This window comes from Panicum virgatum, chromosome 1N (assembly GCF_016808335.1).
Source record: "Panicum virgatum strain AP13 chromosome 1N, P.virgatum_v5, whole genome shotgun sequence".
Lineage (NCBI taxonomy): Eukaryota > Viridiplantae > Streptophyta > Magnoliopsida > Poales > Poaceae > Panicum > Panicum virgatum.
Window position 1 is genome coordinate 51,629,401 of NC_053145.1, and position 61,352 is coordinate 51,690,752.

General features: G+C 46.7%; 6 protein-coding genes across 7 annotated transcripts; 4 read left to right on the top strand and 2 right to left on the bottom strand.

The window, feature by feature from the left end:
- Window positions 1-730: 730 nt before the first annotated feature.
- LOC120653641 lies at window positions 731-7,706 on the top strand. Its single transcript, XM_039931340.1, has 9 exons — window positions 731-1,137; window positions 1,205-1,358; window positions 4,340-5,201; window positions 5,283-5,576; window positions 5,695-6,146; window positions 6,240-6,452; window positions 6,541-7,152; window positions 7,224-7,298; window positions 7,417-7,706. Exons 2-9 carry the CDS (start codon window positions 1,220-1,222, stop codon window positions 7,491-7,493), a joined length of 2,724 nt encoding a protein of 907 aa, XP_039787274.1. The 5' UTR covers window positions 731-1,137; window positions 1,205-1,219; the 3' UTR covers window positions 7,494-7,706.
- Window positions 7,707-13,031: 5,325 nt separating this feature from the next.
- LOC120656527 (aquaporin PIP2-4-like) lies at window positions 13,032-16,565 on the top strand. The gene is made up of 3 exons (XM_039934640.1): window positions 13,032-13,776; window positions 15,403-15,543; window positions 16,121-16,565. The coding sequence occupies exons 1-3, from the start codon at window positions 13,162-13,164 to the stop codon at window positions 16,229-16,231; spliced, it is 867 nt and encodes a 288-aa protein (XP_039790574.1). The 5' UTR covers window positions 13,032-13,161; the 3' UTR covers window positions 16,232-16,565.
- A 642-nt stretch (window positions 16,566-17,207) lies between these two features.
- LOC120656526 lies at window positions 17,208-24,072 on the top strand. Its single transcript, XM_039934639.1, has 4 exons — window positions 17,208-17,630; window positions 17,797-18,089; window positions 19,897-20,132; window positions 23,351-24,072. Exons 1-4 carry the CDS (start codon window positions 17,305-17,307, stop codon window positions 23,915-23,917), a joined length of 1,422 nt encoding a protein of 473 aa, XP_039790573.1. The 5' UTR covers window positions 17,208-17,304; the 3' UTR covers window positions 23,918-24,072.
- A 2,940-nt stretch (window positions 24,073-27,012) lies between these two features.
- Window positions 27,013-30,781, bottom strand: LOC120656528 (phytosulfokine receptor 1-like). Its single transcript, XM_039934642.1, has one exon. It carries the CDS (start codon window positions 30,507-30,509, stop codon window positions 27,354-27,356), a length of 3,156 nt encoding a protein of 1,051 aa, XP_039790576.1. The 5' UTR covers window positions 30,510-30,781; the 3' UTR covers window positions 27,013-27,353.
- Window positions 30,782-37,368: 6,587 nt separating this feature from the next.
- On the top strand, window positions 37,369-39,061 carry LOC120656529 (defensin-like protein CAL1). Of its 2 annotated transcripts, none has more exons than XM_039934644.1 (3): window positions 37,369-37,559; window positions 37,645-37,922; window positions 38,840-39,061. In XM_039934644.1, the coding sequence occupies exons 1-2, from the start codon at window positions 37,496-37,498 to the stop codon at window positions 37,821-37,823; spliced, it is 243 nt and encodes an 80-aa protein (XP_039790578.1). In that variant the 5' UTR covers window positions 37,369-37,495; the 3' UTR covers window positions 37,824-37,922; window positions 38,840-39,061. The 2 variants fall into 2 exon arrangements, with proteins under 2 accessions (XP_039790578.1, XP_039790577.1); XM_039934643.1 differs by having other exon boundaries at window positions 37,380-37,559; window positions 37,642-37,922.
- Window positions 39,062-58,449: 19,388 nt separating this feature from the next.
- On the bottom strand, window positions 58,450-60,499 carry LOC120656530 (phytosulfokine receptor 1-like). The gene is made up of 2 exons (XM_039934645.1): window positions 58,806-60,499; window positions 58,450-58,660 (listed from the first exon to the last, which is right to left on the bottom strand). Exons 1-2 carry the CDS (start codon window positions 60,462-60,464, stop codon window positions 58,592-58,594), a joined length of 1,728 nt encoding a protein of 575 aa, XP_039790579.1. The 5' UTR covers window positions 60,465-60,499; the 3' UTR covers window positions 58,450-58,591.
- Between the last annotated feature and the right edge of the window lie 853 nt (window positions 60,500-61,352).

Here is a 61,352-nt window from a genome sequence, read left to right on the forward strand (position 1 = left end):
ATCTCAAGGCCACCGTCGAGCCAGGTGTCGCCTCTGCCGGTGCCGGACGCGTATGGCCATGGGCGCGGCGGAAGAGTCCGTACGTCGCGTAGGAAAAGGAGGTTCTTCTTCTTCTTCCACGAAAGGGAAATGGAAGAAAGGTGGATTCGGTTGGGGTTCAGTACTGCGGCCTCGTGGAAATGGCGGGGCAGGCCGGCGAATGTTCTGCAACCCTCCGCTTCGCTGTCATGCTTGTGGCTTGTCCTCGTCAGGGAGAGTGACCTGGGCTGGCCTCCCATCCGGTACAGGCCTACAGGCAAGGTTTTTTTTCTCGGCGATAAAATTCCGATAAAACCGAAAATCACGTTTTTCGGTGGGGCCCGGTTATTCTCTCTACCGCTCAAAATTTTCGTTGGTTTTGAAATCGGCCCAGCCCAAAAACCAGTCCACGCCGCCGGTGACACAACCCTAGCGCCCCATCCATTCAATTCCCAATCTCAGCTCAGGCTCTGGCGGCGGCGGCACTCTGCGCTCCGCTCGTTCCCCCTGGCCCCTGCTCGCCGGCGCCGTAGCTGCGGCGGCGCACACCGCCTCACCTCCCAGTCGGCACCGCGCGCCGAGCCTCCGCCTCCTTCCTGCCTCTCCCGCGCCGCACAACGGGCCGGACGCCGCGACGCACGAGCCCCGGCCGCCCGCTCGAGTTCCCTCGCCGGCGGAGGTCGCAGAGAGGGATGCGAGGGGAGGCCCCGTGTGGCGGTGTGGGTCGCCGTCCACAGCCTGCTCCACTCCTTCGTCCAGGCCGAGGCGGCTTCCAGGTGGCCAGCTTGCGGCGCAGATAGGGGGCTTCTCGCAGCGCGGCCATCTTCCCCAGCGCGGCTATCTTCCCCAGCGCGGCCATCTTCCCCAGCGCGGCGGATTCGCCCGATCCGAACCCTGCTGGAGCTGGAGCCGACGGGGACGGATCCGGATCCCGCAGGCAGCAAGACCCGCCGCCGGTTCTTCAAGTTGGCGGAGGAGGAGGGGGACAAGACCTCGTCGGCGCCGCCCGCATCGGCGTCGGCGATCTACCCGACGCCGTCCTCCAGGACATCATCGCGCTCCTCCCCACCAAGGAAGCCGGCGCCGTCTCCCGCATCCTCGCCGCTCACGGCGGCCCAGGTAAGCTGAGCCTTTTCAGCAGTGCTTGCCGATTGTAGCAAGGTAAGCTGAGCCTTTTCAATTTCAGCATCTCGGAGTGGTGATGGCAATGGATGGGGGAAGGGAAGATGGCAATTTCGCTGGTGCATCCTCCAGTGGTGCCGCCGGCGCATCATACAGTGGTGCCATTCCTAGGCGAACAACGGACAGTAACAGTGGAGTGGAGGTGACTGCAAAAGATGGTAAATCGACAAACTAGTTGCTTATTAGACTGTCATTGTGAAATGTTGGTTATTTATCTTGTTTTGAAGTGCTGATTTGAGTAGCTCCCTTAGTAGTATTGTGAGATTTATATTTTAGAGTTTAGATTGGCAAGTGTTCCTGCAGGGACTAGAAATTTTAGAGTTCCTGCAAGTGTGTAGGGTCGAGATGGCGGACTAGAGGGGGGGTGAATAGTCCTTTCTAAAACTAATTGCGCCGGCTAACCGAAACTTATGCGGAATTGAAACTATTCGCTTAGCCAAGACTACACCCCTCTAACTATAACTCTAAGGCACCTCCAAAAAGATCCTACACAAAGCAAATGGAGTGCCAAGCTAGTAAGAGCTCTCTTAATAAATCTAATGCCAAGACACACAAGCCTAAGCACTAGTACTTCACAAACCGCGGGAAGCTCCTACACAATTCTAATGAGCAAAAGCACAAAGCCAACCTAAGCTCACTAGATGCTCAAGGACAAGGATACACAATCCAAATCCAAGAGCTCAACTTGCTTAGTTACACAATCTAAGCAAGAGCAACTAATTAAGCTACACAAGTTAACTAGATACACTAGGATCTCTACTTCTAGCTACACAAGCAAGAAGATGATTAGCAAGCTACACAAGCTAACTAATCACTAGAGAGCAACTACACAAGCACAAGATATAGAAGAATGTAAATACAATGCTTGTGATTTGGAGAATGCAAACCACCGAGAAGAGTAGACAAAGTTGACACGGTGATTTTTATCCCGAGGTTCACTTGGTTGCCACCAAGCTAATCCCCGTTTAGACAAGCTCCAAGGTTGCCGCCGATCCTCTTGCTAGTGGTGACTCTCAAGTCACACTCTCCTACGTGGAGTGCTCACACCGAGCTCTAGCACATGATCCGGCCGAACCACTTGTTGCTCTTCAAGTCTCGCTCAACTAGAGTTGCTCTTCGCGGCTCCCGCGGGGTGAGCACAATACCCCTCACAATCTCTTCTCCGGAGCACCGCACAATCTTCTTGCGGGCTTCAACGGAGCCTCTTGCCACCAAGCCGTCTAGGAGGTGGCAACCTCCAAGAGTAACAAGCACACCGGCTTGCAACACGATCACCTAGTGCCACTCGATGCAATCTCTCAAAGCAATCGCACTAGAATCGCTCTCTCACTCGATCGGATGATTACTATCAAGTTAGAGTGAGTAGAGGGCTCTCAAGCACTCTCACACATGGACACTAAGTCCCCAAGGTGCTCAGCCTTCTCAAATGGTCGGCCACACCCTCTATTTATAGAGGGTGGCCCCAAACTAGCCGTTACACTCAAATCCCGTGAAAACTGAGTTTTCGCGGACTGTCCGCCTCACAAAAACCGGACCGTCCGCCATTTAAAACCAACGGCTAGAACTGCAATGATTATGTGTCAGAGTCGACCGTTAGAGCCCCGGGCGGACTGTCCGCGCCCATGGGGCGGACTGTCCGCGGTTCAAAACTTCGAACCAACCGATTTGCACACGTCTCTGACTAAATCTGGAAGTTACCGGCGGACTGTCCGCTCCCCAGGGGCGGACTGTCCGCAGTTCAAAACGTGAGCACACACAGAAACCGCAGAGTTTCTGTCCCAGAAATTTCAGTAGGAGGCGGACCGTCCGCCCCAAAGGACCGGACGGTCCGCAGGTCATTTTGGACCACCCACAGAGCCAAAAACGGTTCTGTTTGAGCTCAACCGAGATAACTGCGGACCGTCCGCCCCTCAAGGGCGGACCGTCCGCAGGTCTAGGGCGGACCGTCCGCAGGTCTATTTCCAGCAGAAATGTACCTCGGTAAAACGGCCATAACTCTTAGCTCCGATGTCCAAATTAGGTGATCTTGGACTCTATGGAAAGCTAATTCAGAGGGCTACACAACCCAACTGAATACTTGATCCAAAACACAATGGATCAAAGCAGTATTCCACTCCAAGAGCCACCTAATTTCCGTAGAACACCGAAAAACCTTTCTTACTTCCCAATGTTGATCAACATCAACTCCAACTCTTTCTCCTTTGCAAATGTGCCAACACAACCACGTGAACAACACCATGTGCATGTGTGTTAGCATTTCACAATCATTTTCAAAGGATTTTCACTTGATCTCACCACGCCACTCGATCCTAGCTACATTGCAATGTTAGATCGCTCAAGTGGCACTAGATGACCGATATGCAAACAAGTTTGCCCCTCTTGATAGAACGGCCATCTATCCTAAATCCGGTCATGCACTTCTCTACACAACCTTTGACCGGTGAAATGAAATGCCCTACAAGTCATACCTTTGCCTTGCGCATTCCATTTCATCTTTCCAAATATTGATGCCACACAAGCACCAAACTCCATCAAGCCTTTTGATCATCTTCATGAGTCAACACTTGGCTTGATCGTTCTTAAATGATATGATCCACTCCATATCATCACATGACCTCTTTGGTCCATCGATCTTGACCTTGCTCGCTCTTCACCGTTGCCTCGGTCCATCGGCGCCAAATCTTGCCCAAGCTTCACCGCCTCGCGGTCCCTCGCTTCAAAGCCTTGACTTGCCCTTCTCCATTGCAACCGGTCCATCAAGCCAAGCATTGTCTTGATCTTCTCCACTTTGGTCACATGACTCCATGTCATGTCTCATATGCAATGAGCTCCTCGATCACACTATATGAGCATAGCATCAATCCCTTAGCCATTTCTCCACCATGGCACATGTTGCTCATACTAGTGTCTTTGTGTGGACTAATTTCCTGTGTATCTCAACATAAACACTTATTAGTCCACCTAAGTTGTCACTCAATTACCAAAACCAAACAAGGGCCTTTCAAAGTGTTGCCAAAGTGTTCCTGCAAGTGTTGCCAAAGTTGACATTAATTTTAGAGTTTAGATGTCTTGTACTACTTGCCAAAGTGTTACTGCAGTAGACAAAGTTGAGTTTGTATGTGTTCCTGGCTTCCTGCAGGGAGAGTGGTGAAGTTAAATGGACCAATTGAGGTCACATGGAGCCATGGCAAGCCTTACCCCAAACCTAATGGGGCTGGATTTCTGTGCTACTATTGTTTTAAAACAAAAAAGGGTGGTGGTGTATCTCGTCTAAGGGAGCATCTTGGTGGAATAACTGGGAATGTAGTGGAGTGTAAAAATGTGCCAACGCATATTAAGAATATAATGGCAGATGAATTTGCATCAGGAAGAATAAGAAGGAAGAGAAGTACTAATCTTCGTCTCTATGTTGAAAAGGAGGTGGCAACAGAAAGGGTATCTGGTAGGACAAGCATCCCTCTTGATGAAGAAGCACAGATTGAGATGGCAATGAGAGAGTCTCTAAGGGATTCTAATTCCGCCATGCAGCAAGATAATTCTTCATCTTTTGGCAAGTCTGTTTGTAACAAGGTTGGTGCAAGTTATTCAGCTAATCAGCAAACTACGATTGATAGATACTATAAAGGTCCTGGAAGTTCTTCCAATGCTCCTTTTGATGTCGATTTGGCTCGCAGTAAGGCCCAAGCACAACCTCGGGTGGATGTTATGCTAGAGGGGGTTGCCAAAGAGCAGCTTGGGAAAGCTTGGTCAAAATGGTTTCATGCTAATGATATTCCCGGAAGAAAAGCGGACTGCCCATACTTCCGCTCAGCAATTAAGTTAACCCAACAATTTGGTGAAGGAGTGCCAATTCCACGTGGGAAAGAAATAGATGGTCCCTTGCTGGATATGAATTATGCTGACATGGAGGCTCACATGGCTGCCTTCAAGGATGATTGGAAAGATTATGGGGTTACTGTCATGTGTGATTCATGGACAGGTGAATACTTGTACCTTTGTAGGCCTATATTTTGTTGCACTGTCCATATTGAAATAATTAATCTTGTGCACTTAGCGTTGTGTTTTTTCTGCTGCATCTACAGGTCTGTAAATGCAACCGGTGATACTCAAAATTCAGAATATCTTCTTGACATGATTGGTACAGTGGTTGGTGACGAGATTGGAGCCAAATATGTTGTTCAAGTTGTCACAGATAATGGTTCTAATTATAAGAAAGCATGTCAAGACTTGGTTACCATGTATCCACATATTACTTGGCAACCATGTGCTGCCCATACCATCAACTTGATGTTAAAGGACATAGGGCACTTTCCTGATGTTGAGGAAGTAGTGGATAGTGCAAAGCGAATTTGCATATTCTTATATAAGCATAATAGGTATGACTAGTGACTAGTGTTCTTGTATTGGATAAATAATTCAGCCATCTAGTATTGTCTTCTTGTTGTGTTTATGAAAATTCAATGATGTTCTTGTTGTCATGTTTTTTATTTGTAGGCTGCATGCTATGATGAGAGAAAAGATAGGGAGGGAGCTGATTCGGTGGAATGCCACTAGATTTGGCACTGTTTTCATTTTTCTCCAGAGTTTTTGGGATAGACAAGATAAGTTCAAGCAATGGATGGTATCTGATGACTGGGAGAAATGTGTGTGGGCTGGTAAGGCTGACCATGATTTCACATATGATTGTTTGACCAGCAAAAAATGGTGGAGTCAAATGGAAGTGGTGTTAAAAGCTGTCTCCCCAATCTATTCTGTACTTCGTTTAGCTGATCAGCAACAGAAGTTCTATTCTATATCTGCATTCATTCCAAAAATGAGGGAATCTATGGCAGAAATACGTGGCAATTTAAGTGATAATACCATCCAAAAAAATCTACAGAATAGGGTGTTGGAAAAAGTCCAAGGAAGACTTGATTATCTTGCCAATGATACACTTATGCTTGCAGGTGAGGGCTTAATTGATAAATTGTTCAATTCATGTTGTTGTTTCATGCATCACTAATTATTAAGATTGCTGATTTTATTTTATTTTTTGTTAGCTGCCGCACTTGATCCTAAAGCACTGTACACTTCCAAGCTTGCAAGGAAACCAAAGTCCAGACATGCTGTCACATTGGCCATCAAGAAGCTTGCAGGCTCATCTTCAAAGGCTTCTGCTGCAATCGATCAATTTACTTTCTTCTCAAAACAGGGAGGGTTATTTGGAGGAGCGGAGGCTCGAAAATCGGCTCTTAATGGCCGGTGTAGTGCAGGTAATTGCATGTTTAATTTTTTTAATGTGCATTATTTTGTTGCTTTCTTATGTTTGAATTCTTATTTCATTTACCATCATTTTCCTAGCTGATTGGTGGGATCAATATGGTGGAGACTGTAGTGAACTACAAGAGGTTGCAAGGCGTATTGTCTCACAATGCATGTCCTCTAGTGGGTGTGAGCGCAATTGGAGCACATTTGCCTTGGTGCACACCAAATTGAGGAACCGGTTAAGTTACGATAAGCTTCACAAGTTGGTTTTTGTACATTATAATTTGAAGTTGCGTATCCAACATTTCGTAACTGACATGCAAAACCTTCAAGAAATGCAAACCAACAAGGAGCATGAAAGAGATTCTGATCCTTGTAGCATCCTAATAGATGTGACTTTGTATGATGAAAGGAACCCGATCATGGATTGGTTGTGCACCTCTAGGAGTGAGTCCGCGCCGACTCTAGATGAACGTGATGACCAGAGGCCCGAATCCCCTAATCCTAGCAGACTTGTTATAGATGAGTTAGGGATGAGTGATGAAGAGGTGGCTGCATTTAAAAAGAAGATTGGTGGGAAACGGGGTAAGAAAAGGAAGGGAGAATTTGAAGATATTTTCTCTGATTATGAATCAGAATCGGATCAGCAAGGTAGCCCTGTTTATGCTGAGTCAGGGGAGAGTAGTTCTGATGACAGTGAAGGCAATGGTAAGTTTAATTTTTGATGAGATTCTGCATATTATATATGTAACTTTGCTGAAATATTAATCTTTTTAAAGGTGATGGTGATGCTGTTCATGCTTCCGGTGATGCAAATGAACTTGGAGAGGGAGGCTCGACAACTCACAAAGGAGGTAATGTTCCTTGTACTAGTACTTGAACAACTTGCTATGGAAAATCTTGGTCCACTATTGATCAACTTGCAATGGAAAATTTTGGTCCACTATTGATTAATTTGTATTCTCTTATCAGCTGGTAAGGATAAGGGAATCCCTCTCCGTCCGAGCTCGAAAAGGATGAAGAAACGTTCTGTCAAGACCATGTACTGAAGCCTGAAAGTCAGATTCGAGGGTTCATGCAAAATGAATTGCTATTTGTTTGGGTTTGAGCTTGTCTTTTCGTGTGCTTCTAATATTTAGGACCATGGACTATTCTATGTAGTAATTGTTGGTACTTGGAATTGGAAATATGGATGGAGACTGTAATATTTGGGATTGAGCATCTTCATGTGCAATATTTGAAACTCCATGTTGAACAGACTATCTATTGCTTCGTGATAGCCATATTTCTCATTTCTATGCATTGTTATATCTTTTTTTCGCTTTTAGATTGTTTGAAAATAATCTATGTTATTCTCCGTACAAAATGAGGTATTTTTTTAAAATTTCGTCCGAAAACAAAACGTCGAATCCGAGAATTTTCCGATAAATCCGATAAACGTGTTTATCGGTGACCTCCGGTTTTTTTTGGTTACCGGTAAAGAAAACCTTGCCTACAGGGCGTGCTCATCAGCTCGTGGCCAACGCAAGGGACAAACGGACAGTACCGGCCCTTTTAGTTGGGTCATGTGGATGAGTGGTTGAGGAAGGATCAGGGGCATCAGGCAACGGGAAAGAGAACAAAATCACACAACTCAGCAGGACAACTCACAGGATCAGATTAAAGCTAGCAAGCTCTGTTCATGCAAAGTACTCTAGCTTTTTTTTTATTTGAATCAAATAGCAGGAGCTCTACCATTCAATTAAGAAGAAATAAAAGTTTTATGTACAAGGCAAAGTGCTATAGCTAATTGATCCCAATGATCAGCCATAAGTCCTGCGGCGAGTTTTTCGTGGTCCGTCTCCAGAGGTACGGTTAGAGAAGAAGTTGCTTGCGTTACGCTTGGGGTGGGAACGGTAGAGGGCATGGCAAGCTCGACGGGGCTAGAAACCTCTGGAGTTCTCACGCAGCAAGTGGGGGCGATCGAGAAGGACCATCACGCTCACCCAGCCTGTAGGTTGCAACTAATCGAGCCCGCGATAAGAGAATCTCGATCGATCATGTAGGTACGTAGCTGCTAGGGCCCTCGCTGTCGTCGTCGCCGTCCGCCTCTGCGTGATGCAGCGCCATGATTCGCTGTCGTCTGTCCCTGTTGCCAACCATGGCCGTATCAAGTCTCTGAGCACCTCCATTGGCGGATAAGTACTACGCCGATTTTCTTTTCTTTCTTTTTTCCTCCGTGTCCTTCTCATCGGCTGAACAATAATCGCGTCCCATGCCAAATGTGTGCCACTTTTTCCAACTGGCAATTGGCAGTTGGAATGTGCAGCAAGCAATAGTAAGCAAGAGCATGCATGCTGACTTTAGTTTAGAAATTCTGACAAACTTTTTTTTATCATTTTGTTTTAGAGGAACATCAAGAAGCCCCAATTGGTTGCTTGAGGACGATGACAGCCACGCTGACAGCGCATGCGTCGCCGCGTGCGCTGGCCATATTCCGGGCTGTTTGTTTCTACCTGCACAGATGCTTGTGCAGTTGTGCTGCCCATTGTTGAGTGTTCTCTTCTTCAGGGTCCACGACTTTCTTTTAGGCTTACAAACAGCCTAGGGCGCCAGAGACAGCAGAGCACCTCCTCTTCTTCTGCCCTTTCTCATCTGCGTTTTGGCAGAGATTGGGTGTGCAGTTAGAACCAGACACGGCAGTCCGCGACCTCCATCACCTTCAGAAGCCGGGAAGCCTGCCGCCGACTCACTTTGATACTTTTGTTCTGCTGTGCTGTTGGCAGCTTTGGAAATGTCGCAATGGAATCGTGTTCACGCAGAAAAGCATGACCCTCCCACAATTTCTACAAAGCTGTAAATTAGAGGCTAGAGTGTCACAACCCGGGAAAAAAAGAGAAAAGAAAATAAAAATCTTGTCGGGTCCCACCTGTCAGCCTCTCCCTCTCCTCTGTTTCGCTCGGCGCCGCGGCAAGCGTCGCCCGTCGCCGGTCAACCTCGACTTCCGTGCCACGTGCCGGCCAATCTCGCGAGCCGTGCCGCCCCTTCACTCTCTCCTCACCCCTCTCCTTATCCGCGCCCGGCCCGTCCCCGTTCCCCGCCTCAAACCCTAGCCCCGTTCCCCAATCCCCATTGCCACCGCCGCCCCCGAGCTTCGTCGCCGCCGCGATTCGTCGCCGCCGGTGAGGTTTCCCCCGGATCTAGCGCGCGCATCACGTAGCTCTCCTCCTCCTCCTCCTATTTTGGCCCTCACCCGGCCTTCTCTCCCTCCCTGCAGGGCCGGCGACGAGCGCCTCCGCCCGCCGCCGCCTCTGCTCGTCGCGCCGCCGGTCCGCCGCCGCTCCTCGCCCGCACCGCCGCTGGTGAGCCTCGCCGCCACCTCCGCATCGCCATGCGCACCTCACCTTCCCCGCTCTGGCCCCGCCTCGCCGCGCCGCCTCGCGCCGCCGCCGCTCGCCGTCGCCGCGCACGCGCGTGCGCGCGCACCCTGCGTCGCCCGCGACGCCGTGGCCGCGCCCACGCCGCGGTCAGGGCGCGTGCCCTGCCTTGACCCGGCTGGGTGGGCCGCTGGCCAGCGGGCCCCTCTTGTCAGCGCCTGGGGTTGTGGAATGGGGTGGATCTAGCAATTAGTTAGGGTTTTGTGATGTTTAGTTTTTCTGCAATCTTGCAAAATTCGTATAAATTCGTGTATAGCTCCAAAAATTGTGAAACTTGTTTTGTTGGATTCCTCTAGCTGAGATCTATTTAGGAAAAATATTGTTGTGCATGTTACTTTGTTGTAGATTTATCTTGCAAAAGTGAGTTTATTGCTTAGTTATTTGTATACTGCTTGAAAAATGTCAAACCAAATTTTGTTAGACTCCTTGTGAGGTGTAGTTTTCAGTGGTGCAACTTGTTCACTTGTTTCCTTGTGTTCGTTAGGGTTTCATTTCGATTTCGTGCTTGCTGTCCAAAATGTGGTTTAATATAGAACTTTGTGCAGGAAAGTGATAAAATGGCAAAACCAGTTTTGTTAGCTTTTTTTTCATGCCTAGTATCTAAGATAATTTTCTTGGATTTGTTTAGTTTAGTTTGCATTCCTTTTCTGATTTATCTTGCTTAGAGTAGCTAAAAATTGATCTATTTATGGTTATTTATAGGAAAAAGCTTTTGCTGCAAAACCAGTTTCTTGAGTTCTTTGCATTGTCATCTACATGCTCAAATTGTTTCTTGATTTATGCTTGTTGTTTAGTTCGTTTCTTAATTCTTGCATCGCATTCATGCATTTTAGTGACCGAGCCGTCGGAGAACGAACCCGTGGAGGCCGCCGAGTCCGTTGAGCCCGAGCCTGGAGTCCCGTTCGTGGTCGAATCTGAAGTTAACCCAGGCAAGCAGCTAAGCATTTTGCTTGCACCTATTTAATCTGATTTAGTTAGCTATCTCACCGGGTACTGTTGGGTTATATATTATGTATGTATTGCATGCTTGTACCTACTTTGATGCATTCTCCTTCCTTGATTCATTTATTCATATCCTTGGCACTAGTTAGACAGTTAATAACTTAATCTGACTAGATGCTTAGCCCTGCTTAGAATACTCATTTTGCTTGCTAGAAAGGATTGGTTTGGAGTATCACACTTACCCGATTATCCTTGATCGCACTTGAGCATCTGGGGCAAGTGGAGTGCAGTATCGAGATTCGAGCGGAATGTTAGGGCCTAGATAATGAAGTCACATGGGCATAGTCCGCTTGGATCGATTAAGGACCGAGTGGACGACGTCGGTTTTGAGCACCTTTCCGTGCTACCACATATCCAATATAATGGAACGGATAAGCCAATTACCTTCCTTGACTTGATCATTGATGTGCAATCCTAGATACGTGGCTACGGGCTATGCAGAGAGGCTTAGTGTGTCCCCAGGTAGACCTATGTGTAGGAAAATTTAGAGATGTCCCTGGTGGAACTAAGTCTCTACTCGTAATCTAGGTGTGACGTTCAATGATCGAGCCATGTTGGGAACGGTTGTCGCGAGTGCCCCCTTATCCAACTTTGGCCGGTTGGGTGAGTCGCATGGTCCTTGCGTCGTGTGGGTAAAGTAGTACACCCTTGCAAGGTTATAACCAATTCGAATTGCTGCGCTCTCGGTTATGAGCACGCTCTTTAACCTATGAACTCCTCATAGATTATCGTTTATGATGAGAATGGTTCATGTTACAGCTATGAACAGTTATAGTTTATACTACTCTCTTAATCAACTAAAAGTATTTGGGTTGGGCAAGATTAATTAATTTTGATAGGTGATAGTGTAGAGAGCTAGTGCTTATGCAATAATTACTTAACCTTAAAGCTTTTACTTGAGCTATTGCATGATCCTTGTATACGTAATCGTGTAAGTCTTGCGAGTACCTTTTGTACTCAGGTTGCTTTCTAAACCTAGTTGCAGGTGAGCCCGAAGTGGTGTTCGGCCATTTCTACCCCGCTGATCCAAACGCGGGGGAAGAATAGGTCGTGGTGGCTGTAATGATGTCCTTGAGCAAGGCGTCATTACCTTAGTAAGTCTTTATCGTAATCGAGCTTCGCGAGAGCATGTAAATGCAATAAACTTTATGTTTCTGTTTAATATGGCTTTCGTGAGCCCAAGGCTTGTAAGTAAAGTTTGAAACCCACCTATGTTGAACTTGTAATATTAAACTGTGAACTCTGATTGTATAAAACTGCTCTTTGTGGATTTTTTGGCGATGTATTTGATTGTAAACGGTATGTGTATATACTGATTCTGGGCGTATGTTGGAGCACATACCGGGACTACCGGATTTGATATTATTTTGAATGAATGACGTGTCGGTTATTCGTGTCTCTAGATGTGGGATAACACGTGGCACACTCTCCGGCAAGCACGTGTTAACTCTCATCTGGATGATAATGACCGGCGGTTCGTTTAAAATAGTATCAAATTGGGCGGTTCTCACATAGAGCCTGGAGTTATCGTCTCCCAAAGTGGGACCTCGGCGTTAGCGATCTTTGGTGGAGTGCTTTCTCTTCGGCAATGTAAAACTTAAAATGCTGTAAAACTTTGCATCTGGCCGTTAGGAGCCACTCTGATGAATGAACCAGGTGGGGATCCCCCAGTTGAACCTTCAAAAAAAAAGCTGAACCACTGATTGCAAGCACCAGTGGTTTTGTGCTTTCAAGCGTCAGGCTCTTAATTCGTTCACTAATCTTTCTTTTTTAAAAGGTACAGTACGTAAGCACGAAACCTATAGAATAGGGTGAATAGCCCCTCCGGTTGATCACTGGCCACCAGTTCGGCTCCGGCGTGACATAATGATGAGGGTTTAGTCGGTTGTGGGCGGCAAAAATTATAAGCGAAAAACCTGTAACCAGAAATGGAACCCTTATCCCTCACTAATAATGCAATCAGGCGGTCGCTAAGCAATCCATCATTGAGGCGACGAGCTCGTCCTCTCCCCTGCACGAGCTGTGTCTTCGTTCCCGAGCCCCATATATATATATATATATATATATATATATATATATATATATATATATATATATATATATATATATATATATATATATATATATATATATATATATATATATATATATATATATATATAGACACACACACACACCCACCTTGCCTCTCCCGTCCCCTCTCGCACCACCACTCAACAAGCAAACCGCAGAAGCGAGCAAGTGCCGCGCCATAGCAGCCTGATCGAGCTGAGATACTAGCAGCTGGTGGTTGGTCGGCATGGCGAAGGACATCGAGGCGTCGGGGCCCGAGGCCGGCGCGTTCTCGGCCAAGGACTACACGGACCCCCCGCCGGCGCCGCTCATCGACGCGGAGGAGCTCACCAAGTGGTCGCTGTACCGCGCGGCCATCGCCGAGTTCATCGCCACGCTGCTCTTCCTCTACATCACCGTGGCCACCGTCATCGGGTACAAGCACCAGACGGACGCGGCGGCGTCGGGCCCCGACGCGGCGTGCGGCGGCGTGGGCATCCTCGGCATCGCGTGGGCCTTCGGCGGCATGATCTTCATCCTCGTCTACTGCACCGCCGGCATCTCGGGCGGGCACATCAACCCGGCCGTCACCTTCGGCCTGTTCCTCGCGAGGAAGGTGTCGCTGGTGCGCGCGCTGCTCTACATCGTCGCGCAGTGCCTCGGCGCCATCTGCGGCGTGGGGCTCGTCAAGGGCTTCCAGAGCGCCTACTTCGTGCGCTACGGCGGCGGCGCCAACGAGCTCAGCGACGGCTACTCCAAAGGAACGGGGCTCGCCGCCGAGATCATCGGCACCTTCGTGCTCGTCTACACCGTCTTCTCCGCCACCGACCCCAAGCGCAACGCCCGCGACTCCCACGTCCCGGTGAGTACACACACACTTATTATTTTTCCGGTGCACTCTTATAGACATATTCACAGTATACACAATTGTAGAACAATCAGTGAACTGGTGTTACTATTAATTGGTTACCTAGTGCACTGCACGCAGTACCGGCCGGCCGGTAGTCGAGATGACTATAGAGTACAGTGTACTGTAGAGTTTATGCATACGTACTACGGCCCAAAAAGGCAGAAATGGATGCTAGATCCTGAACTTAGCAAGTGTTGATAAAGGACTTTAGCTGACGTACTAGCCCTTTGGACTTAGCTTTGGAAGAACTTACTTTGTCCACTTCGCTGGCCCAAAAATAAAAAACCAACTCATGCATTAGAACTTAGTTAGTCACTGCTAGAAAAAGAGGCATTCGTCCGCATTTTATTAGTACCGGTTGCTTTAAACCCGGTACTAATGCCAATTTAGTACCGGTTCTACAGCACAGTGTCTTTTGGAGCCATTTAGTACCGGGTCATAACACCACCCGGTACTAAATGCCACTTTTTAGCACCGGTTGGTGTTATGATCCGGTATTAAATGACTTTCGGGGGGGCCCTAGCCATTTAGTACCGGCCCATAACACCACCCGGTATTAAATGTCACCTAGTACTAAATGGTGGCATTTAGTACCGGTGGCCATGACCCGGTACTAAATGGTCCGTTCCGGTTATTTTAAAAGGATAGCATCTCCTGTGTACACACATGTATTGCGTGGGTGGGATGGTAGAGGAGATTGTGTGCGAGGCCATATGTCATGAGTTCGAACCCCGTGCATGCATTTATTTTTCCTGAGATTTAGTAGATGAAGTCTGAATTTCGGCTGCTGCTCCCTGTTGAAGCAATTAGTATACTTTTGGAAGTTGGTTTGGAACAGTACACTACATAGATGTTGAGACTTCAGACAGAACATAGCAAGAACCATACATAGCAAATAAGTCAAAGTAGCTAGCTCTCATGAGCCTGACTAGTTAGTATTTTCAGGCCACATAATACACAATTAATCATGCCATGCAAAATACACAACATATCAATGGTCCCAAATCCTAGCTGTGCAGAGCGCTCAAAATCAGGGGCATGTGAAGATGTATCTCCCTGCCGGATGCATGCATATGGATTGGCACCGCATATGCTGATTAAGCAGAGAGGAAGACTGTCTTGTGCTTAGGCAGCAGACGCAGCAGTGTTTCTTCAGTTGTCGTCCCTGTCCTAATCGCTGTCCCCTGTACAGCGAACGTGAGGTGGCCAATCGCAAATGATTGGCACCTCTTCATGTGGATAAAATTTAGCCTAGATAGGAACAAGGTGCAAAACTCCAAGACGAAATTGTGGTGGAGCGGTAGCTTGTTTCGCCTTCAGATTTGGTGACCCATCCCTTTCATTCTAGGACCCCAATTTGAAAACTTAAGTTCTTTTCTGGAAACAAAATTAAAAAAAATGATACTGCTTGTTCTGCCAGTAGCTTATTCTGTTCGGTTGATGTAGCGGATGAAAGGCTAGAAAAACTAGTACTTGAGTAAATATTTCGTTATGAAATTGAAGTAACTAGCTCTGAGATGTTTGTTAACTGATGGCGAGCTAGAATTTAACTGTGGTTTTCCCTTTCAACCTATGCAGGTGTTGGCTCCCCTCCCCATTGGGTTCGCCGTGTTCATGGTGCACCTGGCCACCATCCCCATCACCGGCACCGGCATCAACCCGGCCAGGAGCCTGGGAGCCGCGGTCATCTACAACAAGGACAAGGCCTGGGACGACCAAGTACGCACACTCACTTACCGGCGTTTGTTCAGTCGTGATAATTACAAAACGCCGCCGCGCCATGCATATGCCTGAATATTTTCTCATGCTGAATTCCTAGTTGACAGAACATGAATTCTCTATTGCAAATCAGCCAACGGCTCAGGATAGGCCTCAAGGCTCTATATATCGTTAATCCATCTCCATCACTAGCTAGTAACACCATTCCACTATCTAGTACAGCTGTTTATATTAGCCTGTGCATGACATACGCACACTCATTGACACAATATACAACCTAATCCCTTGTTGCCACACCCTGCCTACCTTACGGACACCTAAAAGATGCCCAAGATTTGTTTGAAAGTACCAACAACCCTCTTGTTGTACACCTTGGCTAGCTGGCTTGGTCAAGCATTTATTATGATCCCGACAAATATAATCAAGCAAATCTCTTGAAGATAAGCAAGTAAAAGAATTGCCTAGGATATCTTACATTATGCAATATGCACCATGGAAGCATCAAAGGCGTAGTTTTTTGCTTAAAAGAAAAACCACTCACTGTCCATCCGTGCCTGCGTGTGTTGTTTCTGTGCAGTGGATCTTCTGGGTGGGCCCGCTGATCGGCGCCGCCATCGCCGCCGCGTACCACCAGTACGTGCTCAGGGCCAGCGCCGCCAAGCTCGGGTCGTACCGGAGCAACGCCTAGGTCCGGCCGGCCGCCGGCGAGGAGGGGGGGGGGGGCACCGAAGTGTAGATATACGCGCGCACAACCGACGCCCGCCTCCGATCCATCCGTTCAGATGATCTGCTGCCGCAGTTCCTAGTAGTCGTGTGTCATGCACGCGGGGTCTCCGCGCCGTGTTTCGATGTGGTCCGGGGAGTCCGCCGCCACGTTCGCTTGCTGCTGTTATTTGCTTCAGAAAAAAAGTGTGATATATCTTTGCTTTCTGTATGTATGTATTTCATATGGAGAATTTGGAAACTGAGTTATGAGAGGTTTTATATATCATCTATGAAGCAATGCGACATATCTTTATATATAGATCCGTCTCCCCAAATACATTACAAAATCAAATGCAACACGCAACGCACATTCAGCTCTATAAATGAACATATACGCATATTCTAGTGTTATGAAAGTTTTCTGAAAGAATAAACAGCCTGTTCGGCTGCGCTTTAATGGCTGGGCTGGAGCCAACAAGCACTAGGGACGAATTCAAATCCAGGGAGTATCGGCAGTGGTGCTGGCTGGCTGGGCAGCAGCTCCATCCCAGCGAGCCGAACAGGGCGAAAAATATCGACAGTAACAATAGATACTTGGATTGATATCGCCTACAACTAAAAAGATTAATTCTTCAAAATATTCTAAAAATATATAATTAGCTGAAATAAATTTGAATTAGGATGGCAGATGCCGCTTAAGGAATCTAACCAAGGAATTATGCTCAGTTCTCTACGTACAGCATGCTGTCCCGATTTTCTTTCTTTTAACAGAGCCTCCTGAAACTTAACCTGCAACTTTTGTGAACTTATGAAAAAAAAGGGAAAAAAGAGAAGCATCAAGAGGAGGGATTTGATCAGCAGCATGAGTTGGGCTCACGGGTCTCGGCCTAAGTACAAAGCCCATCGCGGGCTCCCATCTCTCTCTCTCTCTCTCTTCTTGGACCTAGTAGGCCCAATGCATCAGCCTGCGCACCGACTCCGCGCACCGGACTCCGGAAGTCGGCAGACGGTGGTGGTGGCCGAGCTGCGACCGCCACCCTCCGTTCCTCGCCACTCATGGGCGGACGCCCGTGCCGAATGCTCCAGTGTTCGGCGCAGCGCACAGGATTCCACGGGGTCCCATCGAGCGCGCATTCCCCTGGCCGTCGCTCTCCCGTGACCGTGACCCGCCGTGATGCGCGCGCATGCTCGGGCGGCACCGGCCGTGACGCCCGAGCAGGGCGGAAGAAGGCGACGCCCAGCGTCGTGGCGGCGCGGGAGGAATGGGACGTGCGCTCGCGGGGTTCGCGAGGAGGAACTGCGGACTGTGGTAGACCACTAGGGTCACAGCACACGCACGCCGCCTGTTCGAGAGAATGCCTGAACCAAGGTGTGCCAGTCAGGTGACGCTCCCTTGGTTTCCTCCCTCTCTTTTGTATCATATACTTCAGATTAAGAGTTCTAGTTGGTGTGTTTGCTGCTTATTCAGCATCAGAATTCTCCTTTGTATCTAGCATGTACAACCATTAAGAGCAAGTTCTTTTATCTGGGTGAGCTTATTGACACCAGGGGCATCTTGGAGGTTATAGCTGGAGATGAGAGAAGTGATAAAGATGCTTGTACGGTTGCCTCAAAGACTATGCAAGTTGTGAAGCACACTGACTGTGTTAAGGAAGATCAAAGGAGCGCAACAGATAATCACAGGGGGGAAATTGTTGCCAGTGGCGACAAAGTAGTCAGTGATGACGAAGAAATGACTGTCAATAATATACTTGCAAAAAGTAGACACCGTGATGGTTCCATATACAGGGACATGGATACATGGTGGAAACGGGACTATTGTATTGCGGACCATAATGAGAGTAAGTGATCGGCATCTCTTTTCCTGTTTTTAATTTGTTATTATTATAACTATTTGTTTTCTTAAACATAGTGTATCTCTTTCCACATCCTACAGTTATACATATTTTGTTGTGATCCTAGAGATTGTATATGAGGCGCTTTCCACTACCAGCCATGTTAGACATCCCCTCAAACCTTCCTCGCCTTTCACTCTTTTAGTTATGAGGTAATTGCACTAGAAGCCCTCACACTTAGGCGCAAGTGGCACTTCCACCCCAAACCTTGCACGTTAGCTTTGCAGGCTCTTCAACTGTCACTATTTGCACAAATAGCAATCTATGTTGTTACCTGATGGGAGAGGCTGACATGGCATGTAGACTTCTGATGAGATGGGCTAGGACCTTATTCTATGCTACGCATTTACATAAATGCCCATGTGGGCCTGAATTTGCATTCTCCCTGAAATTGGCTTGAACATCCTTTGAGCAAGTAATAGGTTATCATGCAGCAATAGGTGAAAATGACAGATGTCTGAATAATAGTTGATCATGACACAGCCTCTGAGCATGTGCTTGAACAGCAGAATACACAGGAAAATGGCATATGCAAGTGTAAATAACAATCTAAACATGTGCATTCACATTGCTGTATTCACCATTAGTTTTAAAGTCTACATACATGCAGCTACAAACAACTAACAATGCGCATAACCAATATCACAAGTGGAAGGGGCTGACCAGTGACCACACCTTCCAATGCCTCTGTTGAATCATGAGGGCTGGGTTGCCACTTTCCAAAATGTGTACCACTTAGCTCGCCAAATTAGAAGTGTTTCTTTTTTGCCACTACAAAAAAGTATTACCTACACAAAAGGAGACATGGCCTCACTGATTGGTATCAAATCATTTTGGTAGCTGTTGTTCACCTTAACCCTCTTGAATAACCTCCCTGCTTGCTGTTGTGTGTGGAATATCAATTGCTTTTCTGCTTCTCTGTGTTGCTTGGTTATAAATTTGTGTGATGAATTTTCACACGGGAAGCCATAGCTGTGACAAGGGGAAAAACAATTCTAGTCTGGTTTTAATAGGTATGCCTAGTTTGCTGTAGAGGCAGTCTGGCCTTGAGCTTTTATTGGTTCCTCCTCACCCTATTGGTCTTCAAGCATCTATGTAGCTGCTCTTCGTTGGCTTTCTAGGCTTATTACCAGTTTTTTTGAAGCTACATCCCTTGTAGCTGTGGGTTGATTTGTTGCGATAGCTCAGTGTAGCTTGACTACATGTTTGAACATCTTGTTTTTCCCTGCACCTCAAGAGGTTGCCATTTTGTTGACCTTCTGTTCCTACCTGCCTTAATTGTCATACAAAGGCTAGTTAGTAGGAGGCTCATTAGTGTTAGCACATTCACTAGAATCTCTTATGTGGAATAATCCAATTGCCATATGCTTGTAGGTGATACTAAGACTCTTATCCCATTAGAAGGATAGAGATTGCTCTCCTCCCTTGCTCTTCTACAGTGATACTAGAGGCCATTGAGTCGTAGCACTGTTGGGCTGGAAATCATTCCAGTCAACTCTTAGCATCCAATCTCATATAAATAGATGGCACATGTTGTATTGCTTTGGGACAAAAGATGCCATGCAATTTTTGTCCATATCCCCTTCATCTCATTATCTCCATTCTCAATGCTTTCATTGGAGCCAACTGATCTACATTTTGAGGCAATGCTTTCTTTGAGTGTTCCTTATGTGCCTTTTGGATGTCAAGTATTTCTTTACTACATTAATTTATTGTTAGAAACTTACATTATGACTTTACTTTTTTTATGAAGCTCGCTTAGAGGCAATGGCGTTCTCAAATCCCACAAATTGTATTGTCCGCAATGGAACTTGCATGGAACATTTTCCTTGTTGCATGCTGCAAATCTTATCAATAAAGTTGGCTAAAATTCCAGTGGATTGTCGCTTAGTAGAGTTGTATGGATACATAGCTGTGCGGGATGATCTGGATCCATTGCTTAATTATGTTGTTAAGCTTAGCAGGGATGATCCCATCATTGTGGAGCAGGTGCACATCCATTACTTATATCTACAATTATTTCAAGGATTACGTACCTAACACCCCTTAAGTATTGAGGTTTCTCTGAAGTATAAATTGACCTTGAGGGCTGGTATTAGTGGCGGTTTCACCAGCATGGTTTACTGAGGTGGACACTGCCACGTGGGCAAAACCACCACCAAAATCATTTATAGATTTAGATGGTTTGGAATAATTTTGGGAGCAAATAGCAGATTTTGTACTTAAAGTGTGTTAAGTAGATACACCTCGGTACTTGATGGGGTTAAGTAGACTTATTCCTTATTTTGTATTGCGTTATTTATTTCACAATATATGGCTAAACTTCTCACATGCATAACACATACGTGATTGGATCACTGCAACTTTTCACATGCATAACATGCATACTACAACTTTTAATTTTTTTACATCATTAAATTTGGGATAGATTGTGAATGTTGTATTAATTTTGCTCTCAAATTATTTAGTATAAATTAGCGAAGAGGGTTGCAAAGCGAGCTGTGAGTGTAGCAAAGGGTAAGGCGTATGATGACCTGTATCAGCGGCTAGGTACGAAAGAAGGGGAGAATGACATTTATAGGATGGCTAGGATCCGCGAGCGGAAGACAAGGAACATCAACCAAATCAAATGTATTAAAGATGGGACAGATCGACTGCTAGTGAAGGATGAGGAGATCATGGATAGATGGAGAGAGTACTTCGACAAGTTGTTTAATGGGGGAGAGTGAGGGCCCTACCCTTGAGTTAGATGACTCTTTTGACGATACCAACAGACGTTTTGTGAGGAGAATTCAGGAGGTAGAGATTGGGGAGGCTTTGAAGAGGATGAAGGGAGGTAAAGCGATGGGCCCTGATGGTATCCCCATTGAGGTGTGGAGATGCCTAGGAGATAGAGCAATAATATGGTTACCTAAGCTTTTTAATCTCATTTTTCGTCAAACAAGATGCCCGAAGAATGGATGAGAAGTATATTAGTACCTATCTTCAAAAACAAGGGCGATGTTCAAAGTTGTACTAACTACCGTGGGATTAAGTTGATGAGCCATACGATGAAGTTTTGGGAGAGGGTTATCGAGCATCGCCTAAGAAGAGTGACAAGTGTGACCCAAAACCAATTTGGGTTCATGCCTGGAAGATCAACCATGGAGGCGATTTTCTTAATACGACAATTGATGGAGAGATATAGGGAGCAGAAGAAGGACTTACACATGGTCTTCATTGACCTTAAGAAGGCATATGACAAAGTACCGAGAAATGTCATGTGGTGGGCCTTGGAGAAGCACAAAGTCCCAACTAAGTACATTACCCTCATTAAGGATATGTACAAGGATGCGACGATGTTTGTCCGGACATGTGATGGCAACACCACTGACTTTTCTATTAACATAGGCCTACACTAGGGGTCATCATTGAGCCCTTATTTATTTGCTTTAGTGATGGATGAGGTCATAAGGGATATACAAGGTGAGATCCCTTGGTGTATGCTCTTTGCTGATGATGTGGTGGTAGTTGACGAGAGTAGGGCAGGGGTTTATAGGAAGTTAGAGTTGTGGAGACGCACGTTAGAGTCGAAAGGGTTCAGACTTAGTAGGACCAAGACCGAGTACATGATGTGCGATTTCAGCGCAACTAGGCATGAGGGGGGAGACGTTAGTCTAGATGGGCAAGTGGTGGTCAAGAAGGATACTTTTCGGTATTTAGGATCGGTGCTACAAAAGGATGACGACATTGATGAAGATGTTAGGTATAGAATTTCAGCAGGCTGGTTGAAATGGCGGCAAGCATCTGGCATCTTTTGTAACAAGAGGGTGCCACAAAAGCTAAAAGTCAAGTTCTATAGGACAGCAATTCGTCCGGCGATGTTATACGGTGCTGAATGTTGGCCTACAAAAAGCCGACATGTCCAGCAACTGAGTGTAGCAGAGATGCGGATGTTGCGGTGGTTTTGCGGGCACACAAGGAATGATAGAGTCCGGAACGAAGTTATTCGGGATAGGGTCGGGGTGGCACCAATTGAGGAGAAACTTACCCAGCATCGGCTGAGATGGTTTGGACATGTCCAATGAAGGCCTCCTGAGGCGCCGGTGCGTAGTGGGGTTCTTGAGCGGGTCGATAATGTAAAGAGGGGTAGAGGTAGACCTAAACTGACGTGGGATGAGTCGGTTAAGAGAGACCTTAAGGATTGGAATATCTCTAAAGAGATAGCTTTGGATAGGAGCGCTTGGAGACTAGCTATCAATGTGTCTGAATCTTGAACTTATTTCTTTCGGGTTTCATCTCTAGTCTACCCCAACTTGTTTGGGAAAAAAGGCTATGATGTTGTTGTTGTTGAAGTCAAGAGGTCAAACTGAGCTTCATATATACTAAATAATTCGAGAGCAAAGTTAATACAACATTCAAAATCTATCCCAAATTTAATGATGTAATATTGTCTTAGCTGTATAAAAAACACTTCTGGGTGATTGATCTGTCTAAATAGCAGAATAGTTTGGATTGTATAAAGCCACTGCTACCCTCATCCAAATTCCAAGATGTATTGATTTTGGAAAAGTCAATCATTGTAAGTTTTGACAAAAAAAATAGTCAAATTATATGCATTTTTAGTGTACAGTAAGTTGCATCAATAGATTGATACTTGAATTATTTTCTAGGATGGTGTTGATTTTATAGCAATTGGTAATATATTGTTAGAGAAATCAAGGGACAAAAATCTACTTTTGAAGATTAGCTCCTTGCAAGACACCTTACATTGAATGGGTGGAGGGAGCACTATATTATGTATACATTAGTACATTACTATGAGAACATATTTAAATTATGGAACTAAGGTAGTAACCTGTATTCCAAAACAAAAAATCATACTGAATAGTTTTGCACTATTGATTGCTGCGTAAATAGGCATATGAAGATCGCATTAATGATCCCATCACGTCTTCTCTTTTCAATATGAACAGGGTTATGTTTATTTGGGATCTGAAACAGTATCAAGTGAATAACGGGTCCGATGTCCTCTATTTATCACCATTTGCACTTTGTGACCATTTTGTTTGATATATGACCAAGATCTTGGTTATTAAAATTAATGTCGGATATATGAGATTTTGATTATCAGTTGTAAAATATCCTTTTCAAGTGGATGGGAAGAATGTAGATTTAGTTATTTCTTATATTTATATGAAGAGCGACTAAATATAATAATTTTGTAGGGTTCTCTCATCAATATGGCTGGTCCTAAACGAGGGATAGACATGATGGACTTTACTTTGATCGAATATGACATGAGGGTCAAGACAGGCGCAGAAGAAAAGGATGACCTACAGCTGATCGATGGTGCATCCTTCATAGGCCCTGCAGGGATATGGAATCAGCCATTTACAGTTCACATTCCTGGTGATTATGGTGCAGTCGACATAACATTATCACGTCTCCATTCTGCAGTTGAGGCAACTCTAGAGGTCCTCGTATCAGAAGTGCAAATCAGTTTCGATTTGTCGCTCAGTTGTTTATCAAGTGAGCTGAATAAGGGAATCTGGCTGTTTAATGGCACCATTGCTGAGTCATGCAGCTTGAAGAGGTCTGTGGTTGCTGTATTAAAGGAATCTTCGATAGATCTGAAGATCAAAATTGATGCCCTGTCATCCAGTTCTGAACAACATTGCTGTTCCTTCTATGCAAAAACCCATGGCCATGATACTCAAGAAATAAAGAGTGCTTTTGCTTTCATCTCGGTGAAGGTGACTTGGTCGACATTGCCTGATGGACTGTGCCGATAACTCTTCTGTTCCTGTAACGAGTGGGTCGAAGAGACCAACAACAGTACGGCCTAAATTTAGGTGTGGCAAACCTTGGATAATGAACAATATATTGTAATAAGTTACTCTTTTACTCCCTCTGTCCTAAAAAAAGTGCAACTCTCACTTCTCAAGAAGTCAAATGATTTTAAGTTTGATCAAACGTATTAAAAAATTACTAACATTTATATCTTCAAATAGGTTTAGTATAAAATATATATTACATGATTAACCTAATGATACTTATTTAACAATATAAATGTTAATATTATTTTGTATAAATTTGGTCAAACTTGAAACTTACTCCTCCAGAAGCAAGAGTTGCATTCTTTTTTGAACGGAGCGAGTATTTTTTCTACTTACTCCGTCAGCTGGCCATGTCAATGGATGGTGTAGTTGTTTCTTTGTTTCTTGTTTCATTATTTTAGGTAGCGTTTGGTTAAAGAGTGAGGTAGAATGGTTTCATTCCATATTTTAGGGATAGAATGATTCTATCAACTGTTTGGTTTGAGGGATGACTATTCTTTTGTTTGATAGGTAAAGGCTCGTGCGATACTATGGATATACAATTTTTGAACAAATAAATGAATTTTAAGAAATATAGTAATAAGATAATAGATACATTGTCTAAGCCATATAAATTTCACCTAGACAGTTTTGGCGGTATATGCCCTTTGGCTGCTGTGTACAACATGGACAAAAGGTCATGGGCTCATGGCTGCATACGTCGTTCTTAGAAGATGTTGGATACTACAAATTTTTCTTTCTCCTTCTCTCTTCCTGCATTTCCCATTTCTTATTCCTTTTCATATAACCAATGAAAATCTTCAACTTTTTCTTCCGTTATTTGTTTTCTCGCTTTAAACATATGTTTTCTTCTATTTTCTTTTTTTTTTGCCTTTTATTTCAATTCTCTTCCTTGTATTTTCCATTGAATTTTTTGGATTACATTTTTTATTTCTTTTCTTTAGTTATTATTATTTTGTATTCTAATTTGTTGCTTGAGTTCATATGATTTTTTTTATTTTTTTAATTTCTAAAAATTTTAATAGAAAATTATATATTTTAGCACTACAACACTTAAAACATTTGTTAGTAGTTAGTATATTTTTTCACAAGCATATTTAGCGCCTTGATCTGTTCCAAATTTGCTATTACTTAGTATATTTCTTTTCACACGAAGATTCATTTCTTTGTATTGTAGATTCATAAATTGGTGTCTGAAATAATTTATTTTCTTTATAAGCTAACTTGTTTTAGCACATGTATATATCCTTATAAATAAATTTTTTATATGTGAAATGTTATGTTATTATATATATATTTAATTGTATTGTATATGTATTTATCTTCCTGTAAAATTATTTGTTGCGTGTAACCAATTTGTTCGCAACGCCAAGTTATTTTTTTCGCTATTTAGATTAAATTTTTCCGTCACGTTGACCTATTTTTTCGCGATATTCATTTTCTATTACTTATCTTAAACAATCAAATATTCACGATGTTTAATATTTTGATTGTTGTACATTATTATTTATTCGTTATGTTTAATTATTTTATTCGTAAAAATAAGTATTTATTCGTGGTGTTGAAATATTTGTTCTCAAGATCCAGAATTAATTATTTAGTATTAAAAATACTTTAAAAAAATATCGTTCAAATATAGTTAAGTGAGATCTTGTTTGAAAGATCTTGTTGTAATTCAATGGTGTAATCTAAATTTAATTTGAATACACCGTTTAAAATCTACTCCATCCGTCCCAAAAAACTAGTCATTTTAGGATTCAAATTTTGTCCAAAAAATATGTCATCTTACCCTATTTAGAAAATGCATGCGTATGTAAAAATCAATCAGCACCAAATAAAGATAATAAATAGGGGCAAATATGGTCATTTTACCTTCTTGTTAATTTGTCCTAAAATTTTTATGATGACTTGTTTTTTGGGACGGAGGGAGTATAGCTTTTTAAAGTTCTAAATTTTGTTGCTTGTGGGATGATGTCGTCAGTTTTGTTTTTTTCTTCCATTTTCACGGTCAAAAGTTACGCATGGTGAGACGATTAAATAATACAAACATAATTCTAGTTTGTTGCGCTGACGGCCCATTTAGCCGCATGCGGAAGAGGAGGTTGCATGTTTTGTCGCCGGAAAAAGTATATATCACCCCCTTAATTATGGGGTTCGACTACATAACCCTCCAAACTATGAAATGGTCTATATCACCCCTGAACTTTCCAAAACCGATCAAATTACCCCTAAATCAGTTTTGAAAAATCATAGTAAATCACAGAAAAATCATAAAATAGAAAATCCAGGGGTCCCATCGAGCGCCCAATCCCCTGGCCGTCGCTCTCCCGTGACCCGCCGTGATGCGCGCACATGCGCGGGCGGCACCGGCGGTGACGCCCGAGCAGGGCGGAAGAAAGGCGATGCCCACCTTCGTGGCGGCGCGGGAGGAATGGGACGTGCACTCGTTCGCGAGGAGAAACTGTGGCGGACCACGAGGGTCACAGCACGCGCACGCCGCCTGTTCGAGAGAATGCCTGTACCAAGGTGTGCCAGTGAGGTAACGCTCCCTTGGTTTCCTCCCTCTGTTTTGTATCATACGCTTCAGATTAAGAGTTCTAGTCGGTGTGTTTGCTCCTTATTCAGCAACAGAATTCAGCTTTGTATCTAGCATGTACAACCATTAAGAGCAATTTCTTTTATCTGGGTGAGCTTATTTTGTGGCTTCTCTCATTTCCTGTTTTGGGACAGACAGCGAAATCCTTGACTGCAGCAAGGAGACAAGGACCTCCGCCACCAGTTTTGAACATCTATGTCATTATAATCAGGAGTGCCAGGCAGAGGAGTCACAGGTTCCAGTGGGTAAGACAAAGGTACGAGTAGCCAGGACGACTTCCTTCCCATAGGGTGACATGGATAGGATGAATAGGTTGACTTGTATTCCTTCCATGTTGATCAGCCATTTTGTTTTTATCGTATTTACTACTAAGCTAATGTGAAATGCATAGCATCATGCTTAAGTTGTAAGGCAACACATGACAATGAACTGGTGCAAGAAATGCATGGCAACATAGTAATGAACTGCAATATTTTCACAAACTTGTTAGACAAAACTCAGAGACATGTAATTATGCCCTTATTTAGAAAAGCCCCTGGAAATATATACAAGATATTCAGACCAAAGCCGAAAAGGAAGCAAAACTTCCTTAAACCACCCGAAAATTTTATCTGCATAACAAGGTTTTCTGTTCTGTTATTGAATTAGCAAGTTAGACTCCCGTGAAGCATGCATTATTAAATATACAACCATCGCGCATTATCTTACATCTCTCACTAGAGAAGAACGTTCATCCTAGAGAGGATCAATTAAATTAAACACAAGGATCCCCCCCCCCCCCCCCAAATAGCTGCCTCACTTTGGTGCATCACTGCTCACACCAATGTTGTCAAGCCATAGCACTAACTGATGTGTTAATGGCCTCAGTTTAGGTGAATCACTTACGCACAGACAAGCAATGTCAATCATCTGCATCATTTCCCTCTCAAACTTCTTATCGTACATCGCACGGTCCAAGACATCAGCTTCACGGTTTTCCTTTCTCATATGTGTCACCCATGAGACCAACTCCCGAGCTCCCTTTGGCTTGCACATATCTACAGGCCTCTTTCCAGTTACTAACTCCAGAAGTACAATGCCAAAACTATAAACATCACCCTTGAAAGTGGCTACTGAAGACTGGCCATACTCAGGGGGGATGTAACCTAGTGTGCCAACTAGGTCAGTTGTCACATGTGTAGCATAGGGACAAATAAGCCGAGCAAGACCAAAATCAGCCAAATGGGCTTCAAAATTCTCATCTAGAAGGATGTTACTTGATTTGATGTCACGATGGAGAATATGAGGTTGGCATGACAAATGCAGGTATGCTAAACCTCTTGCTGCTCCTTTTGCTATCTGAAGCCTCCTTGGCCAAATTAATCTTGAGGGGCCATCAGGATTTTCATGAAGCCAATGGTCTAGGCTGCCATTCTCCATGAAAGAGTAGATCAGGAGTCTGTCACTGCCAATCCTGCAGTAACCTTGCAGAAGCACAAGATTGGGATGCTGAGCTTTTGATAACGTCTCCACCTCTGCTTTGAACTCCCGTTCCATCTGACCAAAATCACCTGATAATCGTTTGATGGCGATTGTAGCTCCATCTGGTAATGTTGCCTTGTAGACTAGACCAAAGCCACCACAACCGATTATGTTAGCCTGATCAAAGTTGTTTGTCGATTTCAGGATGTCACTGATGGTCAATGCCTTACCATCCTTGTTCTGAAACAGAAGAACCAGTGAGGCTGGTGCCAGCTCAAGGGCTCTATTAGTATCTGTGACAGCCTTTACTATATGATCCTTCCTTCTGAAGCTATTCTTCAGCACAAACACAACAGCAATAGACAATATAAACACTGTTCCGAGTGCAATACCAATAGCTATTCCAAATATGATGCCCTTATTCTTTCTCTTATTTGTTGCAACCATTGTAGGAGCAGGAATTGAATGACATGGGGATAGGCCTAGGCGAGCGCCACAGAGTTTAGGGTTACCCTCATAAGAAGAATTACTGAATGTCGAGAATTGGCCTCCTGATGGAATGATACCATTCAGATTGTTGTATGCCACACTGAAGCTTGACAGAAAATTCAGCTTTGTTAATGAAGATGGGATGCCTCCGGTAAGATTGTTATGTGATAAATCCAAGGATTCCAAGCTCGACATGCCTGATAGATCAACAGGAATGACAGCAGAAATATGGTTGTTGCTGAGGTCCAATACATGTAGGTTCTTGAGGCTTCCAAAGCCCAGCAATATGGGACCTGTGAGATTGTTATGGCTGAGAATTAGAGAAGGTGGGAAGCTGCTAACCTGATTATACTGCAACCCTTTGCTTGTTTTGTTCCTTTTAATGAAGAAAGGAAAATAATCAGTCTCTGTCGACTGCTGTTGGATGTTTCTTGTTACAAGGCCTTTCATGCTTGACAAGCTTTCTGGAAATCCTCCAGTAAGTGAATTGTTGGATAGATCCAAATAGAACAGAAACTCAAGATCACCAACCCATGCAGGAATATTCCCGACCAACTGATTCCATGACAGATCCAGCACCTTCAACTTTGTGAAATTAGCTACCCATGGCGGCACTGATCCTGAAAGATGGCTATTAGCAATGACAAACACTTGAATGTTGTGAAAGCCATGTATCCCAGTCATTGGCAAGGCCTTCCCATCATGGAAGTTCTTTGTGAGCACGAGGCTTGTTAGGTTTTGACAGTCCTGAAGGACAGATAATGCGGAAGGCACATTTGTGAAGCTATTGTTTGAAAGTGAGAGGTAGGTTAGCAACTGAAGCTTCCTGAAACCAGCAGGGATTTCACCACTGAGGTTGTTTGTGGCAAGGTTCAGGCTTCTCAGGTTATGGCAATCCGTCAAACTATCAATTGTGCCAATGAACTTATTCGTGCCAAGGTCGAGTGAGCTAAGTTGTGTCATCTCCGAGCAGTTGAGGTTGATCTCTCCATTCAGCGAATTGTTCCTCAGGTACAGCATCTTCAGTGACGGCGAATGGCACAGCGACGAAGGCAATGGGCCCCTGAAAGTGTTGGACTGTGCAGAGAAGAACTCCAACTTGCGGAGGCTACCAAAAACATTTGGAATGTACCCATAGAATGAATTGAAAGATATGTCCAGCCTTGCTAGGCTGGACAGATTTTCAAACCTTGGGCTCATCCTTCCAGAGAGCTGGTTCTCCTCAAGAGACAAGTTCTTCAGAGATGGCAGCCTGAATAGGTCATCAGGCAATCTCCCGGAGATGCTGTTGATATCGACATACAGCTCCTCAAGCTGTGTGCAGTTCCCGAAGCCTGCTGGGAAGTTCCCTGTGAAGAGATTGGACGAGAATCGCAGCACCCTGATTGCACCAGAGGACTCGCAGATGCTTGGATCAATCTGCCCCGTAAAGGAATTGTACCCTGCATCGAACACCACGAGCTGCTCTGAACCATGGAGCGTGGGGTGGGAGCCGACGAAGTTGTTGAAGGATATATTGAAGAGCTCAATCGACGGGAGAGACATGTTGTCTGGTAACGTGCCGGCGAGCTCGTTTAAGCTGAGGTCGAGCTGCTGCAGCCTCTTGAACTGGAACAGGGGCTCTGGGACGGCGCCACGGAAGCTATTGTCGGAGAGGTTGAGCGACTGGAGCTGGTCCAGCTGCGCTAGCGAGGGAGGCAGCTCGCCCCACAGCCTCCGTCCATGGAGGTCCAGCCCGACGACCCTCCCACTGCCGTCGCACGTGACACCGGCCCATGCACAGCAGCTGGCTGTGTCGGAGGTCGCGTTCGGGAACGCCCAGCCGCTGATGCCTCCTCCGTCCAGACCTTTGGAGAAGCCCTCCAGGGCTTTAAGATCACCCAGGTCGCAGGAGCTCTGGGAGTTGGCTGGAGACGGGAAGAGCATCAGGACCAGGACAGACGAGCACAGGAAGAAGCTGCGTGGCCATGCCGTGGTGCGTCGCGTCGAGAAATGCTCCATGGAAGCAAGCCGGCAGTACAGCGATGACGCTGGGCAGGGAAGAAGGGCTTCTTGCTTGGCCTTTTCAGGACCTCTACAAAACCTAGGCCATATGGTGTGTGAAGCTGGCCTCGCCTGGGTGCTTGCACCGGAAGCAACAATGGAGGTAGGGAGGGAGGGAGGGAAGTGATGAGGTGGGAGGGAGACGATGGATGGGACAGTAGTGTTGCAAGGGAGGTCAGGGGAGGACGGCGCGGCGTGCGTCGGTTTTGACTTGTGATTGTGCAGGCACTCACCCGGCCGTGGGTGGCCTCAGTTTTCTTGGGCGAATTGATTGTCCTTTTCAACTTGCTGAAAGAATCCACGGACGGAAATCTTTTGACCTCTGTTCAAAATTGGCCTACCCATCGTTCTCAGCCTGCCTTTCTCTCCCCATTTGGCTGCCCTGATGGGCGCGATTATTGTAATCATCAAGAAAGCAGACCACTATCTCCGGATAGAACCTGCCTACCGAATAGATATTGATGGTTATTGCCCCGGCCGAATGAGTGCTGCCTTTGTGCCCATTTTATCCAGAGATAAAATATAGTCGTTCCTGTCGAAGATATCGTGTCACTGAATGCTTGTGGAGAAACATGGATTCGGAGGGGAAAAAACATCATTACGGAAAGCATGTTTAGTTGTAGAAATTGTGAAAGAAATGGGGTGAACTACTATCATGTTTCATGCATGAGGTATTGCTTGCTGCGTGCAGTTGCTGTGCTATAAACACTTGTCCTTGCCATGCTGACCGGAATGGTTTTTATTGTGCAGGACTGCGCATTCCGCTGGGGGTTGGTTGGGTTGGGGAAGGCGATGCAAGAAGGTTGGCAGCGAAGTCAACCGCCAGCGGCAGGGGGCACGTGTGGCGCCGCCGCTTTCGGCCGCGCCCGCGCCAACGCCCCGCGCGCCAGGGCGCGTGCACGCGTTGCACCAGGGTTAAAAAAACCGGCCGGAACCGGTCCGGTTACCGCGGTTACCGGTCTTACCGGCCCGGACCGGTCCGGTATGGGGCGGTTAGAAACCGGCCAAAATTCAAATTTTAAATTTGAATTCCAAAAAATGGAAAAATCCCAAAAAAATTCTAAAAATACTTCAATGTGCGACGAATCTAATGGTGTCAAATTTTCTCAAAAATTCGTTCATTTAGTATAGTTTGCGGGGATTTGAAGTTAAATCAAAAAAGAAAAAGAAAAAATGGGCCGGCCCATTAAGGCCCACCAGTCAAACCGGTAAAACCGGCCGGTAAAACCGGTCGGTAAACCGGTCAAATCGGCCGGCAAACCGGTTGCACGGAGCTTTTGAATTTGGATTTGAATTCAAACCGGTCAAACTGGCCGGTAAACCGGTCAAACTGGCCGGTAAACTGGTCGGAACCGGTTGTACAAGAGCTTTTGAATTTATTTGAATTTGAATTCAACCGATTTCCACCGGTTACCGGTCCAACCGGTCCGGTAAACCGGAACCGGTGGCCGGCGGTTTGGGTTAACCGGTCGGGAAAAAAAACCTGGTTGCACCGCGGTGGCGGCGGCGGCAGCAGCCCCGGCCCCAGAGCGGGGCGCCCCTTGGCGGGGACGGAGCACCGGCGGCGAAAATCTTCTGGTGTACTCTGCCCAGCGTTGTGGTCTACAGGCCGGTCAAAGCCGTCCGGTGGCGTAGCCGGCGGCGGCTGCGTCGCGGACGCGACGATCCATTGGCAGGTAGTAGCATCATCATCATGCAGGATCTGTTGGTGACTTTCTTTTTTTCTTTTTTATCTGGTGCGGTGTCTCTCTCTTCAAGTCGTGCTACGCTCTGGTACAGGGAAACTAGTATGGGGCCGGCCATTGACATTGACACGTGCACTATTAACGTGTCAGGGACTGAGGGTGTGTTTAGTTCATTTTGCATTTTGCGTTTTTACAAGAGAATCTTCAATATTTGAAGTACCAAATGTAGACTAATTGCAAAACTAATAATAGATCTCGTCTGTAAACTACGAGACGAATCTAATGAGTCTAATTAATCTATCATTAGATTATGTTTACTGTAGCAATTTAGTGTATAATCACGTCCTAATTAGACTTATTAGATTCGTCTCGGATTTACAGTCCATTTGTATAATGCGATTTATTTTTCGACTACATTTAGTACACTATGCATGCGATTTACAAATTTTTTGCGTTTTGCCTTTTGGCATCTAAACACGGCCTGAAAGAGGCGCGATCTTGATAGATGCAGACACACCGATAGCCGGTGGGGGGATTTGAAGACAGGTAGTAGTGAACATGTGATTCTATTAAATTTCTCTTGCAGTCATGGCGGACCCGAGAGAGGAAGGAATCGCACTGATGTCGGTAACAATTTTTCCCTCGTTTTAATGTTTTGTCGTGTTTATCTTTTCGAGAAAAGATAACATGGTATTCATGTTATCGGGTTCGCCTTTTTTTAATTCTTGGATTATCGATCATCTTTACTTCATCCGAACACTAAGGTCCTCTACTTTTTCTAATGTTTGATGGAACCTGGTGAGGTGGTCACCTGAGTGGTACATTTGTTTAGTCAAAAGGACGAAACGAAACGGCAAGAATTAAGCAAGCATTCGACCTAAAAACTAAAGCAACTTTACAGGTCGTCGTGGCAGATGCACACGCACCACCACTGCCGAAGCAACCTCGACATACAAGTTATTTCTTCCTGGTGTACCACATGCATGCTTTCTTACCGAATGCTTATTTGACCGGCCTCAGTAACGACTATCAATTCAGCTCCGCACATTTGACAGGGACATGGGCCAAAGTAAATAAAGGAACGGGTAACTGACCGATCGGCCGACCAGTTGCTCTTGTGATTTTCACCGCTCGAGTGCGCTTGCCCGTCCATGGCCACTCAGCCGTCAATTGTTGCCAGTTACCTACCGTAAGTGCAACGCCACAATGCAGAGGCGGTGCAGCCTTTTGTTCATCTCTTCCTCCCTTTTTTACCTTTCTTTCCGTCCCCGCGACACGAATGGCCGGGGTTGCCGGAGCAGCCTGCTGCTTTTGCACGAGCAGCGTCTGGACGTGGCGTGCGTGCAAGATCGCCGTCGTCCGCTGGCCGCTCTGTTTGGACTCGGAACACCGGCGTTGAGTGGCGGAGGTGTTCCCCGCCGTGATCGCCCGTACTAGAACTCGATCCGCACGACGAAGAGAAGCGAGGCGAGAACATATCCGCAGCGCACCGCACGAAGGGTTAACAATGATTACGCTAATCCCAGCTGCGGAACCGGATTCTCGCGCCTAATTAATGATGGCGCGCGCCTTGTTTATCACCCTGCCGGCCCCAGCGCCCGCACTAGCGAGCAGCACGATTTGATGAGTTGACACCGCCCAGTGATCTGATGGGAAACCAATCTCCCCCCGGCACACAGGCGCACAGCAGTGCGCGCACCGAACGGCTCCATCCGATCCGGCGGCGCCGGCACCCTGACATCACCGCACCTGCGGCCTGCGGGCCGCGGCACGAACCACGGACGCCGCCCCACCCACCCACTGGGCACTGGCCGCTCCGCTCGTGCGTGCGTGCGCTCTACGTGGCGCGACGCCGCGCGCGCGCACTCGCCGCCGTATCGGGGCTGAAAAGGCCGGGGCGATTTGCTTCGGGTCGCTCACTCCGCTGGCACCCGGGTTCGCTCGACCGGCGGCGCGGCGAGGCACCGAGAGCGCGCGGCGGGAGACATGCGCGCGTCCCCCGGCGACGCCGCGCGCGCCGGTGGGCCGGCCAGCTTTATTTCGCTGTCGCTACCTAACCACGAACAACGAGAGAGGGCGTCAAAGCAGCCCATCAGAGGCCGCGTACAAAAGCAAGCGCGGTGCTTCGTGCGCGCGCGCCCTTTTTCGCCCCCGTGTGTGGTGCTCGCTCAGTCAGCGTGTGTGTGCAGTGTGTAGCAAAGCTAGCACTCCAGTACATCGTATGGAGGAGAGGAAGGCCTCGATCGCTTTGGCCTTTTGGGGGCGGTGGCCGATTCGAGTTGTCGTTGCGTCAAGGGATGGCAACGGGGCCATCCCCGACGGGGATCGGCAGAACGTTCTTGCCCCCGAGAAAGCAAAATGTCCCCGTTCCCCTCCCCATCACCACTTGCGGGGAAGAAATTTCTCCCGTCCCGTCCCCGAACGGGGATCATGTACCCGACGGGGCCCCGAAATCGACAAATCTCCAAAGAACTTGAGCATATGAGGAGGAAGAAAACTTTCACTGGGCGTCAATGGTGGATCCCGCAACCACCATCTCACCGGCAAGCCGCCGACGGGCGTGGTGGCGTGAGCTCGGGCATGTAGTGTGTGGCCCGGTGGCGCGGGCCTGCGGCGCCGGCGTCTGGACTCGGGAGCGAGCTGTGCGCGGCCTCGGGAGGGAGCTGTGCGCGGCCTCGGCGTCAACCATCGGAAGCGAGCAGTGCGCGGTGGGAGATCAGGGGGCGCGGTTGAAGAGGGACTGCGGGAGGCCAAAGGCGGCTGCTCGGCTGGACGCTGAGTGAAGATGCCGGATTGGCTAGCTAGGGTTATGGATAATAGGCTTCACTACTTGGGCTTTTTTTTTGCCCAAAGATATATGCAGACCATGTTTGGCTTGACGTTTTTGCGAAACTGGATGTTGGCTACGATCCCCGACGGGGAACGGGGACGGGGAGACATGAAACGTTTCCTCCCCCGCTTCACCCGATGGGGACAAAAATAGCCCCGTTAAGCTCCCCGCGGGGACTAAATACATACCAAATACACCCCCTAATGGATGAAATCCCGGTCGGGGATCGGGGATCGGGCCCGTTGCCATCCCTCACTCCTCTGGTTCGTTGGACTCGGATCCACGACGCACGCTTGGACCCCTACAACCTGGGCTTCTATATAGGAGTACTTGTCTGAGGAAGAGGGGATCGACCTACTTATAAAAGAGCTAAAGCGCAGCCCAACAGGGCAGCTTGCACGCACGATCTACCGGCAAAAAGAAAGAAAACGAAACTATCTGCGTTTGTAGTTGAATGACACTGGTGCCGCCGCATTAGAATTATTTCGTCAGTACCGGTAACCGGTAAAGAAGCAGGCGCCGGCCACTAACCTCGGCCACTAACCCAATGGTCAAGCAGTTCATACCAGATCAGAGCAGCTGCATCGTCTGCAGTATGGCAGCATCGGAGACTCTAGCTTCTATTGTTGTTGTTTTTTTCAACAAGGACGGTGGCGCAGGCAGGAATGCCATCGACGTTTGCGGCACGTTGGTTTGTCGACTGATGACGTTACAGGCACAAACTGAAAAACCGTGGGCTTCGAGTGCCAAGTGATACTACTGATATGTGCTTTTGGTCAGTTGGATGGAGTTCCGCGGTGACGCAGACCGCACAGAAAGAGTCACACGGCTCCAATTCTCAATGGGCGATTTGCTATTGCGTCGGTCCAACAGAGATGCGGCTTCTTTGGAAATCTTAAAATATGATCTAGGCTATGTGGTTTATGATGTTTTTTTTGGAAATTATGCGGTTTATGTTTTCGAGAAAAGAGAGTAATGTGCACCTTTTTTTTAAAAAAAATAGGAAAACTCCTCCGGAAAAGAAAAATGGGGAAAAAATTGACTGCGAATGAGCATAGATCTGGGCCTTGGTGGCACTATTAATCCGGCCCAGATCCCTTGTCCGAGATTGTACGGCCTAGTTTCTTCTTTTTTTTGAAACGATAGGGCCCGGTAATACTAGTACTCTTCCAGATCGTGATAAAATGGGCCACGAGAGAACTGTGGCCTTCTATCCCCTTACTCTACATGGGCTACTCTGCACAAAGATGGGCCTGCACGGTATGTATGGCCCATCTCATATTTCATTGCTTGGACTTTTCCGCGTACTGCGTCGTGTGTCAGCTTATCTCGCGGTAAGGACCCCCTCAAAAAAAAAAAAATCTCGCGGTAAGGCACTCGAGCAAGAATGTGTGGTCTGAATTGGATACCCCGTTTCTACCGGCGACCCCTTGGTTCGCTGTCGGCAGTGCGATCTGCTGTCCCAGTGGCCCAACCCGTCGCCATGGGCATCTGCTCGCCGATCCATCAGATCAGGCTTCATCTTTTTTTGAAAGGTTGGATCAGGCTTCAGGCCCCGGCATCCCACCGCGACTGACGAAGCATCATCATCCACAAAGAGCCAAGAAGTTGGCAGAGGCCATGCCGACGTGTAGCAGACTAGGCAGGGATAGCACACAGCCTCTCTCAGAGCATGTATTATGACCGGCTGCAAGTTGGCTGAGTCCCTTGCTGGCGGAGAGAGAAAAGAAGAGAGAAAACGGAGCGGGCGTCTCACGAAACGCCGAGCTGAAACAGGCGGATACGAGCGTGCTGCGCTGCTGCTATGCTGCGTCCCTATTGGACGCATGCGCTGCTGCATGCCGCTGCCACATTAAATACGTGCCACGGTAGCGTTCATTTCGCCAGCAGGTGGGCGTTAATTTTGCCCTTGCTCTCATGGACTGGACGCGAGAGGCTCCTGTCCAAGCACCATGTCCATCCCGTGGCCCCCCTGCCTGAATCGGGGTCCCAGTTCTGAGCGGCAGCGCGTGCATCGCATCGTGTGCCAGACCTGCAACCTGCATGCAGCAGCTATAGTACTCAGCTAGAGTACTGCGTGTGAATCTGGCCCGTGAGAGGCTACGACGCTCCACCGCGCTGTAGCAGATGGAACCATCGCGCCCCCGCGTGTTCCTGCACAGCCTCTGGCTCTGATCACCAGTAAAGGCATTCTCAACGCGTCGAGAAAGTGGCTTAGCTTGCAGTTGGGTCCTGTTCTAGGCCGTGCTAATCAGCTCTGACCTTAAGCATCAGCTAAAACCTCTAGCTCGATGCGGACGCTCTATATAAACCCTCCCTCCTCCCATCCATCCCATTCCCATCCCTTGCTACCTGCATCCATCGACCTTAGCGAGCTCACAGTTCAATCAGGTCCGGTTCGGCTTCAGGCCGGGCTCGTCACCGAGGAGATGGCGCTCTCTCGCCGCATGGCCGCGCCGGTCCTCGTCTTCCTGCTCCTCCTCGTCGCCACAGGTACACTGCCAAGTGTGTTACCGTGTTCGTTCATTCCTAGACTGCCCTAGCAAATCAATTAACCTCTCCCTCTTTGTTGTAGCAGAGATGGGGCCGGCGACGGTGGCGGAGGCGAGGCACTGCCTGTCGCAGAGCCACCACTTCAAGGGCCTGTGCGTGAGCAGCAGCAACTGCGCCAACGTCTGCCGGACCGAGAACTTCCCCGGCGGCGAGTGCAAGACGGAGGGCGCCACCCGCAAGTGCTTCTGCAAGAGGATCTGCTAGCCGCCGGCGCCGCCCGGCACGCAATGCGAGCCGAGCACTGGTCTTGGTTCTGTTCGTCGGTTCTTCGTCATGCACGCTGCGCCGTGATGCTGCAGCGGGCTGTGTTCCCGGGATACTGGTTTTTAGGTTACTGTAACTTTTCTTTCTCCTGGTCAATTTTTTTCCACCAAAACACATGGTGGGCCCCATTGACCGCCTGCCCCATCGGCCCCTCCCTCGCGTCCGTGTCCAAATCCATCCATTCCCACGCCCACCCCACCACCGCGCCCTCCGCCATGGATCCCTTCCACCACCTCAACACCTCCTTCTCCAACCCTACCACCCACTGCTCTCCCCCTCCCCGCCCCACCACCCCCACTTCCCTACCCTCCCGCCCCCGCCGCTTCCCCAGCCCGCCGAGGCCGCGCCGCAGTCCTTCGCCGCGAGCCTCGACCGGGAGCGCCTGCCGCAGTGGTCGCACGCCGAGACGGCGGCGTTCCTCGCCGTCCGCGCCGAGCTCGACCACTCCTTCCTCACCACCAAGCGCAACAAGGCGCTCTGGGAGGCCGTCTCCGTGCGCCTCTAGGGGAGCGGCGGCGGCGGGGAGCGGCGGGTCCGGCGGCGCGAGCGGCGACGGGGCGCGGCGGGAGGCGCGGTGCGCCTGCAGGGGCGGCGGCGCTCGCCACCAGCGCCGCCCCCTGCCCAGATCCAGTTTTTTTTTCTTTGCATACAAATTTTTTTAAAAAAATAATAGCCAAGTTTTTTTTTGGATGTACATATTTTGTTTCTTCCATTTGATAAATTTCTCTCTGTCAAAATTTTTCTCGTAATTTTTTTTATCTCACCAATTTGTTTCTTGAATTTTTTTCTACCCACTAATTTTTCACATTGAAAAATTATTTGACTCATAAAAAAAATGTCTGAATTTATTTTTATCAGAAAACGACATATTTTTTTCTAAAAACAGAAAAAAAAACTGTCGGAAAATCGACCGTATGAGAGCCTCCCGTACGGTTGACCGTAAACTAGCAATGCCCCTGTGTTCCTCTCGTCTCTTGTTCTCTTTACCTGGAATAAATTAAACTCGGTGCTGGTGATGCCTGTGCGTGTGGAACATCTCACTGTTGTTCTGCACCCGTATGCACTCCATTATTAGTGTAGTAGGCAAGATGATGTAAGGTCCTCCTTTCAACATTGATGTAATAATGTGATGCAGTTTCGTGCTAGTTCAGCTTAATTAAGTGCGAGGTTTTCTTTAATCGTTACTTGTTTGGTTGGTTGACTGACAAGCAAGCAGAGGCACTTCTGAATAAATTATGAGGCACACAAAATAGACAAACGCTAACTAGTCTCTTCCAATTCGAGAAAATTACACACCCAATTTATTAGCAGCTGTTAAATTTAGTGTTAGGTCATGTTTGTCAGTTCTAAGTTAAGCATTTGACTATTCTAAGTTCCAATAATGCAGAGCTATATATATATAGAGAGAGAGAGAGTTCAGTTCCGGTGTGTCCATTTGCATCCCTCCAGCCCTACGTCATCCATCAAGGCTGGTTCAGTCGTTCTCGGCTAACAACGAGAGATGGCACTATCCCGTGGCATTGTCCTTGTCTTCTTCCTGCTCCTCATCGTCGCAGCAGGTGATTAGCATGTCAAGTGTTAATTTCTCAGGCCACCCAAAAAAAGTGTTACTTTCTCATTATCCATCTAATTAATCTACCAAGCAGATTAAGGTAACCAATCTGCGCATTGCAATGGGATAGATATATAAGATGTGATTGGTGAACGATGCTTGTGTATATGGTGCAGAGATCGGGACGATCGATGCCAAGGGATCAGCGGTTGTCAAGCAGACTGTGTCGTCCCTGACGTAGGATAAAGAGATGGGGAGGAACTATTCAAAAAAAAAGAGATGGAGAGGGAGAAGGAAGAGGAGGAGAAGAAGAAGGGGGAGAATCAGTACTGCCTGTCGCAGAGCCTCAAGTTTAAGGGCTTCTGCTTGAGCAGTGACACCTGTGCTGAGGTGTGCCGGAAGGAGGGCTTCCAGGGCGGCAAGTGCAAGCTGGAGAACGTCGTACGCAAGTGCTTATGCACAAAGCCTTGTTAGTTGGCTCGCCGGGATCATCGATTTTGTTTGTTTAACTAGTAACAATGCCCGTCTTACCAGCATCTCTAAGAATTCCCCATCTCTCTTCGCCATTCTTATTTTTTTTTTGAAAAAAAGAGAGAGAAAAACACTCTCCAATAGTTCCCAATCTTAATTCCCTATCTCCTAACAACTGTCAAAATCCCTTCTCCTGTACGTAAAAATGCGCACGCTATCAGCCCTCCCGATCGCTCCTTCCCAGGTGTCTTTTTCGTTGCGGTCTTCTTCCCTGCCACCAGGTGCCGCTCGCGCCGCCCTTCTCTCCTTCGCTCCATCATCCTCGAGCAAGCTATGTCCCCCAGGATGGCGCCCTCTGCCGTCGTCGCAGTGACCGGGCACCTCACTGCCGGAGAATTCCTAGTACCCGCCCAGCGTGAGATGGTTGCTGTTTAGCTACTCCTTGCGTGATGTAATTTTTGCTTATACTAGTCCTGAACTGTGACAGAACCGCCAAATTTAACCAGCTAATTAAGCTTAATGGCCATCATTTGCACACATCAGGCGCATTAGCTTAATTAAACGTAACTTGACAGTCTGCTTCCAACCTACGGTCCGATCGAAACATCACCAGTAGTCTCGCCTAACGGCGAGCGCAGAGAGTACAAGCATGAGTAGTTTACGAAAGTAGGGTACAACTGAAATAATTACAAAACATTCTTAGAAAGTTTAGAATTTACATAAATGGTGACAGCAGCGGAAGAAACTTAAACTAAGCAGAGTTTTCGAAGAAAATAAATACACAGAAAGACGGTAACTACGGAGACGCGGGGGACGTCACATCTAGCCCACAGATGTGAATTCGGGTTAGCTTCAACCGGCAGCAGCTACCTGAAAGCAATATAACCACAAACCTTGAGTATACTAATACTCAGCAAGTCTTACCCGACTATGGGTATACTTAGCCTATTATCTAGACATGTAAAGCTTTTTGGCTCTGGAGTTTATTTTGCGGAAAAGACTACTAACAGTGGATCCTTGCTTTCAAGATTTTAGCTCAATTTCTATATCGATTAAACATCAGCTATTATTTGCATAACTAACTAGAGCAAACATGGTGGAGTATTGTATCACAATTCAAAGTAACCATCATCATCTGTAATCCATGTTCCATATCATATTACTATGAGGTGACTCGGTGATCAAGGTGCTCATATCCGAGAGCGACTGACGGCGAATCGATCCGATTTAACCTTGCAAAGTGGACCTAATACACACGTCACATATAGGCCCCGTCGGACCCTACGTGGCAACCCTTCACATATTCACACTGAATAGCCGAACTGCCCTGTGACCCGGGACTGCTAGCCCCACCGATACCACGAAGGGTCAGCCATGAGTCGTATACTAGCTCCACTGGTGAAGACAATATCAAGTCCGCCTACCGGTGCACATATGGTACTGAGCTTACTGGTTTCGACTACCTCCTACTCCCGGCATGCGGTTAGTACTGTTCAAACTCGATCAGTAGGGCCAACAACGGTACGGGCCTTAACCGACACAGGCGGAAGTTTATTCTTTATCCATTCCATATCCATAACCATATTCCTTTCCGCCCGGTCTCCATTTCCATACCTCTCTTCATCATTCCAACATTCTCATCTCAGCTGTATAGTTTCTGTACCTTGCGAGTGACAGAGAAACTCTCGACTTCAACCTATATCTCGCGAGTGACAGGAAATCACTCGTCTTCTACCGAATCCTACTTAAGCTTAGCAAAACTAACGATCTATACATGCTAGCAGATTTACTGAGAAAACCTAGGGACCATGCAACTAGGGTTCCAAATAATTCCTAAAAACTTAATGCACAAGTAATAAATATATAAAAATTCATAAATTAAAGATAGAGGTTATGCTCCGGGGCTTGCCTTTTTGCTGAGCAGGGTTAGTATTAGTTTTGGCCTTGGGCCGGGTCTTCACGAATTCCTTCCTGGGCCTGCTCCGCTAACTCCTGGCTTCACGACCAAAGTATGGGCGATGTCTCCGGCTATGGATTCTACATGTATGCGAAAGAAAAACCTATTAATGCAAAAACATAGTTGTCACCCACAATTATTTACTAACTCTGACATACTCTAACACACTAAAAGATGCGGTCGGAATATACAAAATTTACAGTAAACTACACATACGAAAAGTGATTTACTGAAAAAAATTTCATAATTTTTAGAGCACCCAAACGACAAGGACAAAATAAATTAGCTTGCGCACAAACCAAAATTTAGCAGGGGCAAAAGTGACATTTCACAAGCATAAGTATTTTTCTTCTGAAGATCTTTATTTTAGAAACCTAACAAAATTTGGTTTGCATTTTTCGCATTTTTCCACATTTTCCTACAAATTTTTAAAGTTTTAGCCGAAATAACCAAACAAAAAAACAATAGGGGGGGGGGGGGGGGCAGGCCGGCCGGCGGGGCGGACAGCCGGGCCCCACATGCCAGGGAACCCAGGCCCGCTCCCCTCCCCTGCTTCACCCACACGTGCGGGCCAGCGCTCCGGGCAGCGCTCTCCCGCCGGCCCGCGGCTCGCCGGCGGCGAGACCTAGCCCGGCCGCAGCTAGGGCGTCCCGGCGGGGCCGGCGCAGGGCGGAGCAAGGGCGGCCGCGGGGAGGCGCAGGAGGGGGCGCACGCGGCGGTCCGCGGTGGCGCAAGGCAGGGGAGCGCGGCATTCTGGCGACGGCAGAGGGCGGCGGCCGCGGGGTGAGGCAGAGCGACGTCCAGCGCAGCTGGGCGGGGCTGGGGCATGCAGCAGCACGGTGCAGGGCCACACAGACAATGTTCGCGACGGGCGGCGGTGGCAGCAGTCACGGCAACGGTGGCGGCGGCCGTGTTCCGGCACCGGCGGTGCACAAAACAAAGGGGAAAAAGGCCGGGGAGCACGAGTGACTCACCACGAACCCATTCTTGGGGTCGATTTGAGCGGAGGGTGGTCGGAGAAGCGGATCGACGCGAGGGAGGTGGAGCTCGGGTTGGCTCCAATGGCTGCCGATGGTAGGGTTAGGGTTTTCGGCCAACTCGGCCGGAGAAGAGCTCAGGTGAGGGTCGGGGAAGGTGGAGGGGGTGGTGAGGGAGCTCAGGGCGCGAGGAATCGAGAGAGGTTCGAGTGGAGGCGACAGATTGCGGCCGGCGGTGGCGAGCGGCGCGAGCTCGCTCGAGCTCTGCTTGAGGAGGAAGAAGGCCGGGGGAGGAAGCGAAGTTGGTCTTGGGCACCAGGGAAGGGATGAGGTCGTGAGGTACGACGAGGCGGCGGTGGCACAGACGCCTAGGATGGCCGGCACGTGGGCACGGCGTCGATCACGGCGTGTCACGCGTCATGCTCTGCTCCACTGCCGAGAGACCGAGCCGAGTCAAGCCCAAAATTTGACGGAAATTTTGATTCAACTAGAAATTACTAAACTTGTTTAGGGATGTATTGACCCTCTAAACACCAGAGGTGTTACAGCCTTCCTCCCTAAAAGAAATCTCGTCCCGAGATTACGGTGCGACGGTTTAAGTAAAGAAAAATGTGCTTAATGTTCAGTACCTTGATTGGCGTCGAGAAACTCGGGATATTTAGATTTGAGGAAATCTTCTGTTTCCCAGGTAGCTTCTCTTTTGGTGTGATTACTCCACTGGACTTTATAGAAGTTGCTGGTTTGATTTCGAGTGACCCGAGTCTTGTGATCAACAATTTTTACTGGATGCTCTGGATAGACAAGATCGGGCTCCGCTTGTAACTTCTCTATATCAATAACTTTGCTTGGAACACGGAGGCACTTCCTGAGCTGGGAGACATGAAATACATTATGAACCGCAGATAACTGGGCAGGAAGTTCCAGGCGATATGCCACCGGCCCACATTGCTCAATGATAGGAAAAGGCCCAACATAGCGAGGGGCGAGCTTTCCCTTCACACCGAACCGTTGGACCCCTTTCATTGGAGATACCCGCAAGTAGACATGATCTCCCACTTGGAACGAGATCGATTGACGTTTCCTGTCCGCATAGCTTTTCTGCCGGGACTGGGCTATTTTTAAATTTTCCTGTATGAACCGGACTTGTTCTTCCGCCTCACTGACCATATCAGGGCCGCATATATTTCTTTCACCGGCTTCTGACCAATTCAATGGAGTTCTATATCTTCGTCCATACAATGCCTCAAGAGGTGCCATCTTGATACTCTCTTGATAACTGTTGTTATATGAAAATTCAGCGAGAGGCAAGCACTCATCCCATTTCTTACTGTATGTGAGTGCACAGGCTCTAAGCATATCTTCCAGAATTTGATTTATTCGCTCAGTTTGACCATCAGTCTGAGGATGATATGCTGAACTACGAATAAGCTGAGTACCCAATGAGGCGTGCAACTGTTCCCAAAAACGCGCAATGAATTGTGAACCTCTATCGGATATAATTGTCTTAGGAACACCATGAAGACTCACAATGCGCGCAATATATAATTCAGCATATTGATGAGACTTATACCCTGTCTTTACTAGAAGAAAATGAGCGGACTTTGTGAGGCGATCCACTATAACCCAAATAGAATCATATCCTTTTGAAGTCTTGGGTAGGCCAACGATGAAATCCATACTAATATTTTCCCACTTCCATGACGGAATATTCAGTGGTTGAAGCATACCTGCTGGTTTTAAATGGCTCGCCTTTACCCTTCGACAAGTGTCACACTCTGATACATATTTAGCGATTTCCCGCTTCATTCTGGTCCACCAAAACCGTTGTTTCAGATCTTGGTACATTTTATTGCTGGCTGGGTGGATAGAATACCGAGAGAGGTGGGCTTCATCTAGGAGTTGTTTCTTAAGCTCCAAATCTTTTGGTACCACTAATCTGTTCTTGAACCACAAAACACTCTTTTCATCTTGATGGAAACACTCAACTCTGGTGTCATTTTCTGCAAGTCTCTGCCGAATCTTATTCATTCCCTTATCCTATTTCTGAGCTGAAATAATTTGGTCACATAGAGTAGGTGTGAGAACCAAATTAGCCAGAGTGCCATAAGGTACGATCTCTAAATTCAACTTCTCCATTTCCCGGCAAAGAGCATCATCACAAGAGATAGCCAAAATAGAGTTGCAATGTGCCTTGCGGCTCAATGCATCTGCCACCACATTGGCCTTTCTGGGGTGATAATGCACTTCAAGCTCATAATCCTTGATCAATTCCAGCCATCGCCTTTGATGCATGTTCAAATCAGCTTGAGTGAAAAGATATTTGAGGCTTTTGTGGTCAGTGTAGATATGACAAGGACTACCCAAGAGATAATGCCGCCATATCTTCAGAGCATGAACTATAGCAGCTAATTCCAAATCATGCGTTGGGTAGTTTTCCTCGTGACGTTTGAGTGACCTAGACGCATATGCAATCACTCGGTTCTCCTGCATTAAGACACAACCAATACCGGTACCAGATGCATCACAGTATATATCAAATGGTTTAGATGTATCGGGTTGAGCTAGGACAGGTGCAGAAGTTAAAAGCTTTTTCAGAGTGTGGAAAGCCTCTTCACATTTGTCACTCCAATGAAATTTGACACCTTTCTTGAGAAGCTCGGTCGTAGGCTTAGCACTTTTTGAAAACTCTGGGATGAACCGACGATAATACCCAGCCAAACCTAGAAATCTGCGGATTTCTTTAACTGATGTTGGAGCCTCCCAATCCAATACATCTTGAACTTTTCCTGGATCAACTGGAATACCTTCTGCAGATATAACATGACCTAAGAAAGGAACTTCTTTAAGCCAAAATTCACATTTGCTGAATTTTGCATACAGCTTGTGCTCTCGTAGGCGTTGAAGGACAATATGAAGGTGCTTGGCGTGCTCTTCTTCATTCTTGGAGTATATCAGGATGTCATCAATAAATACCATAATAAACTTGTCTAATTCAGGCATGAAGACCGAATTCATGAGATACATGAAGTATGCCGGGGCATTAGTCAACCCGAAGGACATGACTAGGTACTCAAATAAACCATAGCGAGTGGAGAAAGCTGTCTTTGGAATGTCCTGAGGTCTGATCTTTATTTGGTGATAACCGGATCGAAGGTCTATCTTAGAAAATACCTTAGCTCCGGCTAACTGATCAAAGAGAATGTCAATGCGAGGCAATGGGTATTTATTCTTGATGGTAACCGCATTTAGAGGCCGGTAATCCACACACAACCTCAGACTTTGGTCTTTCTTTTTCACAAATAAAGCTGGGCATCCCCAATGTGATGAGCTTGGACGGATGAAACTCTTATTCAGTAGGTCTTGCAATTGTACCTTCAACTCTGCCAACTCATTTGGTGGCATCCGGTATGGCCTTCTAGAGATAGGTGATGTACCCGGTTGGAGTTCAATAACAAACTCAACGTTCCGATCTGGTGGCAGTCCAGGTAAATCTTCTGGAAAGACATCTGAATATTCGCATACTACAGGTATCCCCTCTAAGCTTTTACCCTCCAATTTATTTAGTGTTGGATTTTGTTTCTTGTGCTTGGTCAAAGGTAGCATCATAGAACCATGTGCACGTGAATTTATATGGACAACATGTGCATGAGCATCCAACACAACTCCATGTGCCTTCATCCAATTCATACCAAATATGATATCAAATCCTTGATATGGGAGGATGATAAGATTGGTCGGGAAAATTCTCCCACCCAAGTTGATTGGTACCTCTCTTGCCTTTTGGTTCGTGATTATCTGACCACCTGGGGATTGAATTTTATAGGAAGTGCTCATGCAATCAATTTTCAATCCGTGCCTATCTGCACAAGCCTTACTAAGGAATGTATGCGAAGCACCAGAGTCAAATAAGACCATAATTGTATGACCATTGAGGGAAAATATACCCGCCATCAAGTGTCCCCCTTCTGGCACGTCTCCACAAGTAGTGTAATTCACACAACCATCTTTAATATAAGGCACCTTCTTTTTCTTAGTTGTATTGCTAGAGCCTTTTGTGGGCTTGGGTGGAGTGTAACAGATATTCTCTGAGGGATGGCAACCTTCGGTTCGGTGAGGCGTGCACTGATCAGGTTGGGAGCGAGAAACATGCTGCAATGCGGGTTTCTTTTGCTCAACTATTGAGGAGCCACAAATTCAAGTATCCCCGGTTGTAGCTGATATTGAGTTTGGGAAAAGCTAGGGGACACCAGACGTAAGCGGTGCACAACATTCCCAGAAAACCCAATAGGTGGTTTCTTCCTCTTTTTCGCCTTTTCGTGCTTTAGCATCGCATCTTCTTGGAGGATAGCTTTGCTGACCAAGTCACTGTAGCTGGTAAATGTTCTCACTGCTAAACGCATGAGTAAATTTGTATTTAAACCTTTCTTGAAACAATCTTGCTTCTTTTCATCGGTATCCACATGATGTGCAGCATATTGTGCAAGATGATTGAAAATATTGGCATATTCCATCACTGACTTGTTCTCTTGCTTTAGATTTAGGAACTCCTCCACTTTCACTTTTATGAAACCTTCTGGAATATAATGTGCTCTAAAAATCTCTCTAAATTCTGACCCGGGAATCTGTCTCTCTGTTGGTTGCATAGCTAAATGATTGGCCCACCATGCTCCTGCAGGGCCGTGCAGCTGTTGAGTTGCAAACTGAGTCTTCTGAATATCAGTACATGGGATAAGTCCCAATTTCTGCTCAATGGTACGCAGCCAATGCTTTGCATCCAATGGATCTTCTGCGGTTCGAAACACTGGTGGCTGAGTTTCCAGAAAGTCGATATTTGGATCCCGATGACCACGCAATAAGGCATTCTGCACCAGTAGTTGGAGTAAACGAGTATGCTCGGCGATGGTATCAACCACTGTAGATGAAGTTTGTTGTCCAGAGCCACTAGGATCATTACTGGTTTGCTCCATCTGCACAACACCCAATTTCTTATCAGCCATCCAGTATTGTAAAATCCAATCAAGTAACTGTAACAACTCAACTGAATCCATAAAGTACATACGACTCATATATAGATCAACTTTGATCCTAATATAATACTTGAAATAGATTCACAACTGATTTCCCTTCAAGTGTTTCTCATTCCAGTTTACCAAGATAAGTGACAATAAAAGGAACCGATAGCTTACAACTTCAACATTGTTGCTGATCCAAAAATTTGATAACAACCCGATCAAGCTGGCCAAGCGGTCGGACCGATTAAAAGAAGCGGTCTAACCGGCCTGGGCACTGTGGTCAATCAAACATGGGCCAACTGGTCTGACCGGGGGTCCTCACTGGTCAGAACGGTTACAGGCAGTGGCAGATTTTTCCAAAGGTTCAACGACCTATGCCCAACAGTTACGAATAAAACCTTTTTATAGAGCAAAAACTGATATGATGCATGCTCGTCCTACGTCATCCTCCCCAACAACAAATTTGCCAACAGTTATAGGGCAACATATGTGGACATTTGGTGGCATACCTACGTACTCTCCCTATTATACTTCTAGTCGGTTTGTACTCGCCTTACTCTACGCAATCGTCTGTTAGTGTACCTACAGCAAATCAGATATAAATATCCACGACTGGACCCTTCGTGCCAGCACTCACGAACGGCCCCCATGTGTCCTACACCACATGGGTAACGCATATGCAGTTGCCCACATATTCAGACATACATCACCATCCACTATAGAGATGGCGCACATGCGTTCAACGCTGCATGAACAGCGCTTCATACGTTACCGAGGTAACATATTCACTTCCCGTACAAATCGCCTTACGGGACACCCAAGGGTACACGTGTCCCAAGGTACACGGTTATGACCAACTGCATAACGAGTCTTCACCTCGTAACATTGCCTTACGAGATGGCCGTGATTACAATCACACGGTGGGAAGTCCGCACTCCATATTAGGCGGCAGATAGCGACAGGCTCGTTTGAATTGAGCTTTATTACCTCCTCGTATGCTCATCATACGGGACCCGTGCACGTATGAAACACGTGGGCTATTCTATGGACTATCAAGAATGCTTACCTGGCTTACCTTAACGTAGGTGCGTCGTTACAATATTAAATAAGAGTTGTGCAAGAAAGTAAGGTTTAACAAAAATATAAAGTGCTGGAAGTTAGTTGGTATTATAGAGTCCCCAGCTATAATACCACTATAAACATAGGGCTTACGAACTAACTTCTCCTAATTCCTTAAGCGGAAAGAAACGTATTTTGCGAAAACTCATTTTTATGTTTTGAAAACACCAAAAATAATCATGGTAGTACCATCCCTGATGCGTTTCGGCTCTGATACCAGCTGTGACAGAACCGTCAAATTTAACCGGCTAATTAAGCTTAATGGCCATCATTTGCACACATCAGGCGCATTAGCTTAATTAAACATAACTTGACAGTCTGCTTCCAACCCACGGTCCGATCGAAACATCACCAGTAGTCTCGCATAACGGCGAGCGCAGAGAGTACAAGCATGAGTAGTTTACGAAAGTAGGGTACAACTGAAATAATTACAAAACATTCTTAGAAAGTTTAGAATTTACATAAATGGTGACAGCAGCGGAAGAAACTTAAACTAAGCAGAGTTTTCGGAGAAAATAAATACACAGAAAGACGGTAACTACGGAGACGCGGGGACGTCACATCTAGCCCACAGATGTGAATCCGGGTTAGCTTCAACCGGCAGCAGCTACCTGAAAGCAATATAACCACAAACCTTGAGTATACTAATACTCAGCAAGTCTTACCCGACTATGGGTATACTTAGCCTATTATCTAGACATGCAAAGCTTTTTGGCTCTGGAGTTTATTTTGCGGAAAAGACTACTAACAGTGGATCCTTGCTTTCAAGATTTTAGCTCAATTTCTATATCGATTAAACATCAGCTATTATTTGCATGACTAACTAGAGCAAACATGGTGGAGTATTGTATCACAATTCAAAGTAACCATCATCATCTGTAATCCATGTTCCATATCATATTACTACGAGGTGACTCGGTGATCAAGGTGCTCATATCCGAGAGCGACTGACGGCGAATCGATCCGACTTAACCTTGCAAGGTGGACCTAACACACATGTCACATATAGGCCCTGTCGGACCCTACGTGGTAACCCTTCACATATGCACACTGAATAGCCGAACTGCCCTGTGACCCGGGACTGCTAGCCCCACCGATACCACGAAGGGTCAGCCATGAGTCGTATACTAGCTCCACTAGTGAAGACAGTATCAAGTCCGCCTACCGGTGCACATATGGTACTGAGCTTACTAGTTTCGACTACCTCCTACTCCCGGCATGCGGTTAGTACTGTTCAAACTCGATCAGCAGGGCCAACAACGGTACGGGCCTTAACCGACACAGGCGGAAGTTTATTCTTTATCCATTCCATATCCATAACCATATTCCTTTCCGCCTGGTCTCCATTTCCATACCTCTCTTCATCATTTCCAACATTCTCATCTCAGCTGTATAGTTTCTGTACCTTGCGAGTGACAGAGAAACTCTCGACTTCAACCTATATCTCGCGAGTGACAGGAAATCACTCGTCTTCTACCGAATCCTACTTAAGCTTAGCAAAACTAACGATCTATACGTGCTAGCAGATTTACTGAGGAAACCTAGGGACCTTGAAACTAGGGTTCCAAATAATTCCTAAAAACTTAATGCACAAGTAATAAATATATAAAAATTCATAAATTAAAGATAGAGGTTATGCTCCGGGGCTTGCCTTTTTGCTGAGCAGGGTTAGTATTAGTTTTGGCCTTAGGCCGGGTCTTCACGAATTCCTTCTGGGGCCTACTCCGCTAACTCCTGGCTTCACGACCAAAGTATGGGCGATGTCTCCGGCTATGGATTCTACATGTATGCGAAAGAAAAACCTATTAATGCAAAACATAGTTGTCACCCACAATTATTTACTAACTCTGACATACTCTAACACACTAAAAGATGCGGTCGGAACATACAAAATTTACAGTAAACTACACATACAAAAAGTGATTTACTGAAAAAAGTTTCATAAATTTTAGAGCACCCAAACGACGAGGACAAAATAAATTAGCTTGCGCACAAACCAAAATTTAGCAGGGGAAAAGTGATATTTCACAAGCATAAGTATTTTTCTTCTGAAGATCTTTATTTTAGAAACCTAACAAAATTTGGCTTGCATTTTTCGCATTTTTCCACATTTTCCTACAAATTTTTAAAGTTTTAGCCGAAATAACCAAACAAAAAAAACAATAAAGGGGGGGGGCAGGCCGGCCGGCGGGGCGGACAGCCGGGCCCCACATGCCAGGGAGCCCAGGCCCACTCCCCTCCCCTGCTTCGCCCGCACGCGCGGGCCAGCGCTTCGGACGGCGCTCTCCCGCCGGCCCGCGGCTCGCCGGCGGCGAGACCTAGCCCGGCCGCAGCCAGGGCGTCCCAGCGGGGCCGGCGCAGGGGGGAGCAAGGGCGGCCGCGGGGAGGCGCAGGAGGGGGCGCACGCGGCGGTCCGTGGCGGCACAAGGCAGGGGAGCGCGGCGGCGCGGCGTTCCGGCGACGGCAGAGGGCGACGGCCGCGGGGTGAGGCAGAGCGACGTCCAGCGCAGCTGGGCGGGGCTGGGGCGCGCGGCAGCACAGTGCAGGTCCATGCGGACAAGGCCCGCGACGGGCGGCGGCCGTGTTCCGGCACCGGCGGTGAACAAAACAAAGGGGAAAAAGGCCGGGGAGCACGAGTGACTCACCACGAACCCGTTCTTGGGGTCGATTTGAGCGGAGGGTCGTCGGAGAAGCGGATCGACGCGAGGGAGGCGGAGCTCGGGTTGGCTCCAATGGCTGCCGACGGTAGGGTTAGGGTTTTCGGCCAACTCGGCTGGGGAAGAGCTCAGGTGAGGGTCGGGGAAGGTGGAGGGGTGGTGAGGGAGCTCAGGGCGCGAGGAATCGAGAGAGGTTCGAGCGGAGGCGGCGGATTGCGGCCGGCGGTGGCGAGCGGCGCGAGCTCGCTCGAGCTCTGCTCGAGGAGGAAGAAGGCCGGGGGAGGAAGCGAAGTTGGTCTTGGACGCCAGGGAAGGGATGAGGTCGTGAGGTACGACGAGTCGGCGGTGGCACGGACGCCTAGGATGGCCGGCACGTGGGCACGGCGTCGATCACGGCGTGTCACGTGTCATGCTCTGCTCCACTGCCGAGAGACCGAGCCGAGTCAAGCCCAAAATTTGACGGAAATTTTGATTCAACTAGATATTACTAAACTTGTTTAGGGATGTAATGACCCTCTAAACACCAGAGGTGTTACATGAACCGATCACGAACAAACGGAAAGAAGAATCACACTCACATCCTGGTGCCCCGCTGTTTCCACCCGTGCCTAATTTACTCTGTTCTTCCGCCATTGATGCTCTCCATTTCCTTCAGTTACTTGGTCAAAAAGATCCTTCTTTTTCCCAGAGGAGAAGCGACACACGCCTGATTTCGCCTCACTTGTTAAAGCACAGAGCACAAGGGCAATTCTGGGTGGAATCCATCAAATTATTGCGGTTTTTAGATGCATCCCTGATATAGCAGTCGATTCTGAAATTGTTGCATCCATAGGGATCAAAACAGGGAGGGCCGGCAGGCCTGCAACGGAGGGGCAGCCGGGTGGAGGAGGCGGCGATCGGCTGCTGGAGGTGGTGGGCGGGTGCAGGGAGGCGCAAAGGAGATGCGATCGCGGGAGAAGAACATTTTGGCACGAAGGGGGGGGGGACCGAGGGAGCAGAAATCTTGTGGGTACATAATTTTTGATTGTTGGGGGAGAAAAAATAAGGAACTCTTGGAGAATAATTTTTTTCCTCCCCATACTTATTTGGGGAGTTGAGAAATAATAATTTTTGGGGAGAAAAAAAATAAGAAACTCTTGGAGATGATTTCGTACGGGTCACAATTGTTTTATTTTGTGATGAGTTTTCTTCAACATGGATTTTGTTGTGTTTTCACGAATCGCAATTGTGTTTAAATAGGAAGTCCTCTATTATAAGCTAGAACTGAGAGTAATTGTTGAAGTTGAAGCAAATTTAAAAACCTCTATAAAATAGAGACATACTTTATTTAATATTTAGAGGGTGACTTAGAGGCTATTGCTACACTTGCTCTTATACATTACTTCAATCTGTATTTCTGTCGATCTCTCCTTTTGTTGCTACTTTTCTTACCTTTTTCTATATTTTATTCGATATGAACTCTTCTTTTTCATTTAAGTATAAATTTAGTAATTATGAATTAGATTTTGCATGAATCATTTGTTGGGATCTTTTTCACAATATTACAAAGAAAATCTACATACTAATTTTTAGTTTCTATACTAAAAAATGGTATTTATTTGGCATATATGTACTAATTTAATTATATTTTTAAAATTCGCACCATATGAAAATAAAATTTTCTCTAGTTTTTATATCAATTTTCTTTTCATTCAACAACTGAACAAATATTGCACTCTGGATGATTGCCGCGTGGTCAGCGGAAGGATCAGACGCACTCGACGGTGCTCGCGCCCAGCAGAAAAAATGACATTTGATGGCTTGGCTTACATGTCAAAACCACTACTACAGAACAGGCATTTGTTCCAGACTATTTGTTCCGGCTGCCTTTGGGTCCGAGACAATATGTGGCTTTTGTCCAGGGTCCAACGGCTAGCCGGGCCAGCAGGGCACAGGGGTCTTTTGTCCCGTTTGGAGCTACCAACCGGAATAAAAGGCCCCCCTTTTGTCCCGGTTGGTGCCTCCAACTGGAACAAAACTCCTTGGCCCCCTTATCCCCTTTCCTCTCCCTCCGCCCGAGCCATTCAGTTCACTTGTTCTTACTGTTTTTGACTCGGAATAGGGGAGTTCTTGCTCATTTTTTCACCACATTTGTGAAGATCTTTGATTCCCCCGTCCATTCATCGGCGCTAAAGGTTTGGGGCTTGTTTTTCTCTTCTTCCATTGCCTGTGTAGCTCATTTCGTGCTTTAGAAATAGAGAAAATGTGTAGCTCATTTCTTGGACATTTAGATTGCATATGTATGTGTGATTTTCTTTTAGATTTATATGAGTATGTGGATAGTAGAAATTTTTAGAATGAGTGTAGACACTTCATGTGATTTACTTGTATATATGACCATATTGTGGATAGTTGATTTTTTATTAATGAATGAATTAATGAAATGAGTATATTAGAATTTTTTATATTATGAATGGATTATTTTGACACTCTAGTGATGTATTCGTTCATGCTTACACTGAAAGTTTAAAAAATCTTTATTTCAAAACAAGTATACGTCGTTAATCTCGATTCAACGGTGATGGCACTACTTTTCAGGGATACACGATGCGTTATAAGGACGTCACCAATGGGCTGGTCGTAACACCAGCACTTGCGGTTAATACGAACACAGCATTTGGCACAGTCAGCGTGGCCGTTGTTGCACTGAGAGCATATCAACAAGCATGTTGTTTGTGCCAAGTGCTGTGTCCTTATCAACCGTAAATATTGGTGTTGCGACTGGCCTATTGGTGACGTACTTGTACAGCACCGTGTCCCCCCGAAAGGCAGTGTCATCACCGCAGGGTCGAGGTTACCGATATATACATTTTTTGAAATAAAGTTTGTTTTTCTTCTAGAGGGTTTCTGAATATTGAAAAGAGTGTTCTCTTAGAACTGAAGAGTGTCAAAATAATTAGGGGTTATAGAGATTTCTTTCAATTAATTAGAGATTTCATCTTTTTTATATGTTTTCATTGTTATTTGCAAGAGTAATTAATCTGATCATTGTAATTGTAATAGTAAATAATATTTGCATTGTAATTGTAAGAATTTATAATTTTGTGAAAAATAAAAGTGTTTTCCAGTAAAATATGGCTTCAGCAGCTGGAGGGAGGGGCGCCGGTGGGGGTGATCGTTGTCCTTCTGGAGAGAAGGGCACAACTCCAGTAAGTCGTCGGTGCAAGAAACCTAGCGTTTTTCATAGGGCAGCGCTCCGTTATTTGGAAAAAAAATATAGAGAATGTGTGGCAAGGGGCGAGGAACCTCCGTTTGATCTTGAGGATTTGTTGCGGTGTTACGGTTCATCACCACCAAACTCAGAGGTTTCAGCTCCGCCATCTTCTTCTGCGCTAGCAAGAAATCCGTCAGAACATTCTGCTTTCTCACGCAAAGACGGTTGAGAACCTATGTGTTGTTGTGCGAATTTTTAAGTTGCATGTTGAGTACTCCTTTGTTAAGTTCTCTAATGGATTAAGTACTCCTTTTAATTAATCATGATATATGATGGATATGGCAGGTCTTTTAATTATTCATGTTATGTTACATTTAGTTTAATTTAGGTTTGATATATTTTATTTATTCGATACGTGTAAAGAATTCAAATCGATTCCTTTAAAATATAGATGGACCGGCAATGGATGTACAATGCTGACCGACGTTCGAACGAATTCATTGAAGGCATGTATTATTTTTTGTCTGTGGCTGAGGCAAACAAGCAGAATGGTTTTATGTGCTGCCCGTTTATTCATTGTAAGAATAACAAGGATTACTCCTTTTCAAGAATCCTACACAGCCACATTTTCACAAATGGTTTCATGGAGAAGTATGTTTGTTGGACGAAACACGGAGAACAGGGGGTTACCATGGAAGACAATGAAGAAGAAGATTTTGACGACCACTTTCCCGGGATTGCTGGATTCGGTGCATTCGATGACGATATTCCCATGAAAGAGCCCAAAGTAGATGTAGCAGAAAATGATCTCAGCGACGATCTGGGGCAGGCACTGCACAATGTGCGGGCAGACTGTGAGAGTGAAACGGAGAGGTTGAAGTTCCAGAAGATGTTAGAAGACCACCGTAAGTTGTTGTACCCAGATTGTGAAAATGGATTGAAGAAGCTTGGCACCACCTTGGAGTTACTGCAATTGAAGGCGACAAATGGTGTATCCGACAAGGGATTTGGTGAATTACTGAAACTTGTTAAAAAAAATACTTCCTAAGGACAACGAATTGTCTACCACAACATATGAAGCCAAACAACTTGTTTGCCTTTTAGGATTGGAAGTGCAAAAGATACATGCATGCCCCAACGACTGCATCCTCTACCGAGGCGAGTACGAGAATTTGGATGCATGTCCCGTATGCAGTGCATTGCGTTACAAGATCAGAAAAGATGATCCTGTCGATGTCGAGAGGGAGCGTCCCCGGAAGAGAGTTCCTGCGAAGGTATTGTGGTATTTACCTATAATACCACGTTTGAAGCGTCTATTTAGAAATAAAAATAATGCTAAGTTGATGTGATGGCACAAAGAGTAACGCAAGCAAGACTCGATGTTGAGACACCCCGCTGATGGGTCGCAGTGGAGAATTTGAATAAAAATAAAAATAATGCACGAATTTGAATTTGAATGGACGTGCACTCGTTCGCGAGGAGAAACTGTGGCGGACCACGAGGGTCACAGCACGCGCACGCCGCCTGTTCGAGAGAATGCCTGAACCAAGGTGTGCCAGTGAGGTACCGCTCCCTTGGTTTCCTCCCTCTGTTTTGTATCATACGCTTCAGATTAAGAGTTCTAGTCGGTGTGTTTGCTCCTTATTCAGCAACAGAATTCTGCTTTGTATCTAGCATGTACAACCATTAAGAGCAATTTCTTTTATCTGGGTGAGCTTATTTTGTGGCTTCTCTCATTTCCTGTTTTGGGACAGACAGCGAAATCGTTGACTGCAGCAAGGAGACAAGGCCTCCGCCACCAGTTTTGAACACCTATGTCATTATAATCAGGAGTGCCAGGCAGAGGAGTCACAGGTTCCAGTGGGTAAGACAAAGGTACGAGTAGCCAGGACGACTTCCTTCCCATAGGGTGACATGGATAGGATGAATAGGTTGACTTGTATTCCTTCCATGTTGATCAGCCATTTTGTTTTTATCGTATTTACTACTAAGCTAATGTGAAATGCATAGCATCATGCTTAAGTTGTAAGGCAACACATGACAATGAACTGGTGCAAGAAATGCATGGCAACATAGTAATGAACTGCAATATTTTCACAAACTTGTTAGACAAAACTCAGAGACATGTAATTATGCCCTTATTTAGAAAAGCCCCTGGAAATATATACAAGATATTCAGACCAAAGCCGAAAAGGAAGCAAAACTTCCTTAAACCACCCGAAAATTTTATCTGCATAACAAGGTTTTCTGTTCTGTTATTGAATTAGCAAGTTAGACTCCCGTGAAGCATGCATTATTAAATATACAACCATCGCGCATTATCTTACATCTCTCACTAGAGAAGAACGTTCATCCTAGAGAGGATCAATTAAATTAAACACAAGGATCCCCCCCCCCCCCCCCCCCCAAATAGCTGCCTCACTTTGGTGCATCACTGCTCACACCAATGTTGTCAAGCCATAGCACTAACTGATGTGTTAATGGCCTCAGTTTAGGTGAATCACTTACGCACAGACAAGCAATGTCAATCATCTGCATCATTTCCCTCTCAAACTTCTTATCGTACATTGCACGGTCCAAGACATCAGCTTCACGGTTTTCCTTTCTCATATGTGTCACCCATGAGACCAACTCCCGAGCTCCCTTTGGCTTGCACATATCTACAGGCCTCTTTCCAGTTACTAACTCCAGAAGTACAATGCCAAAACTATAAACATCACCCTTGAAAGTGGCTACTCAAGAACCAGTGAGGCTGGTGCCAGCTCAAGGGCTCTATTAGTATCTGTGACAGCTGTTAATATTAGAATCAACACAGTGCACGATCAAGATGGATCTCTTTCTTTTTTCTTTGTTCAAGCACAAGATGTTCCTAGATCTAGAACGTAGAGAACACAAGAGTATACTGAGAGGGAGAGAGACCTTCTGTACCACCAGTGGAGCTCGAGCCGGCGGCCATCTCGGGTTCGTTGATGGAGATCCGCTCAAGGGCGGCGACGAGTGAAGCAGAGAGGTCGACGCCGGGCCGACGGTGTCGAGGACGGTGGCGGCGATGGCGGGAGGGAGTCGGCTGCAGCGGAGGAAGCGCCAGTGAAGCGGAGGCGGAGGCTTCCCGTTGCTCCTGCGCACCCTCAGATCGGCTAGGGTTTTCGGTGGTTTTGGCGGCGCACAGGTGAACCTCGTACCGTGTGCCGCCGGCCTCCACCTTTCTTTATAGCGCAGCGCAACGGGGGCCCACCAACCATTAAGGGTTGGACGCCCCCGATCAGGGCGCGGATTAAGGGCCTAATAGGCCATTGGGCTTATTAGGAAGGAGATCAACCTAACAACAGCCTTTTACTATATGATCCTTCCTTCTGAAGCTATTCTTCAGCACAAACACAAAACTCGGCCGGCGGGGGAATGACCGCCCCCGCGGTATTGTGTGATAGAGAAGACCGTCTCACACCGGCCAAGAAAATCCCCGAACCTCTGCCCCACCCTTACACAGCGGCACCGTAGCCCATGTGAGACGATAGACAATATAAACGCTGCTCCGAGTGCAATACCAATAGCTATTCCAAATATGATGCCCTTATTCTTTCTCTTATTTGTTGCAACCATTGTAGGAGCAGGAATTGAATGACATGGGGATAGGCCTAGGCGAGCGCCACAGAGTTTAGGGTTACCCTCATAAGAAGAATTACTGAATGTCGAGAATTGGCCTCCTGATGGAATGATACCATTTAGATTGTTGTATGCCACACTGAAGCTTGACAGAAAATTCAGCTTTGTTAATGAAGATGGGATGCCTCCGGTAAGATTGTTATGTGATAAATCCAAGGATTCCAAGCTCGACATGCCTGATAGATCAACAGGAATGACACCACAAATATGGTTGTTGCTGAGGTCCAATACATGTAGGTTCTTGAGGCTTCCAAAGCCCAGCAATATGGGACCTGTGAGATTGTTATGGCTGAGAATTAGAGAAGGTGGGAAGCTGATAACCTGATTATACTGCAACCCTTTGCTTGTTTTGTTCCTTTTAATGAAGAAAGGAAAATAATCAGTCTCTGTCGACTGCTGTTGGATGTTTCTTGTTACAAGGCCTTTCATGCTTGACAAGCTTTCTGGAAATCCTCCAGTAAGTGAATTGTTGGATAGATCCAAATAGATCAGAAACTCAAGATCACCAACCCATGCAGGAATATTCCCGACCAACTGATTCCATGACAGATCCAGCACCTTCAACATTGTGAAATTAGCTACCCATGGCGGCACTGATCCTGAAAGATGGCTATTAGCAATGACAAACACTTGAATGTTGTGAAAGCCATGTATCCCAGTCATTGGCAAGGCCTTCCCATCATGGAAGTTCTTTGTGAGCACGAGGCTTGTTAGGCTTTGACAGTCCTGAAGGACAGATAATGCGGAAGGCACATTTGTGAAGCTATTGTTTGAAAGTGAGAGGTAGGTTAGCAACTGAAGCTTCCTGAAACCAGCAGGGATTTCACCACTGAGGTTGTTTGTGGCAAGGTTCAGGCTTCTCAGGTTATGGCAATCCGTCAAACTATCAATTGTGCCAATGAACTTATTCATGCCAAGGTCGAGTGAGCTAAGTTGTGTCATCTCCGAGCAGTTGAGGTTGATCTCTCCATTCAGCGAATTGTTCCTCAGGTACAGCATCTTCAGTGACGGCGAATGGCACAGCGACGAAGGCAATGGGCCCCTGAAAGTGTTGGACTGTGCAGAGAAGAACTCCAACTTGCGGAGGCTACCAAAAACATTTGGAATGTACCCATAGAATGAATTGAAAGATATGTCCAGCCTTGCTAGGCTGGACAGATTTTCAAACCTTGGGCTCATCCTTCTAGAGAGCTGGTTCTCCTCAAGAGACAATTTCTTCAGAGATGGCAGCCTGAATAGGTCATCAGGCAATCTCCCGGAGATGCTGTTGATATCGACATACAGCTCCTCGAGCTGTGTGCAGTTCCCGAAGCCTGCTGGGAAGTTCCCTGTGAAGAGATTGGACGAGAATCGCAGCACCCTGATTGCACCAGAGGACTCGCAGATGCTTGGATCAATCTGCCCCGTAAAGGAATTGTACCCTGCGTCGAACACCACGAGCTGCTCTGAACCATGGAGCGTGGGGTGGGAGCCGACGAAGTTGTTGAAGGATATATTGAAGAGCTCGATCGACGGGAGAGACATGTTGTCTGGTAACGTGCCGGCGAGCTCGTTTAAGCTGAGGTCGAGCTGCTGCAGCCTCTTGAACTGGAACAGGGGCTCTGGGACGGCGCCACGGAAGCTATTGTCGGAGAGGTTGAGCGACTGGAGCTGGTCCAGCTGCGCTAGCGAGGGAGACATCTCGCCCCACAGCCTCCGTCCATGGAGGTCCAGCCCGACGACCCTCCCACTGCCGTCGCACGTGACACCGGCCCATGCACAACAGCTGGCTGTGTCGGAGGTCGCGTTCGGGAACGCCCAGCCGCTGATGCCTCCTCCGTCCAGACCTTTGGAGAAGCCCTCCAGGGCTTTAAGATCACCCAGGTCGCAGGAGCTCTGGGAGTTTGCTGGAGACGGGAAGAGCATCAGGACCAGGACAGACGAGCACAGGAAGAAGCTGCGTGGCCATGCCGTGGTACGTCGCGTCGAGAAATGCTCCATGGAAGCAAGCCGGCAGTACAGCGATGACGCTGGGCAGGGAAGAAGGGCTTCTTGCTTGGCCTGAAATTTCAGGACCTCTACGACACCTAGGCCATATGGTGTGTGAAGCTGGCCTCGCCTGGGTGCTTGCACCGGAAGCAACAATGGAGGTAGGGAGGGAGGGAGGGAAGTGATGAGGTGGGAGGGAGACGATGGGGTGAATGAGAGCCGATTAAAATTTCTTCGAAATTCGAATCGTCGGGCTATGTCCCAAAATCACCCAAGCCCTCAAGCGTTCTGACCCAAGGTTTGGAGTAGCTATTGAACAGCTAAACCAACACAAAAGATCTCGAACAAACGAGCGAAAACACAAAGCAAATCGGAAGCGAATCGGGGAAATTGCAGAACTGATCTGCCAGGATCGGTCTGACCGGTGTACTGGACCGGTCTGACCGGTCGTGGCCGTTCAAAATCTAGCAGACCGGTCTGACCGGTCTTGCCTACCGGTCTGACCGGCAGCATCCAGAAAACCCCCGAAATCCAACCTTCAAACCACAAATCTCGAGCAAATTGCGTTCAAATTCAATGAAACTTGGAGGAAAGCTTCGTTCCTATCCCAAGAACATATCCCCAAGAGATCTCACCCTAAAGATATCCATAGCAAGAGAATTTCGGAATGAGATCAAAAGGGATGGGGTTTTCTCTAGAACTCAAGAAATCGAATTCGAACCAGCTAGTGATTCCAGAGTGTTTAGGACAGAGCTAGATGCACGGGAATCACAGCAAAGAACTCGTAGCCTCCTCGCAATCAAGTGCGCCAAAAACGAATTCGAAAATCCATTGCACAAGGCACAAAAACCAGGGGATTGAATCGAATCAAAAAGCCCAGAGGGCACGAGGAGGATAGGG

What these genes read in the sequence shown, in the direction of transcription:
- LOC120656527 (XM_039934640.1), top strand. Translation starts at nt 13,162, where the DNA reads ATGGCGAAGGACATCGAGGCGTCGGGGCCCGAGGCCGGCGCGTTCTCG. An exon ending in CCCGCGACTCCCACGTCCCG is followed by an intron (nt 13,777 to 15,402) that starts GTGAGTACACAC and finishes CAACCTATGCAG; the next exon opens with GTGTTGGCTCCCCTCCCCAT. An exon ending in ACAAGGCCTGGGACGACCAA is followed by an intron (nt 15,544 to 16,120) that starts GTACGCACACTC and finishes GTTTCTGTGCAG; the next exon opens with TGGATCTTCTGGGTGGGCCC.
- LOC120656526 (XM_039934639.1), top strand. Translation starts at nt 17,305, where the DNA reads ATGGGCGGACGCCCGTGCCGAATGCTCCAGTGTTCGGCGCAGCGCACA. An exon ending in TATTGCGGACCATAATGAGA is followed by an intron (nt 18,090 to 19,896) that starts GTAAGTGATCGG and finishes TTTTTTATGAAG; the next exon opens with CTCGCTTAGAGGCAATGGCG. An exon ending in ATCCCATCATTGTGGAGCAG is followed by an intron (nt 20,133 to 23,350) that starts GTGCACATCCAT and finishes ATAATTTTGTAG; the next exon opens with GGTTCTCTCATCAATATGGC.
- LOC120656530 (XM_039934645.1), bottom strand. Translation starts at nt 60,464, where the DNA reads ATGGAGCATTTCTCGACGCGACGTACCACGGCATGGCCACGCAGCTTC. An exon ending in AAGGGTTGCAGTATAATCAG is followed by an intron (nt 58,661 to 58,805) that starts GTTATCAGCTTC and finishes TTGATCTATCAG; the next exon opens with GCATGTCGAGCTTGGAATCC.
- LOC120653641 (XM_039931340.1), top strand. Translation starts at nt 1,220, where the DNA reads ATGGCAATGGATGGGGGAAGGGAAGATGGCAATTTCGCTGGTGCATCC. An exon ending in GGAGGTGACTGCAAAAGATG is followed by an intron (nt 1,359 to 4,339) that starts GTAAATCGACAA and finishes GGCTTCCTGCAG; the next exon opens with GGAGAGTGGTGAAGTTAAAT. An exon ending in GAATACTTGTACCTTTGTAG is followed by an intron (nt 5,202 to 5,282) that starts GCCTATATTTTG and finishes CTGCATCTACAG; the next exon opens with GTCTGTAAATGCAACCGGTG.
- LOC120656529 (XM_039934643.1), top strand. Translation starts at nt 37,496, where the DNA reads ATGGCGCTCTCTCGCCGCATGGCCGCGCCGGTCCTCGTCTTCCTGCTC. An exon ending in GCTCCTCCTCGTCGCCACAG is followed by an intron (nt 37,560 to 37,641) that starts GTACACTGCCAA and finishes TCTTTGTTGTAG; the next exon opens with CAGAGATGGGGCCGGCGACG.
- LOC120656528 (XM_039934642.1), bottom strand. Translation starts at nt 30,509, where the DNA reads ATGGAGCATTTCTCGACGCGACGCACCACGGCATGGCCACGCAGCTTC.